The 72,089-nt window shown below is 43.6% G+C and overlaps 1 protein-coding gene and 2 long non-coding RNA genes across 3 annotated transcripts; 2 read left to right on the forward strand and 1 right to left on the reverse strand.

The window, feature by feature from the left end:
• Positions 1–17,070: 17,070 nt before the first annotated feature.
• LOC137363806 (probable G-protein coupled receptor 139) lies at positions 17,071–53,588 on the reverse strand. The gene is made up of 2 exons (XM_068027363.1): positions 53,450–53,588; positions 17,071–17,864 (listed from the first exon to the last, which is right to left on the reverse strand). The coding sequence occupies exons 1-2, from the start codon at positions 53,586–53,588 to the stop codon at positions 17,071–17,073; spliced, it is 933 nt and encodes a 310-aa protein (XP_067883464.1).
• LOC137363808 (uncharacterized) lies at positions 29,063–34,420 on the forward strand. The gene is made up of 3 exons (XR_010972825.1): positions 29,063–29,102; positions 31,289–31,324; positions 34,307–34,420. It is a non-coding gene; the product is annotated as an uncharacterized lncRNA (long non-coding RNA).
• Positions 37,810–43,167, forward strand: LOC137363807 (uncharacterized). Its single transcript, XR_010972824.1, has 3 exons — positions 37,810–37,849; positions 40,036–40,071; positions 43,054–43,167. It is a non-coding gene; the product is annotated as an uncharacterized lncRNA (long non-coding RNA).
• Positions 53,589–72,089: the final 18,501 nt, after the last annotated feature.

Raw genomic sequence — 72,089 nt, forward strand, 5'->3', positions numbered from 1 at the left:
GATCACTCCACATTTCCACACCCCCGCCCCCGCCCGATAACCTTCCACCTCCTTGCTTATCAAGAATCTATCTACCTCGGCCTTCAAAATGTTCAAAGTGTCTGCTTCCACTGCCTTTTGAGAAAGAGAATTCCAAAGATTCACGACCCTCTGAGAGAGTGAAATTCTCTTCATCTCTGTCTTAAATAGGGGACCACATATTTTTAAACAGTGACCCCAAGCTCCAGTTTCTCCCACAAGGGAAAACATCCACTCTGTCAAGACCCCTCAGGATCATATATGTTTCAATCAAGCGGCCTTTTACTTTTCCTAATTCCAACGGATGCAAGCCTAGCCTGTCCAATCTATCCTAATAAGCCAGCCCACCCGCTCCAATTAATAGTCTGCTAAACCTTCTCTGTACTCCAACGCATTTACAGCCTTCCATAAATAAGGATACCAGTGCTGCAGACAGTACTCCAGATCTGGTCTGTATAGCTGAAGTATAACCTCCCTACGTTCCCCTCGTGTTAAACAATAACATTCTAGTAGCATTTCTAATTGCGTGCTCTACCTGCAAACGAACATTTTGGGATTCATTCACTCGGATGCCCAGATCCTTCTGCATCTCAGAGCTCTGCAAACTCTCGCCATTTAGATAATATCCTTCCCTATTATTCTTCCTGGCAATGTGGACAATTTTCCACTTCCCCACATTATACGCCATTTCCCAGGCCTTTACCTACTTACTTCACCCTTCTATATCCCTTTGTAGCCTTCTTATGTCCTCTGCACAAGTTACTTTCCTACCTGTTTGTGTCATCAGCAAATTTAGCAACCATACCCTCGGTCCCTTCATTTAAGTCTTTATATAATGTTGTAAAAGGTTGAGGCCCCAGCTCAGATCCCTGTGGAACACCACTCGTTACATCTTGCCAACCAGAAAATGACCCATTTATGCCGACTCTCTGTTTCTGTTTGATAACCAATCTTCTATCCATGCAAATATGTTACCCACTACACCATGAGATTTTATATTCTGCAATGACTTTTGATATGTCACCTTAACAAATGCCTTCTGGAAATCTAAGTACAATACATCCACCTGTCCCCCTTTACCCACAGGCATGTAACTCCCTCAAAGAACTCCAATAAATAGGTTAAGCATGATTTCCCTTTCACAAAACCATGTTGACTCTGCCTGATTACCGTGAAATTCTCTAAATGTCCTGCTATAACATCTTGAATAATAGCTTTTAACATTTTGCCGAAGACAGATGTTAAGCTAACTGGCCTGCAGTTTCCTGCTTTCCGTCTCCCTCCATTTTTGAAAAAAAAATAGTTACATTCGCTATTTTCCAATTGAAAGGGACCGTCCTCAAATCTAGGGAATTTTGGAAAATTAAACCTAACGCATCAACTATCTCACTAGCCACTTCTTTTAACGCCCTAGGATAAAGTCCATCAGGACCCGGGGACTTGAATCTCCAATAATTTGTTCAGAGCCACATCCCTGGTGATTGTAATTTTCTTGAGTTCCTCCCTTCCTTCCATTTCCTGGTTTACAGCTAATACTGAGATCTCACTTGCATCCTCAGTAGTGAAAACTGAAACAAAATATCTGTTCAATTCATCTGCCATCTCCTGATTATCCATTCTCAATTCTCCAGACTCACTTTTTATAGAACCAACGCTCACCTTGTTAACTCTCTCTTTTTTAAAAAAATATGTTCCAAACTGTACCTTATTATACAAGAAAACTGGTTCCTTTTTTTTGGTAATTGGTGTCAGAAATGGATTCTGACAACAGAGTTTCCAATTGATATGATCCCAAACGTGAGAGCAATTAATATAATGTCACACACAAGATCTAAAGTTTTATGCAATCCCAGAGACAAGTCATTAATATAATTCCAAACACGAGATACTTAATTAATCTGATTCTTATCCCAGATGAGTCGCCCAAGTAAAATATTACAACTGTGGCTGGAGCAATGCACCGTCAATTCAGTCCCGTCACTCCACAGGTCGAAGCTTATTATTACGGTTTCGTATCGAATTGGAAAAGAGCCAAATTAACACTTTAGTAACCCCAGAATAAAACAGACCAAACCAAGTATCTTTGGACACCAACAGATTAACTATTTATTCCAAAAAAATCTTAAACACTTAAATAGTCTTAAAAGACAAACATATGACTAAAGACCTTCTTATTTTAAACAAACTCCCCGCAGTCGCGCACATGCATTCAAAAATAACAGTACTTCACTGGTTTTAAAAGTAGTGTTTTTGAAAGTTAGCTGCTTCTGAAGAACAAAGACAAAAAGTAAGCCTTTGTGAATTACATTCCCAGTAGGTGGCGTATTCTACTGTATACGTGCGAGTTGATGGAATGTTAAAATATGAATTGCAGATATTCACATGGGGAATCTGTCCTGTTTAGTCTTGGTGATGGAGGTAGGCTTATTATCGGAATGGCATTACATGGGCAGGCCACTTAGCCCCTCAAACCTGTCCCACTTCTATTCAGTGAGATCATGTCTGATCTGTGACCTAACTTCATGCGCCTATCTTTGGTCTCATATTCCTTAATACCATTGCTTGACAGATAACTATTAATCTCAGATTTAAAATTTACAATTGATCTCGCATCAATCGTTGTTTGTGGAAGAGAGTTCCAAACTTCCACCTCACTTTGTGTGCACAGGTGTTTACTAATTTCACTGCTGAAAGGCCTGGCTCTCATTTCCCGACTATGGCTCCTCGTCCTTGATTCCAAGGATTCACAACCCTCTGAGTGAAGAAATTTCTCCTCAGCTCAGTCCTAAATGGTCAACCCCTTATTTTGAGACGGTGATGTCTGTTGTATACTCAATATCCAAAGAAAATGTAACCCTTTCCAGCACGTATCTTCACAAACCCTCGTGCGAATTGCATATGTTTAAATAAGATCACCTCTCACTCTTCTACATTCTAGAGAACGCTGTAGGAAAAGTTCATTGTATGATTTTTTTTTTAGAACATTACAGCGCAGTACAGGCCCTTTGGCCCTCGATGTTGCGCCGACCTGTGAAACCATCTGAACTACACTATTCCATTTTCATCCATATGTCTATCCAATGACCACTTAAATTCCCTTAACGTTGGCGAGTCTACTACTGTTGCAGGCAGGGTGTTCCACGCCCCTACTACTCTCTGAGTAAAGAAACTACCTCTAACATCAGTCCGAGATCTATCACCCCTCAACTTAAAGCTATGTCCCCTCGTGTTTGCCATCACCATCCAAGGAAAAAGACTCTCACTATCCACCCTATCTAACCCTCTGATTATCTTATATGTCTCCATTAAGTCACCTCTCCTCCTCCTTCTCTCCAACGAAAACAACCTCAAGTCGCTCAGCCTTTCCACGGAAGACCTTCCCTCCATATCAGGCAACATCCTAATAAATCTCCTCTGCACCCTTTCCAAAGCTTCCACATCCTTCCTATAATGTGGTGACCAGAACTGCACGCAATACTCCGGGTGCGGCCTCACCTGAGTTTTGTACAGCTGCAGCATGACCTCGTGGCTCCGAAACTCGACCCCCCTACTAATAAAAGCTAACACACCATATGCCTTCTTCACAGCCCTATTAACCTGGGTTGCAACTTTCAGGGATTTATGCACCTGGACACCAAGCTCTCTCTGTTCATCTACACTACCAAGAATCTTCCCATTAGCCCAGTACTCTGCATTCCTGTTACTCCTTCCAAAGTGAATCACCTCACAATTTTCCGCATTAAACTCCATTTGCCATCTCTCAGCCCAGCTCTGCAGCCTATCTATGTCCCTCTGTACCCTACAACATACTTCGGCAATATCCACAACTCCACCGACCTTCGTTCATCCGCAAATTTACTAACCCACCCTTCTACACCCTCTTCCAGGTCATTTATAAAAATGACAAACAGCATTGGCCCCAAAACAGATCCTTGCGGTACACCACTAGTAATTAAACTCCAGGATGAACATTTGCAATCAAACACCACCCTCTGTCTTCTTTCAGCTAGCCAATTTCTGATCCAAAGCTCTAAATCACCTTCAATCCCATACTTCCGTATTTTCTGCAATAGCCTACCATGGTTAACCTTATCAAACGCCTTACTGAAATCCATATACACCACATCCACTGCTTTACCCTCATCCACCTGTTTGGTCACCTTCTCGAAAAACTCAATAAGGTTTGTGAGGCACGACCTACCCTTAACAAAACCGTGCTGACTATTGCTAATGAACTTTTTCTTTTCAAGATGATTATAAATCCTGTATCTTATAAACTTTTCCAACATTTTACCCACAACCGAAGAAAGGTTCACAGGTCTATAATTACCAGGGCTGTCTCTCCTCCCCTTCTTGAACAAGGGGACAACATTTGCTATCCTCCAGTCTTCCGGCACTATTCCTGTCCACACTGACGACATTAAGATCAAGGTCAAAGGCTCTGCAATCTCCCCCCTAGCTTCCCAGAGAATCCTAGGAGAAATCCCATCTGGCCCAGGGGACTTATCTATTTTCACACTTTCCAAAATTGATATCACCTCCTCCTTGTGAACCCCAATCCCATCTAGCCTGGTAGCCTGAATCTCAGTATTCTCCTCGACAACATTTTCTTTCTCTGCTGTAAATACTGACGCAAAATATTCATTTAACACTTCCCCTATCTCCCCTGATTCCACACACAACTTCCCACTACTACCCTTGATTGGCCCTAATCTAACTCTAGTCATTCTTTTATTCCTGATATACCTATAGAAAGCCTTAGGGTTTTCCCTGATCCGATCCGCCAATGACTTCTCGTGTCCTCTCCTTGCTCTTCTTACCTCTCCCTTTAGATCCTGCATGGCTAGCTTGTAACTCTCAAGCGCCCTAACTGCGCCTTCACGTCTCATCCTAACATAAGCCTTCTTCTTCCTCTTGACAAGCGCTTCAACTTCTTTAGTAAACCACGGCTCCATCGCTCGACAACTTCCTCCCTGCCTGACAGGTACATACTTATCAAGGACACGCAGTAGCTGCTCCTTGAATAAGCTCCACGCTTCGATTGTGCCCATCCCCTGCAGTTTCCTTCCCCATCCTACGCATCCTAAATCTTGCCTAATCGCATCATAATTTCCTTTCCCCCAGCTATAATTCTTGCCCTGCGGTATCTACCTGTCCCTGCCCATCGCTAAGGTAAACCTAACCGAATTGTGATCACTATCACCAAAGTGCTCACCTACATCTAAATCTAACACCTGGCCGGGTTCATTACCCAGTACCAAATCCAATGTGGCATCGCCCCTGGTTGGCCTGTCTACATACTGTGTCAGAAAACCCTCCTGCACACACTGGACAAAAACTGACCCATCTAAAGTACTCGAACTATAGTATTTCCAGTCAATATTTGGAATGTTAAAGTCCCCCATATCAACTACCCTGTTACTCTCGCTCCTGTCGAGAATCATCTTCGCTATCCTTTCCTCTACATCTCTGGAACTATTCGGAGGTCTATAGAAGACTCCCAACAGGGTGACCACTCCTCTCCTGTTTCTAACCTCGGCCCATGCTACCTCAGTAGTATGAGTCCTCAAACGTCCTTTCTGCCGCTGTAATACTCTCTTGATTAACAATTCCACCCCCCCCCCCCCTCTTTTACCATCTTCTCTGTTCTTACTGAAACATCTAAATCCCGGAACCTGCAACATCCATTCCTGCCCCTGCTCTACCCATGTCTCCGAAATGGCCACAACATCGAGATCCCAGGTACCAACCCATGCTGCAAGCTCACCCACCATATTCCAGATGTTCCTGACGTTGAGGTAGACACACTTTAAACCAAGTTCTTGCTTTCCAGTGCCCTCTTGCGTCCTTGTAACCTTATCCCTGACCTGATAACTCTGAACGTCCTGTACACTGGCACTACAATTTAGGTTCCCATTCCCCTGCTGAATTAGTTTAAACCCCCCCCCCCCCCGAAGAGCACTAGCAAATCTCCCCCCCCCCCCAGGATATTGGTACCCCTCTGGTTCAGGTGAAGACCATCCAGTTTGTAGAGGTCCCACCTACCCCAGATAGAGCCCCAATTATCCAGGAAACCAAAACCCTCCCTCCTACACCATCCCTGCAGGCACGTGTTCAACTCCTCTCTCTCCCTATTCCTCGCTTCGCTATCACGTGGCACGGGCAACAACCCAGAGATAACAACTCTGTTTGTTCTCGCTCTAAGCTTCCACCCTAGCTCCCTGAATTTCTGCCTTAAATCCCCATCTCTCTTCCTACCTATGTCGTTGGTGCCTATGTGGCCCACGACTTCGGGCTGCTCCCCCTCCCCCTTAAGGATCCCAAAAACACGATCCGAGACATCACGAACCCTGGCACCTGGGACGCAACACACCAACCGTGAGTCTCTGTCGTTCCCACAGAACCTCCTATCTGTTCCCCTAACTATGGAGTCCCCAATGACTAATGCTCTCTTCCTCTTCCCCCTTCCCTTCTGAGCAACAGGGACAGACTCTGTGCCAGATACCTGTACCCCATTGCTTACCCCTGGTACGTCGTACCCCGCACCAGTATCCAAAACGGTTATAGAATTTATAGAAGTTATAGAATTATAAAGGAGCAGTAGAAAAGTGGTGATTTTCTAGCAATGCTCTCTTTCCCTCACTATGAACAATTCATCCACAGCCTGCGAGAGCTAACACAATCACAGAACAGCACAGTCAGGCAGATTAACGTACGAGCATACAAACACACGAATTAGGAGCAGGAGTAAGACACTCGGCCTCTTGAGACTGCGCCGCCATTCAATAAGATTATGGCTGATCTGATTGTAACCTCAACTCCACATTCCCGCCACCCCAATAACCTTTCACTCTTTGCTTATCAAGAATCGATCTAAGTCTGCCTTAAAAATCTTCAAAGACTTTGCTTCCACCGCCTATTGAGGAAGAAAGTTCCAAAGACTAACGACCCTCAGAGAGAAAAATATTCTCCTTATCTCTGTCTTAAATGAGCGACCCTTTACTTTTGAACAGTAAGTTTTTCACAAGGGCCGTCATCTCGGCAAGGACATAACTCTGCACACGGGACTTTGTGCAGATAATGAAAAGCCTCATGTCCACATAACTAACCAACTGTCAGTTATAAGTTGTCATCTTTTACCCTTGACTGGTTACTCTCTGGTTTGAACTTGAGAATTACGAGAAATAATGACACAAACTCAAATCTCAAATTAAACACGAATGACTTTATTAGTTTCGGTAGGAATACTATTATTAACAACGATACAAAACACCCATTAGCAATACATCTGTTAGCAATATAACCATTTGTCACAAATACGTTACAAGGAGTCATACATACATGATAGCCCAGTGAGCAGGCACCTCTCTGCTGATAATTCTCTTCAGTAGCTTGCCATGTTACTCGACTTAAACACCGAATCACTATTTGCGATGATTTGTACAGCTTTGTTTCCAAGGTGGGATGTATGTTTCATTGACAAGATAACATTGTCCTATCAAAATACACCAAAAGCTACAATGGTCCAATGAGATGTGTAATTCTTTGTTGAGACGATGATATTAGAGACAGCCTTGATGGTGAGCATGTGTTTACATTTCCTTCAGCAATTTAATCACCCCTTGTGGATATTACACATGGCTCTGGAACGATTTCAGAACACACACATCTTCCCTTCCTGGTCACATACACGTTTTAAACCACAGAACAATTAAACAATCCAGGTCTCTTAAATTCCCGACTTATTGCAATCTGATGCGCTGAGAATTTCTAGCTTCTTTGCATTTCAAAGCAAGATAAACCCTGGCAGCATCAATGTATGTCAGTCTGTGTCACTCTCAAGGATTTTTAAAACACTTTGGACCACTTAGGCTAGATGAATTAGCATTTTAAACAAATCTCTCATCTCTTAAATCATGCCAATCTCTTATCTTCATGCTTCTGGACACAATGATAGCATGTTTTTTGTTGTGTACAAGAAGCTTATCCAAATGTTTAACTTGGCATCAAAGTGAAACATAGCTTTGAAGTATGTAGGTATATTGGTTTTGATTCGATTTTTATGAATTTCCTGTGTTTTGTTAAACATTCCATGGACGTCAAGCATTTTTATTTATTTCACTAGTAACTGTTAATCTGTAAGGAAAGCAGCTTGCAACTGTTAACAGGTTACTTTAGCTCAGAACAACCTTTATGGCCTTACTAGCGTATGCTAGTCAGTATCAGTCCGTTTTCTGTACACTTGTAAACAGCACAGGGCAACTCAACGGCAATCATGGATGGATCAAAAATGCTAGCCTTACCAGTGATACTCAGATCTCATGGCATCGACCTAGGCACCGGAATTGACAAAGGCAAACCCAGCCCTGTCGATCTTGCTAAGTCCTCCTTACTAGCATCTGGGGGCTTGTGCCAAAATATGGAGAGCTGTCCCACAGACTAATCAAGCATCAGAAAGCATAGTCCTGCTCACCTAATCATACCTTAAAGTGTTCTGGACACTGCCAGCAGCATTCCGGGTCTGTCCTATCCGAGCGGCAGGACAGATCCTTGACTCTGGACCCCATGAAGTCTCATGGCATCAGATCAAACATGGGCAAGGAAACCTCCTGCTGATTATCACCTACCAGTTTCCCTCAGCTGATGAATCCGTGCTTCGCCATGTTGAGCACCAATTGGAGGAAGCACTGAGGGGAGCAAGGACACAGAATGTACTCTAGTTAGGGGAAGTTCAACGTCCATCGCCAAGAGTTGCTCGGTAGCACTGATCTGGCGGAGTCCAAAGGGCATAGCTGCTAGACTAGGATTGTGACAGGTGGTGAGGCAACCAACAAGAGGGCAAAACATATTTGACCTCGTGATCACTAATCTGACGTCACCAATCCAACACCTCGTTGGTTAGAGTCATACCCAGCGCAAAGGAAGATGGTTGTGATTGTTGGAGGTCAATCATATGAGCACATGGACATCACTGCAGGCGTTCCTCAAGGTCTGACCATCTTCAGCTGCTTCATTAATGACCTTCCTTCAATCATAATCTCAGAAGCGGCGATGTTTGCTGATGATTGCACAGTGTTCAGCATGATTCACGACTCCTCAGATACTGATGCAGTCCATGTAGAACTGCAGCAAGACCTGGGCTATATCCAGAGTTCGGCAGATAAGTGGCAAGTAACATTCGCGGCACACAAATGCCAGGCACCGACCATCTCCAACACGAGCGAATCTAAAAATCCCCTTGATTTTCAATGCTATTATTATCGCTGAATCCCCCACTATCAGCATCCTAGGGTCTACGATTGACCAGAAACTGAACTGGAGTAGTCAAATAAGTACCTGTGGCTACAAGTGCAGGTCAGAGGCTAGGAATTCTGCGGCGAGTAGCTCACCTCCTGATTCCCCAAAGCTTGTCCACCATCTACAAGGCACAAACCAGGAGTGTGATGGGATATTCTCCACATGCCTGGATTGGTGCAGCTCTAACAATACCCCAGAAGATCAACACCATCCAAGACAAAGCAGCCTGCTTGATTATCACCCCATCGACAAACATTCACTCCCTCCACCACATCCATCCACAGTGGCCACATTGTCTACCATCTACAAGATGCAGTGCAGCAACTCACCAAGGCTCCTTCGACAGCACCTTCCAAACCCGCGACCTCTACCAACTTGACAGGCAAGGGCAGCAGATGCATGGAAACACCACCACCTGCAAGTTCCCCTCCAAGCCACAAACCGTTGCTTCACTGTCACTGGGTCAAGAACGTGGAACTCCCTTACTAACAGCACTGTGAGTGTACATACCCCACATGGACTGCAGCGGTTCAAGAAGGTAGCTCACCACCACCTTCTCAAGGGCAATTGGGGATGGGCAATAAATGCTGGCCGAGCCAGTGGTTCCCACATCTCGCGAATGAGTGAATAAAAAGAAAACTGTGTTCAACTATAACTCTACAGCCTCAGACAGAATCAGTCAACAATGGGCAGTAGTGACTGCTGTCTCCAAACACAAAGCTGGATATCCCTGTTCTTGTTGGGATAAAATTGTAGGATTGAGTTTATTTTATTAAAGGACTATTAGAATTTCGTTATCATATCCTTCATTATAACGGTGAAAATAGTACTCTGCATATGATATAACCACAAAGCATTATGTTAGATAAACTTCTGGACAAATCATCAACTGCTGAGACATGTTATTTAAAAGTCGTTAAACTGTGGATTATCCCATGGAGTCTGTTATATCTTTAACGGGTATAAAACTGTAAGCAATGCCTTTGTGACCAGGAAGCTGTGAAATGAGATAAGCACATATCAATCCCATTAAGTGGTCACTGTGGTTGAAGAGACACAGCAGGATGTCACCGGGTCAAGATATGACCTTTGTAAAGGAATTCATAGAGTCAAGGCAGCTCGAATCTGGAGTCCCCTCCCCCCGACCCTCACTGAATGACAGTGACTTAAACCAAGCTCGAAATACCATCATGGAAGCGTAGCTAGCTGATGACTGAACAGTCCAATTAAAAGAAGCGGGCTTTTACCTAATCTGGCACATAACCAAGCTGGGAAAGGTGTATAACGTAAGAAATGGTAACACCCCAAAGGCACACATCATCATCAGGAAGAAGGCAGAAGATAGACTTCAATGAAGAGACAATGTTCCACAGTTAACCGGAGGTTAAAGACTGTGTTCTATTGTGAACACAACTGCTGGCCACTGCCCTTTGCTAAATATCAACATTTTGTGTTGATTGTGGAGAATTTCATTAAGTCTGTGAAGCTTGTGAAAGCAGCCTCGTACCCATGTGGTTTTATGGCTACTCTGAGCTGGAAGTCCCTTTTAGATCTAGTCTCCCAACATGGACTGTAATTGGATTTGACCTCAGTCTGACGATTAAAATAAATCAAACACCAGACCTTACAAGTGGGGCTGAAACCCAGGACTGTGACTTCTACCTAAACCAAGGGTGTTGGAGAAAGTTTCACATACATAAGAACATTCGTTTGACCAGCGAAAATTCTTGCAGGATAAACTCTGCTGAGGGGCAGCAGATTATACTGACCCAGTGGTGTCTCTTTAAATTGCATATTATGTCACAAAAAGAGAATTGGAAGAAGGGTCTCTGGGAAACATATGAGGAACAATTAAGCACTAAATGTAATATGGACAGCATCCAATCCCTGTTCGGAGAGTGTGTACGGAAGCATGAACACGTTCCATTTAAAAAGATAGTTCAGTTTATCCAGGCACAGGTCTTGGCTAAACATCGGAAGGGTGAAAAGGTTTTAAATCTGACTGCATGTGCAGCATCATACCGTGCACAGTGCGATGAGGAAGTGATACAATCACAGGTGAGAGAAATGGTAGCTCAAAGTGAACAGAACCAGCAGCAGCAAACACAGCTACATGAGTTACACACGAAGCTAGTGTCCTTTACTGATACTATAAAACAACAGACATTTAATGCAGTACAGGCTGGTGCCTTTCAGCAGCAGTTAGAGTTAGCAGAGAAACATATTGTCATTGTCACGCAGAATAATGTCCAGCTGACCCAGAAGTTAGAGGATTCTAGAGGTGCCCTTACGGAGTGACCCCACCGGGAGGCAGACCATGCACAGTGCAGGTCAACCATTAAGTGACTGCAAACCCAGAGGGAAAACAGCACCCAGGCGGCTGCAGCAGCCATAACAAAAAACAGAGGATCATGCTGATGGCACTGAAACGGGGCAGGAGGCCTCGCAGGAGGACGATGATGGGGAGGAAGAAACCTTGCCAGTCTCTCCAGTTCAGGTAGCGCCCTTGCCTCTCTGTCCCGTTTAGGATGCCCACTTGCCTCTCTGTCCCGTTAAGGTAGCAACAACGCAGAAAAGAACAATTTGTTACTCCCAATCCCACAAAGTCACGACTGAGGTTGCGAAATAAAGGGAAAGGAAATGTTTAGGAGCCGCAGTGAGGCTAAAACACTGTGTGAGGAAAACAGGAGGAAAAAAATAACTAGCGTGTGAGTAAGTTTCTGTTTGTGTGTTTTAAGTTTCTTGTTTTATTTAATTGTATGTCGCAAGCCAGTGTCTAGTAAGGGTAAGTTAACACTCTATTGTCCTGTCCTGCATGTTATCTTAAAATCATTAGTAGTTTAACATGCGTGTATAGTTGGATTTTTAAGTTATGATAAAATGGATGTTGGAGTGTTAAAAAGCAATTGCTTTGTGCGGGGGGAGAGAGCGAGAGAGAGAGAGAACAGATCAAAACCACTGAAGTAAAGTATTTCCTTTGTTTTCCTTCTTTTAAAAGCAGATGTTATTTTATTAACTTAAGTTTTAAATTGTTAAGATCAGTGTTGTGAATGGAGAATACAAAGTACGGTATGCAATACTTCCAGTGGCAATTCTGACTGAAGATTGTTCCACATGCTTCTGCCTTATCTTTCGCTCTGATCTGCTGGGCTCCCTCATCAATGAGGATGGGGATATTTGTGAAGCCTCCTCCCCCTGTTAGTTGTTGAATTGTCCACCACCATTCACGACTGGATGTGGCAGGACTGCAGAGCTTAGATCTGATCCGTTGGGTATGGGATCGCTTAACTCTGTCGATCGCAGGCTGCTAACGCTGTTTGGTACACAAGAAGTCCTGGGTTGTAGTTTCACCAGGTTGACACCTCATTTTAAGGTTTGCCTGATACTGCTTCTGGCATGCCCTCCTGAACTCTTCATTGAACAGTATATGAAAGCATTAGTAATAGTATTCCCCTGTCAGTGATTCATTACAGCACTGAAGGTGTCCACTCGACCCATCGAATCCATGCCAGCTCTCTGTAGAGCAACCCAGTCAGTCTCATTCCTTGTTTTGTCCCCGTATTCCTGGAAGTTTATTCCCCTCACCTGTCCGGAGAAAATCCTTTTGAAGTCGTTCATTGTCTCTGCTTCCACCACCTCTGTGGGCAGATTTCCACGCCATTACCACCTGGTACATAGAAAGGTTCTTCCTCACATTCCCCCTGAATCACTTGTCCGAACCTAAACTCTAGTCCTTCTAATAACAGCGAATGGGAACAGTATTTCTTTCTGTTCCTTATCTAAACCTATTAACTTGTGCACCTCTATCAAATCTCCCTTCAATCTCCTTTTCTCCAAGGAAAACAACTCGAGGTTTCTGACCTAACCTTGTAATCCTCCATCCCTGAAACTATTCTGGTAAATCTCCTCTGCAACCTATCAAGGAACCTCCTAAAATGCGGTGACCAGAACTGGAAGCCATATTGTAGTTGAGGTCGATCCAGAGCTTTAATAATGTCAGTAAAACTTTACTACTTTTGAACTCAATGGTTCTAATTAAGAATCCCAAGATCCCATATGCTTTACTAATGACTCTCTGAAGATATTCTTCCAACTTCCACCTTCTAAGGTCTATATGTATGAACCCCCAGGTCCCTCTATCCCTCCATAAACATTTGAACTCTGTTGGATTTGGTGCTTGGCAACCAACCAGGCCAGGTGGCAGATCTCTCGGTGGGAGAGCATTTCGGTAATAGTGATCACAACTCCCTAACCTTTCCTATAGTCATGGAGAGGGATAGGAGCAGACGGGATGGGAAAATATTTAATTGGGGGAGGGGGAATTAAAATGCTATTAGGCAAGTAATGGGGAGCTTAAATTGGGAACAGATGTTCTCAGGGAAATGCATTACAGAAATGTGGAGGTTGTTTAGGGAGCACTTGCTGCGACTGCTGGACAGGTTTGTCCCAATGAGGCAAGGAAGGAATGGTAGGGTGAAGGAACCTTCGATGACAAGAGATGTGGAACAGCTATTCAAGAGGAAGAAGGAAGCTTACTTAAGGTTGAGGAAGCAAGGATCAGACAGGGCTCTAGAAGGTTACAAGGTAGCCAGGAAGGAACTGAAGAATGGACTTAGGAGAGCTAGAAGGGGACATGAAAAAGTCTTGGCGGGTAGGATTAAGGAAAATCCCAAGGCGTTCTACATTTATGTGAGCAACAAGAGGATGGCCAGAGTGAGGGTAGGGCCGATCAGGGATAGTGGAGGGAACTTGTGCCTGGAGTCGGAGGAGGTAGGGGAGGTCCTTAATGAATACTTTGCTTCAGTATTCACTAGTGAGAGGGACCTGGTCGTTTGTGAGGACAGCGTGAAACAGGCTGATATGCTCGAGCAAGTTGATGTTAAGAAGGAAGATGTGCTGGAAATTTTGAAAGACATGAGGGTAGATAAGTCCCCGGGGCCTGACGGGATATACCCAAGGTTATTGCGGGAAGCGAGGGAAGAGTTTGCCGCGCCTTTGGCGATGATCTTTGCGTCCTCACTGTCCACTGGAGAAGTACCAGATGATGGGAGGGTGGCAAATGGTATTCCCTTGTTCAAGAAAGGGAATAGAGATAACCCTGGGAATTACTGACCAGTTAGTCTTACGTCGGTGGTGGCAAATTATAGGAGAGGATTCTGAGAGACAGGATTTATGATTATTCGGAAAAGCATGGTTTTATTAGAGATAGTCAGCATGGCTTTGTCAGGGGCAGGACATGCCTCACAAGCCTTATTGAATTCTTCGAGGATGTGACAAAACACATTGATGAAGGAAGAGCAGTGGATGTGGTGTATATGGATTTTTAGCAAGGCGTATGATGAAGTTCCCCATGTTAGGCTCATTCAGAAATAAGGAGGCATGCGATACAGGGAAATGTGGCTGTCTGGATACAGAATTGGCTGGCCCATAGAATTCAGAGGGTGGTAGTCGATGGAAAGTATTCAGCATGGAGCTCGGGGACCAGTGGTTTTCCACAAGGACCTGATCTGGGACCTCTGCTCTCTGTGATTTTTATAAATGACTTGGATGAGGAAGTAGAAGGCTGGGTTAGTAAGTTTGCCGACGACACACAGTTTGCTGGGGTTGTGGATGGTGTGGAGGGCTGTTGTAGGCTGCAACGGGACATTGACAGGATTCAGAACTGGGCTGAGAAGTGGCAGATGGGGTGTAACCTGGAAAAGTGTGAAGTGATTCATTTTTGAAGGTCGAATTTGAATGCAGAATACAGGCTTAAAGACAGGATTATTGGCAGTGTGGAGGAACAGAGGGATCTTGGGGTCCACGTCCATAGATCCTTCAAAGTTGCCACCCAAGCTGATAGGGTTGCTAAGAAGGCGTATGGTGTGTTGGCTTTCATTAACAGGGGGATTGAGTTTAAGAGCCACGTGGTTATACTGCAGCTCAATATAGCCCTGGTTAGACAACACTTGGAATATTGTGTTCAGTTCTGGTCGCCTCATTATAGGAAGGATGTGGAAGCTTTAGAGAGGGTGCAGAGGAGATTTACCAGGATGCTGCCTGGACTGGAGGGCATGTCTTAAGAAGAAAGGTTGAGGGAGCTAGGGCTTTTCTCATTGGAGCGAAGAAGGATGAGAGGTGACTTGATAGAGGTGTACAAGATGATGAGAGGCATAGATAGAGTGGATAGCCAGAGACTTTTTCCCAGGGCGGAAAGGGCTATCACCAGGGGGCATAATTTTAACGTGATTGGAGGAAGGTTTTGGGCAGATGTCAGAGGTAGGTTCTTTACACAGAGAGTGGTGGGTGCGTGGAATGCAATGCCAGCGGTGGTAGTAGAAGCAGATACACTAGGGACATTTAAGCGACTCTTGGATAGTTACATGGATGATAGTAGAATGAAGGGTATGTAGGTAGTTGGATCTTAGAGTAGGTTAAAGGTTCGGCACAACATCGTGGGCCGAAGGGCCTGTACTTTGCTGTACTGTTCTATGTTCTGTTGTTATGTCTATATTGCCTCTTCTCTGGCTTCTGCCAAAGTGCATCACCTCACAGTTCTCTGATTTAAATTGAAACCGTCACTGGTCTGCCTATTCTGTTTGTCTACTTATGTTTTGTTTCAGTTGGCATATAAAAGCAGTGTTCCCAGCACTGACCCTTCGGGAACACCACTATCTATTGCCCTCAGTCTGAAAACCTACGATTTCCTATGACTCGCTGTTTTCTGACCATAAGCGATTTTTTAGTCCAAGCTGACACAGATCATCAATTAACATGGACTTCATGAGTGTCTGTGGGCCATCAGCCGCAGCAGAATTGAATTCAACCACAATCTGTTACCTCAAGGTCCGACATGTCCCCCACTCTATCATTAACATCAAACCAGGAGACCAACCATGGTTCAATGAAGAGTGCAGGAGGGCATGCCAGGAGTAGCACCAGGCATAACTCAAAATGACGTGGCAACCTGGTGAAGCTACAACAGAGGACTACTTGCGTGCCAAACTGCCTAAGCAGCATGCGACAAACCGAGCAAAGCGATCCCATAATCAACGGATCAGACCTAAGCTCTGCAGTCCTGCCACATCCAGCCGTGAATGGTGATGGACAATTAAACAACCAACTGGAGGAGGTGTCTCCACAAATATCCCCAATCTCAATGATGGGGGAGTTCATCACATCCTTGCGAAGGATAAGGCTGAAGCATTTGCAACAATCTTCAGCCAGAAGAGCCGAGTTGATGATCCATCTCAGCCTCCCCTGAAGTCCCCAGAATCAGTGATGCCACATACCCCCTGCATCTCTTGTCCGGACCTAAACTCTAGGCCTTCTAACATCAGCGAATGGGAACAGACTCAGCCTCCAGTCTGTCACCACGGTGAACTGACCCGCCCTCCTCTATCACCACAGCTGCAGGTTCTGTCCCCGTTCTGACAACATAGCGACAGGCCCTCCCCCACCCCAACATCAGTCACTGCGGGGATGGGCTCCGCCCATGCTTAGTCACATCAGCGACAGGCCTGTCATCACTCTGTCAACACAGCGAAAAGACCCACCCTGCTCTATCACTATAGCGACAGGCCCCGCACCTGATTTGTCAGCAGTGTGGCAGGCTCTGTCCCCGGCTGCTGGAAATAGTCAGTGATTCAGTTGCTCACCACATCGAATACATTTAACAATTGCAGTAAAGGGATATTTCATCGCATTCTTCAACTGCTCTCTGAACTGTGTCTGGGTCACAGCATAAATCGCTGTGTTTGTGCAGCAACTCAGAAGCTACAGCATGAAGCCCACTTCTACCAGATAATCAGGTAGATAAACAGACCAAAACCCAGGCCCATACCCAAAATTCCACATCCGCCTCCATATTGCATACATGATTAACACTGCCCATAACAGGATGAAATTCCCCGAGATAACTAACAGTAAAATAATGGATTTCCTTCGGCTCTCCATCTCTGGGTCTCTGCGACTCTCCCCACTGCTGTGAGCCCGGAGTCTTCTGCGCGCACTGCTGCTCACTAAAATGTATCGGACAGTGAGGGCATTGAGCAATAGCATCAGCACAAATGGGACACATGGGGTTACAATATAATGGAGGAACTCGATTGTTGCCCAGAACGGAGAGAGCAGCACACCTGCTGATACATCACAAAACCCGGGGACGTTTTTCAGCCAATACCGACCTGTTAACATAAAATACCAGATGATGTTATTTAATCGGCTCAACACAGTCGCTGTTCCCAGAACCACAGCCGCTGTTTTTTCGCTGCAATATTTTCTTTTCAGCTTCTGGTAACAAATGGCCACAAATTGATCAAAGGTGAAAGTGATGGTGAACCAGACAGAACAGTCTGTGGCTGCGTAAAGCAGGATGGCGTGGATGTTACACAAGGGAATTGATTCCAGGAATTGAAAATGTTTCTGATAAACAATGGGAATGTGCCTCAATATCAGGTCGAGGATAATGACCAGTAGATCCGCCGCTGCCATGGCCACCAGGTAACGAGTGACACATTTGGAGAGACCACACTTTCCCCGGGACAGGATCCGAATCGTCAGCAGGTTAACTGTGAGGAAGGGAAATTATACATCAGGCTGGGAGAAAAGTTACCAGTTTGATTGAGGAATTATTGAGAATTATAAATGTGTTCCTGTATCCAGTGATGTACTGAAATGATTGGACCTGAAAGAACAAATGGGAAGGTCTGCGATACAGTAATAAACAGGAGAGATTAAATGACAAAAGGATGATACTGAAATTGTTAAAATCAACGTTGACCATAATCCCCCCCCCTCCCCTTATTTTGCCCAGTTTATAAACTGTTCCATCTCTAATCTCTCCCGGTTCTGATGAAGTGTCACCGACCTGAAACATTAACTCCGTTTCTCTGTCCACAGATGCTGCCAGACCTGTTGAATATTTCCTGCATTTCCTGTTTTATGTCATATGTATCGCATCTGCACCACTTTCCTCTTGTATAGAAAGTTAAATGTTGGACGACTGAGTGATTCCCTCACCTGTGAGAGGCTGCACTGAATTCTATTATTTCAAAGCAATAATGGGGAATGAGTCCACTGAGAAATCAATGAAACAAATAATCCCAATCGCCACTATGTTAACATCACCATTGGAAATTACTAAGGCATTTATACATCAGTTTGCAAATAAAAACAACAGATTGAAGGAGTTTAGAGTGACATTTGAACAATTGTTCATGCATTTATAATGGATCTAGTTGTTGTACCAGTGACAGGGATTTCTGCTGGAGACAGGGAGCTGAATTTAATGGAGCCAGCGGAATTCCTGACGGTGGGCTGAAAAGTTAGGGAAACCAATCAAAATTCGGAGCCCCCACCCAGCGCAATTCAGTGGTGCTCGGGCAATAAACTACCTGGCGCTCTGATCCCAGGCATTTTATGGATGGGTATTCCACCTGCCAAAGTTGCTGAACCTTGTTATGACCTTGGCAGGAGGAGTGGACTGTAACTTCATTCCCACTTCTCCAGCGGTCACAGCATATCAATAAATCTTGCCAACCACAGAACAACAGCCAAGTTTCTCCTCTCTTTGTCCCCCAGAGTAAAGCACACCAGCCAGGTTTGTTTAATCAACTAAAAAAGTAACTATTTATTTAAATAAATCCTAAATCTTAACCAATAATGAGCCCTCCTGGTGGGAATGGAGGTGCAGATCGATTGGACATCCATAGTGAAGAGTTGGGGCCAGGAAACTGGAAATTGTCAAAATGACTAGGGCGACAGAAGAGTCATAGAAGTAGGTGGATGGTTTGAAGGTTCTCCGCTTCTTCCTTGAACAGAGGCCCAACCAGTCCCCATCACCACCACCCTCCTCCGCCTGGCTGAACTTGTTCTCACATTGAACAACTTCTTCTTCAACTCCACTCCCTTCCTTCAAGTAAAAGGTGTTGCTATGGGTACCCGCATGGGTCCGAGTTATGCCTGTCCTTTTGTGGGAAATGTCAAACATTCCTTGTTCCACTCCTACTCAGGCCCCCTCCCCAACTTTTTTCCGATACATTGATGACTGTATCGATGGCGTTTCCTGCTTCCGCCCCGAACTGGAAAACTTTGTCAACTTTGCTTCAAAAATCCACCCTTCTCTCACCTTTACATGGTCCATCTCCGACACTCCACTTCCCTTCCTCGACTTCTCTATCTGCATCTCTGGGGATAGGCTGTCTACCAATATCCATGATAAGCCCACCGACTCCCACAGCTACCTCGACGACATTTCTTCAAACATTGCCTCCTGTAAGGACTCTAATCCAGTCTCCCAGATTCTCCTTCTCCCACGCATCTGCTCTGATGAGGCTACCTGCCATGATAGCACTTCTGATATGTCTTACTTTTTCGTCAACCGAGGAATCCCCCAACACCCTCACTGTGGTTGACAGGGCCCTCAACCGTGTTCGACCCATTTCCCGCACCTCTACCCTCACCCGTTACCCTCCTTCCCTGAACTGCGATAGCGTTCCCCTTGTCCTCACTTTCCACCCACCAGCCTCCATATCCAAAGGATCATTCTCCACCAATTCCGCCACCTCCAGCGTGATGCCACTACCAAATGTAGCTTCCACTCCCTTCCGCTGTCAGCATTCCAAAGGGATCATTCCCTCCGCGACATCCTGGTCCACTCTTCCATTATCCCCACCACCTCCCCAGGGCACCTTTCCCTGCAATCGCATGAGCTGTAATACCTGCCCATTTACCTCCTCTCTCCTCACTATCCCAGGTGCCAAACACTCCTTTCAGGTGAAGCAGCGATTTGCTTGTACTTCCATACCGTATTCGCTGCTCACAACGTGGTTTCCTCGACATTGTAGAGACCAAACGCAGACTGGTTAATCGCTTTGCAGAACACCTCTGCTCAGTTCGAAAGCATGACCCCGAACTCCTTGCCATTTCAACACTCTCCGCTGCTCTTATGCTCACATTTCTGTCCGGGGATTGCAGCAGTGTTTCAGTGAAGATTAATGCAAGCTCGAGAAACAGCATCTCATTTACCGATTGGGCACACTACATCCTAACGGACTGAACATTGAGTTCAATAATTTCAGAGCATGACGGGTTCCGCTATTTACTTTTCTTATTAGTTATTAATTATTTTCTCTTTTATATTTGTTGTGTTTACTTAATCATATTTCATCTTAGTTTGTTCAGTTTGCTTCCTCGTTTTTTTCATCTTCCGACTTGTGGCTGTTCAGTTTTCAATCCGTTAACACCCTATCTGTGCTAATGCTGTATATTTCAACACACCATTAACATATTGTTTGCCTTTGCTCCATGACCTTCAGGTTGGTTATTCTCTGTGAGCTTGCCCTATCTACACCTTCTCCTTTCTTATCTCTTGCTCCACCTCCGCGTTACTTGATTAAAACCTTTCAAATGTTTAATATTTGCCAGTTCCGAAGAAGGGTTACTGATGTGAAACTTTAACTCTGCTTGTCTCTCCACAGATGCTGCCAGACCTGCTGAGTATTCCCAGCATTTCTTGTTTTTATTATCTAAGATTTTAGTACAAGAATAAAACCCTTGTAACAGCAATCATAGGGCCAGCAGCTCAATAGTATCTGCAATTCCTTCGGGAACAATGGAACTTCCAGGACTACACCAGTTCTGGGAACAGGACTTCACTAGGGTTCGGGCTTCAGGTATGTCTGGTGGGGTAGCCGTGATCAGTCGGGGACGAAGGGTCACAGCTGGTGACCCATAGTTCACATAAGTGTGGCAGGGTCACCTGGGCCCGTAAGGAAACGTGGGTCACTGCCCATCGCTGGAAACCAGGTCCCCAAGTAAGTGATATGGGGTAGCTTCGGTCAGTCATGAACCGGAGGCCATTGTTGGTACGATACCAGCCCTGGGACCAGGAGCAGTCTTGGAGTCCCAGTGCCCAGGTAACTGTGGTAGAGTCGCCGGTTCAAGTCCAGTAACCCCTGGAAGGTAGGTCAGAGTGATTGTTGAGTGAGGGAGTGTTTAGCATAGAAGCGGTCTTTGCTGCCGTGTGTCCACCCATGGGTCACAGATTACCCACGGAGGAAGCCTCCCCAGATCCTATCCAGAGGCTGTATTGCTTTACTGGGCGGCCTGAACAAGTAGCGGGGCTCCCACCAACCGCTCGTGCGGTTTAATTGGCTTTAATTGGCTTCTTGACAGCAAGGTCGTCATATTCGCCATTTTATGGGCCCCTCCACCTTCTATCCCATCTCCTGTGGGCCCAGTAAATTCCACACAGGTTTTAAATTAAATATTCATGGTTGGATTTCGAAATATAATCAGAAAACAGGGATTTCAGCTGGAAAGAGCGGTGGATTGAGCAGCTAATAAAACAAGAGTAACTATTTCATGACTAATAGCTTTATAATATATCAGCTCCCCACGATTTACTGATGTGGACATCAACACAAATTATGAGGTATTTTATCAACATTGTGGTGAATGGCCGTTTTCTGAACTGGTGAGAAGTATACAGTACTGATCTGCATGGTTCAGCACCAGGACCACTGCTGTTTCTGACATACATTAAACACATAGACTTCGGGATTCAGGCAAAACATTTCAAAATGTGCAGAAGTCATGAAGGGTGTAAGTGCAGTGAAGATCGTTACATAATTCAACAGGGCATGGACAGGGGTTGTGGAATGGGCAGAATCACAGAAATCTTATCTCGCAGAAGGATGTAATTCGGTCCATCGTGCCCGTACTGGCTCTCTGAAATAGCATTCCCAGAAACAATAATATTTCCACAGCGCCTTTAATGTATTGCAGCCTACCAAGGTGCATTGCATGCGAAAATAAGAGATTGACTCACATAAGAATATTGTAGGTAAGATGGGTGAAGGGGCTAAGTTTTAAGCAGTGTTTTCAAAGGCAGACAGCGTGGTACAGAGTTGTGGAGAGGGTATCACAGAGCTTATGGGCCAGGCAACTGCAGGTACCGCCACCAATGGTGAAGATTATAAAATCGGAGTAGCACAAGAGGACAGTATTGGATGAGCTTGCGGGGTTGTGGGCCGGGGGTGATTACAGAGTTAAGGAGCTGGAGCTCTGTAAGAGGCGGGGCTCACAGCGCCAAGATGAACACCACCTCAGGCTTTTCATGCCAAACCCTCCCCGCCCCCAATGCCGAGTGATCCTGCGTTTTCTTTGTATAGATGTCCCGAGCCAGACTCCCTGTCTCTTTAAAAATGAGGGCCTGCCTCGAAGAGCCACCGGCCCAGCACAGGGCCAGCGGCTCAACAGTAGCAGCATTGTCACTGGCAGCGATGGCCACTGGTGAGATCCCAGCGGCGGCGGTAAGGAGCCCTTAAGCTGATCTTAATATGCCACTTAAAGGCTTCAAATGGATTCTGGGGAGGAAGGAAGTCAACGAGATGGTGACGAGCCGTTTGCACCCGCCAACTGTCGCAATTCTACAGGCCCCCGCCTCAGATATTGACTCAGGAGTGTCCAAAAAAGCCAGCCCAGGGAGTGCTGATACCATAGAGGAATTTGAAAAAAAGAAAGACATTTTAAAATCAAGGCATTTGTTAATGACTAGTCATTGTAGGTGAGTGAGCACAGGACAGATAGGTGAAGGGGAGCAGCTGTGAGTTGGTTAAGACGTCAGAAGCAGAGTTTTTTGATGAACTGATGTTTACTGATAGTAGAATGTGGGAGATGCGCAGGAGGGCATTGAATGGTCAAGTCCAGAGGTAACACATGCATGAATGAGGGATTTCAGCGGAGGAGCTGAGATATGGGCAGAGTGGAGTGATGTTACAGAGGTGGAATAAGCCATTTTAGTGAAGGTGTGTATATGTGGTCGGAAGCTCATCTCAGGGTCAAACAGCACACGATCCAGGGCTTCAGTTACGTGGAGAGATTGGAAAAGCTGAGATTTTTCTCTTTCGAGCGGTGCATGTTAGGGGGAGATTTAATATAGAAGGTCAAAATCGTGAAGGGTTTTGATGAGGTAATTAAAGCAAAACTGCACGCAGTGCCAGAAAGTTCCACTTTGAGAAGACACAGATTGACGGTATTTGGCAAAGAACCAAAGGGGGAGTGAGGAGAAATTTCTTATACAGTGAGATGTTGGGACCTGCAATTCATTGCCTGGAAAAAGGGTGGAAGCAGATTCAATAATACCTTTCAAAAGTGATTGTAATAAATATATGAAAAGAAAAAAAATGTAGGCGTCTAGGAAAACAGGAGGGGATTGAAACTAATTAGATAGCTCTTTCAAAGAGACAGCACTGACACTCTATGTCTCTATGACACAATAGGCCAAATAGTCTCCTTCTGTGATGCATCCATCTCTGATTCTATGAACAAGAGAGAGAGAGAGAGAGACAGAGGTGAAAGAGAGGGAGGAAAATAGAGACAGAGAGTAACAGAAGTTTGCAGCAATTTTCAGGCACAGGGATTTTGATACGTGATCTGTCTGCGCCTATACTGTTGAGGCAAGCAGCATACAAACTCGTGCTGCTTCCTCATTTCTGCCTGCACTCTTAGCAGGGCCGAACTGCAAGGCTGGCCCACGATTCAGCGAGCTTCCAACTCTGACGATACAGCATTTACACCAAAGACCAAATCATTCTCTGATTCTATAAGCGAGAGAGAGCATGGAGAGAGAGAGAGATTTGTGCTGCTTTTTGAACGTCGGGTTGGCAATTTCTGATCTGCCTGTGCCCGTTCCTGTTGAGGCAGGTGACACACAAACTTCATGCTGCCTCCTCATTTCCATGAATTCTACGTGCCGCCCAGCGTGACCCGTGCTTCTGTCTGTCTGCACGCTTACCAGTGGCTTAACTGTGTGTGCGGTTGGCTCGTGTTTCAGCCAGGATCAAGCTCTTAAAGGTAGTCAGTCCCTCTTGTCGGGAAGCTGCACTGAAACACAGGAGGCTGCTGCTGCTGACTGTGAATGATGCAAATGTAGAAAAGGTTCAATGAATACCTGTGCAAATACAGGGCTCTTCGGTTTATGGGTGAGGCACTGGAGGCCTTTGTCATGGACGTTGACAGAAGGAGAGAGGCAATGTTTCTGGGCAGGGGCAGAGGCCCTCAAGCAACGCTCTCCAAAGGGAATGGGAACAGGTGGCGAAGGCCCTCAATGCAAGATGTCTGGTCCAGAGGACCTGGCAGCAGTGCCAGAAGATTAATGAGGTCACACGGGTGGTCAATGTCAGTGATTGTATCTCCACCCATCAACAGTCCCTCACACTCAAGACGCACTTCTAACATTCATATGTTTCACATTGCCATCACAGAGCTTCCACTGTTGCCATCCTCTCACGGACATCTCACTGCCTCCACATACCGCCAGCTATTCAGTTATAGCAGGCACAGCACGCAAACACAGTGCAACACAATCACTGGTATCCTGCAACAAAAACAAGAAATGCAGGAATCACTCAGCAGGTCTGTCAGCATCTGTGGGAAGAGAAGCAGAGTTAACGTTTCGGGTCACTGACCCGAAACGTTAAATCTGCTTCTCATTCCACAGATGCTGCCAGACCTGCTGAGTGATTCCAGCATTTCTTGTTTTTGTTTCAGATTTCCAGCAGCCGCAGTATTTTGCTTTTATTTTACTGGTATCCTGCTCTGTGTTTTGCAGAACAAGGTGGCCCATCGTCGCTGGGAGCAGCAGTTAACTGGCGGGGGCCAGACATACCTTCATTCACTTAGCCTGAGGGAGGAGATGATTCTCCGCATTATGGGGCCGGCTGTGACTGAGCGAATATGGGCCAGAGTCACTGAGAGCATTCAGGATGATACTATGTTCCTGTTTTATGCTCCTTAGCTCCCACCACCCCTCATCCTGTTGCCTGGGATGATGTACAAGCTGCAGTTGTTGGGACCATGGATCTCCTGCTTTCCATCTCACCCCTAATCGCTCGAACCAATCGGTCCCTTCTGATTTTATACTTTCCAAAGTTGGCCAAAACATCTGACTTTCCAGTCACCGGACCTCCAGGCCACAGAGAGAGAACAACTGTGTAACAGTAATGATGAAACATGGTCACTTGGTCTGACATTCCCAAACACCAGATCAAACACTTGCACTGCATGTACCTCAGGGAGTGAGAAATGTGTATGTTACACAGGACTCTGATCGGCAATCTGATGGGGCAGCTTACAGGGAAATGCTCGTAAGAATGTATCCTGATATGCTTTTTGCAATGGCAGGCCTCTCAGGAAGTCTTAGATTAGATTAGAGATACAGCACTGAAACAGGCCCTTCGGCCCACCGAGTCTGCACCGAACATCAACCACCCATTTAGACTAATCCTACATTCCCAACAAACATCCCCACTTGTCCCTATATTTCCGACCACCTACCTATACTGGTGACAATTTATAATGGCCAATTTACCTGTCAACCTGCAAGTCTTTTGGCTTGTGGGAGGAAACCGGAGCACCCGGAGAAAACCCACACAGACACAGGGAGAACTTGCAAACTCCACACAGACAGTACCCGGAATCGAACCCGGGTCCCTGGAGCTGTGAGGCTGCGGTGCTAACCACTGCAGATATGTAGCAGATGAATGCTTGGCCTCGGAGATGGTGGAGGAGGCAAGGCTTTAGTATCATCCATCACTGGGTCTGTTTCTGGCGAAAGTGGGACCTGTACAAGTCGGACGGTTTCCACCTGAACCTGAACGGGACCAAAGTCCTTGCAGGGAGGTGGCGGAGCAGGGGGATGGGATATAGAGTGGAGGTACAATTTGCGGTCATTCACAGCCAAATATAGAAGAGAAACTAAGTCAGTCTGGAAGACAGAGCAAATGTTGAGTTGTTAAGGCACACACGAATAATGCAAGGCTGGATTACTTCTATTTTAAGGCAAGGAGTCTTAAAAGTAAGGCAAATCAATTGAGGACGTTGATTAACACATGGCAATATGATATTTTGCTATCAGGGAGAGACGGTTGAGGGAAGGGCAGGACTGGCAGCTGAATATTCCAGGGTATAGAATCTTCAGGTGGAACGGGGTGGGCTGGGGGTGGGGGTGTAAAATAGGAGGTGGCATTGCATTGTTGGTCAAGGAGTCAATTACTGCAGAAAGGAGGGATGATATCTTCGAAGGTTACTCAAATGAGGCCATATGGGTAGAAGACAAAAACAAATAGGGCCATCACTTTGCAGGGATTGTACTGCAGGCCTCCAAACAGGCAGGGAGAGATAGAGGAGCAGATATGTAGGCAAATCGCAGAGAGGTGTAAAAATAATTGGGTACTGATAGTAGGGGATTTCAACTTCCCCAATATCAACTGGGATAGTCTTAGTGTAAAAGGCTCAAAGCGGGCGGAATTCCACCTCTTTGCTCTCCGAAGGAGAGTTTTTTGAATCAGCACGTAGAATGACCGACAAGAGAAGGGGCCCAATCTCAGCAAATGAAGCCGGACAAGTGGCAGAAGTGTCAGTTGGGACGCATTTTTGGGATAGTGAACAAACCTCTTTAAGATTTAAGGTAGTTATGGTAAAGGACAAAGATAGACCGGAAATAAAGGTCCTGAATTGTGGGAAGGCCGATTTCAATATGATAAAACAGGATCTGGACAAAATGGAGCAGCTACTTGCAGGAAACTCGACATCAGACAAGTCATTTAAAAATAAAATAGTGATAATTCAGGGCCAACATGTTCCCGTAAAGGTTAAAGGTGGCACTAATAAGTCCATGGAACCCTGGATGTCAAGGGATATAGGGGATTAGATGAGGGGAAAAAGAGGCTTATGGCATATTCAGAGGGCTGAAAAGAGCAGAGGCCCGAGAGGAATATAGCAAGTGTAAGGGGGTACTGAATGAAGTAATTAGGAGAGCGAAGATGAGGCATGAAAAAACACCAGTGGGCAAGACAAAGGAAAATCCCAAGGAATTTCATAAGTATGTAAAGGGTAAGAGGATACCGAGGGAAAGGGTTGGGCCTATTAAGGGGCAAAGTGGCAATCTGTGTGTGGAGCTGGAGGACGTCGGTGAGGTTTTAAAGGATTACTTTTCATCTGTGTTCACTATGAAGATGGACGATATAGGTGTAGAGGTCAGGGTGGGGGATTGTGATATACGTGAACAAATTAGATTTGAAAGGGCGGTGGTATTACCAGTTTTAGCGGGCTTAAAATGGTTAAATCCCCAGGCCCAGATTAGAAGTATCCCAGGCTGCTATGTATCAGGCAAGCGAGGAGACAGCAAGGGCTATGGAAAAAAATCAAGTCCTCTCTGGCCATAGGATAAGTGCCAGTGTACTGGAGGACAGCGAATGTGGTACCATTATTCAAGAAGGGTATCAGGGATCAGCCAGGTAATGACATACCAGTGAGACTAACATGAGTGATCGGGAATCGATTGGGAAAACAGTTCTGAGGGACAGGATTAATCTCAAGTTGGAGAGGCAAGGATTAATCAAGGATATTTAGCATGGCTTTGTTAGGGTGAGATCATGTATAACCAATTTGATTGATTTTTTTGAGGAGGTGACGAGGTGTGTCGATAAGGGTATGACAGTTGATGCAGCCGACATGGACTTCAGTAAGGCTTTTGATAAGGTTCCGCATGGGAGATTGGTCAAGAATGTAAGAGCCCATGGGATCCAGGGCAATTTGACAAATTGGATCCAAAATTGGCTTAGTGGCAGGAGGCAGAGGGTAATGGTTGACGGTTGTTTTGGTGATTGGATACCTGTGACCAGTGGTGTTCTGCAGGAATCGCTGCTGGGACCCTTGCTGTTTTAAGTGTCCATTTAATGATTTAAATATGAATATCGGAGGTATGATCAGTAATTTCGCAGATGACACGGAAATTGATGGTGTCGCAAACAGCGAGGAGGAAAGACTAAGGTTACAGGACGATATAGATGGGCTGGTAAGATGGGCAGAGCAGTGGAAAATGCAATTCAAGCATGAGAATGTGATGTGATGCATTCTGGGAGGACGAACAAGGCAAGGGAATACACAATGAATGGTCGGACCATAAGAAATACAGAGGGTCAGAGGGAATTTGATGTATTTGTCCATAGATCACTGAAGGCAGCAGCACAGGTATATAAGGTGGTTAGGAAGGCCTGGAAGTGAGCAGAACGACATGGCACTATGCTAGATGGGAAATCTAGGCAAGTTAGGAGTAGTCACTTTGTTGAGCTCTGATGAAATGATTTAATGATTTAAAGCTTGAGAAACTGCAATGAAATAGTTAAAAGTAAAGGCTGAGAGTGTAATATCGTATAAACTTACAGGCACTGGTAATTGCAAGGACATTTGTTCATTCATGACTTGATTGTGTAACTCCTTGTGGTTTGGAACAAATGGATTCCTGTGAGACATGCTGGCCATCCCTGTCTGAGTGATGATAAGGAATGAAAGGCCACACTATCACTGTATACTGTTGCTGCTTGGTGTTAGTTCATGATGTGACTTGATAGAGATTACAGGATCCCAGGACTTATGACAATTGTGGGAAGCAAAAGCAGTATCTGTGGGAATCAAAATCAGTATCTTGTTTCTAACTCTTCTTCCTTTGCTAATTGTCTTAATGTCTGTTTTCTTTTAATCTTGCTGGTACAAAACGATATTTTATTAGTAACAAGTATGTATTGAGAATGGAGTGTATTGTAACCTCAATAACAGATGTACTGCATGTCACCACGTGGGTGAAGTCGAATTGTACCGCACTGATTGGTTAAACAAGGAGGTGCAGCATGAATCTTAATGTATAAACAGTAGTACCTGTATCACAAACTTCACTTACTCTGGGGGGGGGGGGGGGGGGGGACCCGACAGACTCTGGTGGAGTCAGTGCCGCTGTTCTCAGAGTAAGTCCGCTGGCGACTGCGCAAATAAAGTAATCGATTTTACCTACACATCCGACTCGGTATATTTACTGAACCAGACTGAAGGCAAAAAGAACTCAGATTTACATTTTGGTGTCAGAAGTGGGATTTCAACAGACGACCGCCGATCATCAGCGAAATCAGAATCAGACTAGTAGAGGACGGAGAGAGAGGAAATGGGCCCCCGACGTGAGTAGTTGATGTGTGACTACGCCGGTTTTCCCCTGTCTCGTAGTCCGATAAAAGTTTGATCACTCGCTTATGGTCAGGTAAGATCGTCTGGACGAGATCAATGATCAGTCTGGTGGATTAGAAAAGATAAGGGTCAGTCGAAGTAGGTACGACTGAGGTTAAGGTTAAAGTAGGTCGTATTAAGCTACGGCTGAAGGTTGATTAAAGTCAGTGTCGTTTTAGAACGACTGACGCTCAGGTTCAGTCTGTTTCTTTAGAGGACGGCTGATGGGGACTGAGGTAGAATTAAAGTAGGTTGTATTGACTACGACTGAAGGGTGATTAAAGTCAGTGTCGTTTTAGAACGGCTGACACTCAGGTTTAGTCTGTTTCTTTAGAGGACGGCCGATGGGGACTGAGGTAGAATTAAAGTAGGTCGTATTGACTACGACTGAAGGTTAAAGTCGGTCGCGACTGAAGGTTATGCGAGGTTGTTTTAGAACGACTGAGATTATGGTTTTATTTTTTTATTGTGAGTAACTGTTTAGATAATTTGTAAGTAATAATAGTTTGTAATAATAGTTGTAATTATAGTTTGTGATAATAGTTGTGAATATGGGAAACTGTTTAGATAATCCAAGTGATCCATCCTGCCCATTACAAGTACTGTGTGATAAATATCCGGAGAAAGGGAAAGACTTCAGACAATTATCGGCAGCCTTAAATAAGAAATTAATAGACCAATGGCCCTTAGGGGGGACAAAAGATTTGGAAGTGACTAAAAAAAACCCAAGAAAAAATCTGGAAACAAAATAAAGGCAATAGGGCCAAAGAATTAATTGGATTATGGATACAATATTGTCAGGAGAAAAAAAATAGAATCCTCCTATCAAGTTGGCACGAAAACGCCCTCAAATTAGGAATACCGATTAGTGAAGGGGGAAACCAAAAGACTCTAAAAATTCCCTGTCCCATGTTCGTCTCCTTGTGTGTGGTTCGTCCTTTGTTTGTGTTACTGTGTCTATTCGTTTTCTTGTGTCATTTGTTTTCTTTCGTTTTAATGCTGCTTGATTCATAGAAAAGAACTAGGGTTTGAGAAAGTAGAGGAAGAATGGGCTTGACGGCTTGTAAGGAGGAAGGGTTGCCCCCGGGGACAAGTAAATCATGTCCTCTGGAGAAAGGCGACCCACGTCCGTTTGCCCCCTTGAGAAAGACGCAGAAGCGCCACGGTAACTATGTGTTTTAAAGATAGGTATGTTTTTGAGTAAAAACAAGTTACTGTGTCTTTGTTCTGTACAACTTGTGTTCTGTAAAACTGACTGTCGTTAACTCTTTGTTGTCTGGCCTTAATGATGAGAGAATGAGTCTGTTACTTTTTCTATTTTTACAAGTGTATATTTTGTGGGAACCTTGAGTCATGTTTTGGTTGTGAATTAGTTGAATCTGTGTGTGTTCCTTGACATCGGGACAAGGGAATTTTGAAAGAGATTTGGTATTTTGAATTCGTAACCCATTACAGAAATCAATTTTCAAAGTTGTTTGGTATTGAATGAGTGTGAAAAGTGATTGTTGAGTGTGTTCATTTCGATTTAGTGTTGTGCACCCAGGAATGGGATATAAAATTGAATTATATTTTAAGTTAAAATTTTATTTTGATTTTAAAAGCTGGTTTTGCAACTGTGAAAAGGCAATGAACAATTTTCTAAGAGATAAGCTTCAGCCTTGAAGGTCTGAAGATGTTTGGCAGAAATCCAATTTGAAGTTTACAACTCCTGCTTTAATTGGAGTTCCAGTTTAAAATCTGTTCTAGTTTTTTTGGAGTTTAAATTAAAGACATGTTTTACTGACTGTTTTAAGTAGCAAATGTTAGGAATTGGATATTGGTCTAATGGAGAGAAGGATAAACAAAGGAGATATAGGAAAGAAGAAGCTGATGTTAAATATTTTGTGTTAAGAATGTTAAATAACTTTTACTTTAGTTTTTGGTTTTATTACAGTCATTTGAAAAGGCGCCTGAAGAACAAGAAAATGACGTAATTTACCTATCTTTTAAAATAAGCACGTGCTATGCTGTTCTGTGTGTAGTTAATAAGTAGTATAAGTTAATAAGTCTGAATTGAATTAATACTATTAAGGTTAATTGACCTGTTTAAGTTGAAGAACAGGAAATTTCATTTGTTGCCACAATGAACTTTCAAGTTTATTATTTCATGTTTTGGAGGAGTCTTCGGTTCCGGACAGAGGACTCACTCATATAACATTGGCAGTTTTGATTTTAAATATTATTGCAGTGAATTGGAATTTGGAATCATCTTTGTTAAAAAAAATCATCCTTGGATTAGAAACCTCTTATAAAAGATGCCAAAAAAATCAGTTTGGAAACAATTGAAGTTTAATCTAAAATGCTGTCTATCCTGATGGAGATGGTTTCCTTTGAAGTTGATAATGTTACTAAAGATTTTGTTGTTTGAAAATCCTAAGGATAAAAAAAAACATTTAAAAAGGTGTTTAGTTCTTTTCCATTAAAAAAAGGGTTACGTAAAGCGACGCAGCGGAGAATGCTTTGCTCCGCCCCCTTGGAGACAAGCAAGAAATTAACCCTGCTGCAACCATCCTTATCAATGAGACAAAGTGCTTGAGAAGGAGAGATAGTTGCAAGCACTTCTGTCTTTAACGTACAAAACGTACAACCAAGTATGGGCATAAGAAATTGGAATCGATAAACTAAATTAAATTGATATGAGTGGTTATTTAAAGCATTCAAAGGGAAATTTACTGTTATTTGAATTTGGAATAATCTGAGATGTCAAAAATCCAGTTTAATTTGGCAAGTTATTTAAGGAATTAAAATGTCATCGAAGGTAAAAAAAAAACATAAACAATATACACTAATGTCTGGAATCAAATGGGAATGTTTGATTTCTGTTTTAAGGAATTATTAATATTAATTGTAAAGGTTCTCCAGGGCTCAAAATGAAATAGAATTATAATTAATGGGAATTGGCAATCAGATCTGGCTGATGCAAGCGCTAATAAAGGAATTCTGGGGATAAACAAATATTGAAATAAACAGCTAATTTCCAAGAAGCCTCGAATTTTACAGTGAATATCAGGAAAGTGTAGATAAGACTAGCAATTGATAGTTTTCTCTTGGAGCTATGAGTTTTTAAGAGAGCTACATTTGAAAGTCTGGCCATAACCAGAGACATCAGGACCCTGCAGGGGGAGGTAAGCAAAGATCTCAGATAGACACCACCAGCCGCCCCCCTTTTTCATCACCGCTGATATTTGATCTTTTGATAAGATCACCTGAGAGTTCAGAATATGTGGCATGACAGTGGAATACCAGTATAAGTGTGCAGATGTGATTTGTTATTTTGAAAGCAGTGGAAGCATTTGTGGCATTTTCAACTTCAAAGGCGAGCAACCCTAAGGATACCAAAAGGATTGAAAAAAAAATAGATTAAAATGGAGTGTGGTTTTTTTCCGATCACAGAAGGAAAAGGTTTTGTAACGTGACGCAGCTGAGACGATTTTGCTCCACCCCTTGAAAAAAAAGCCCCGCTGCAGCTGCTGTTTTTCCATTTAATCCACCACACAATTTTGCATTGCTGAGAGTAAAATTTATACATATTGGACATTGTTAAATTTTAAATTTCTAAATTGACAGATAGAATTGGACAAATTAACCCATTGGGTTCAGGGGCAGAGCCACAGTGGATTCTTTGTGGGTTGTTTTTAAGCAGGTGACGGCAGGCCATGTGAGAAATAAATGCCACGGCAAAAGATCCAGCAGCTTTGAGAATTTAAGACCTTAATTGCAGACATCAAATATCGCAGCATCTTTATCAATGAGACAATTTTCAGCATCTGCAGTATTTTGCTTTTATTTTAGTGGACAATTTAATCTACCAGGTGTGTCAGCTTTTGACAGCAAAGGCCCTCAAGGGACCTTTTGTGTCAAAATCATTGGGGGGGTGAACAAGGGAAAGAGCCAACAATCAAACCAGCATTCAAAATTTATCAAACGGACAACAAGCTCCAATCACCCCGATTACCCCCACATTTTAATTACTAACAAGTAAGGTTACGACCCAACAGCCACAAGTGACTGGTCTCGCTTGCCCAGCCTTGACTACAGAATGGACTTGCGATAATAAAAACTAATAAAATTGTATATGATAACATAAAACTTGAGTTGGTACTGGTAATATTGAATATCTCAGATATCCAGCTACCTGGCTGGTGCCCTAAGAACCGAGAGTTGTACAAGGTTACTGTAACAATTGCTGAAACAGGGGTTTGGTAATGAGGGAATAATAAAGTTAAAGAGACATAAACATAGCTTAGTGAATAACGCAGCCACTGTCCTTAATACGGGAACTTCAATTGTCAATACTATAGATTTTGAAAATGTGGACCAGAATGTTAGAACACTTAGTCAGCTACTAAAGGATATTTTGTAAAAGAAACAAAAAGGACAGAGTGGTGTAGCTAAAGTAGGAAAGACTTGATGAATACGGTAACAGGAAGGGTGATGAGACTGCCAAGGTATGACGTAGCAGGTAGTGAGGAAATAGGACCCGTAAGAGAAAGAGTTAAAGATTTGTGAAGGAGCTGTGCAGACAACTGCATAAGGTGAGGCAGGAGGTTCTATCGAAACATGATAGAGGAACAGACAAAGGTGCCTGTTGTGGGAGACAAAGTAATGGTAAAGGGAAGGGCCGATAGAAATACATGGTACCAACTAAAAAAATATATAATCAAGGGAATAATGGTAGTATTAATAGGCATTTGGACTATTATTAGATGGGTTACTAATCGGCCAAGGATTGTGGGGAACGAATCCTGAGTACAACGGGACCATATAGATAATTTCAAAAGAGTAGAGATGATAAGAATATAAATTAACTCCTGGATTCCCCAGGACATGTTCGGTCCCCACAGGTAGACATGTATCCCTCATCGGGGGATACTCACAACATGGACAAGTACTAACACCTGGTGACCACCAGGGCAGTGTGTTTAAATTACAGATATAACCACTAGTGGCGTATGGCAAAGAACCGGACTGCAGTGGCTGTGGGGCCTGATACTAATATCCGGAGAGGAAGAACAAAGACCCGGTAATGGATGCACAACGGATTAATGAAAGGAATATTGATATGCACTATATGAACTATGGGGCATTGCACAACATGTTGGATGGGAAGTGTGTACGGTGTTCCACAGATGACCGTGCTAACTGCGTGATCAGACAGAAAGGGGAAGGGGTAACTGAGAGCTGTGTCTTTGGAATTATTTGTGCCCCTCCCATTGGGCAACAGATGATAAGGAAAGTTGAAAGGAACATGGATGTATGTGGGTACATCGAGCCCAGGGGAAGCGTTGTATGATAATGTTAAACATGAGATTGTGCCTGCCCTGGACAATATCTCAAATGCCGGGATATTGTACGGAACAGGCAAGAAATATAATAGTGTATTAAGTAAGATTGTAATGCAGCAGGCTGCTGATGCCATGGGTGCCACCAGATTTAGAGGCCAGGATCAGCTTTATAGAACAAAGAGTGGGATAGTTAATGACGTTGCTACCAGATTCAATACCGGTGCCTCCATAGTAAAATACAGTTAATACTGGCCACAATATGGGGCATACTAGCTTGCCATTCATACAGGCGCTATGTGCAGCGAAGGAGGATGAAAACCAGAGCAAAGGCAAGGGAGACAATTTCTCTACCTAGAAATATTATTTTAGTAACCAGTAACATATAATATTAGTGAACAGTGACATTTCAAATAATGAGAGTGTTTGTAGTACATACAGTTTGTGAATGTTAGAACAAATTCGAGAAAATTCGAGGCAAATTGATGCAAGACAGGTGCCAGTTTGGATCAATGACACCCAGTTGGAATACTTAACTAGTCACACACATGATAAAATTACCAGGTGCCAAATCAGAAAACTTAAAGTATGGAAAGATCAGGAATGTGTAAATACAGGATCTATGAGTATTGGAGTAGTGTTGGGAATACCTGTAATTCTGAGAGATAAGTTAGGGATGCAATTATACAAAGTAGAAAATACAGGAGTGATAAGTGGAAAGATTACATAAAATACAATGATATTTTACCCTATGTTATGGAAATTGGAAAAGAAAAAGAGGTAATTGGAACAATATTGTCCATTGTCTGAGTGTAGTCTGGAAAACCAGGTGGTCATACATCCTCATCCTAAATATAAAACGGCAGAATCAAAATGTGGGTTTAATGCCACTGTAAATTACACCATGGAGACTAGGAAAGCATTGTCAGAGCTAACCCATGTGGCCTATATGGGAAAGGGGAGATATTGCTTAACCACCACAGCGAAGGAGTACCAATATGGACATAAACAGACTTGGCCGGTGAGCAACAGTACATTTTGGTTCATCCCACAAATGCCAACCCGAGTAGGGAAGATGGAGTTGGTACAGATACATAAGCAAAAGACAGAAACAATAACTGTGACAGAAAGTATTAAGGAGGATTTGACTATTCAGCCATTGCCCACACGCTTGGGTAAAGAGAGACAGCAGCTAGAAGTCATTGCTGTAGTGTAATACAATTTGGAACAATAGTCGAAGATGCAACAAGATGAGATTGACAAGATAAATGATTCTACCTGGCAGGATGGCAGGAGGACTTATGGAACTGGGGGTCAGACGTGCAGATACACCCCTGGTTTAGAATTATCTCCCATGTCCTGATAGTGGTTTTGGGTATCATGGTGTTATATGTGACCTACTTAAATTGGCAACTTTAGAAATTAATTGGGCGATGTAAGAGGATGTATGAACACAGGTTGGACAGCTACCCGAAAAAGCAATCTGTATTCGAACTTACTCTATAAATGGATAGGCAATTAGTTATGCCACACAAGGGTAAATGTATAACCTATTCATATATTGTTAAAATGAATTAGTGAAAGATCAGTATACTCTAAGAATGAAATTGCGACTGTATTATGTTCGCACAATTGATTGATTATGTAATAGTGATGTTTAAATTGTGCTTTCTTCAATATTACACTGCTTATGCTTTTGCTTTGCAAATGAAATTGTAATTGTACAAGTGTATCACCTTTTATGTTGTAAGAAAGTAGTTGAAGCCCCTGCAAAACTTATGCCTTGACAGAGTTCCCGCAGGCCCCTCTTATGGCACAAGCAGGCAACGTATTGAGTGCGACCCCTCTGGGTGTTGAAGGCTGTTTCCAGACAAATAGAGACCATTAAAGGCACCTAGGTGGGATCAAGGGATTGACTTTTTAAAATGTTTTGAAGAATCGAAGGGGGGACTGTAAGAACAGAATTTAGCTTTTATAATTTTTAAGAACAGAATTACATGGGAACATTTAAGATGAAACAATTAATCAGTCATGTATTGCTAACACGCTAGCTCCAGTGCTGTAGGGAGGGACAGCTTATCAGAAATGACTTCATAACTTCAGGTCTGCAGAGGCAACTTGGCCTTGCAGCTGGTACAGCGAGAGAGCGAGACATTGTACTTCAACAGCACTCTTCTTATCACCCAGACATGACAATCCTAGGGAAAGGCTAGAATGAAAAACATACCGACCAGGCTAATACACGCCCCCTTGTTAGAGGGTGGCTCAGCCTACCCTTCAGATTCAGCAGTTGCTGAGTTTTTTATATTTGCTTTTATATTATACTGTTTAAATGTTATTTGAGTAAATAGATCCATATAATCCTAGTGAATATATATAATCATATATAAGTTGATCAGTAGAGAGAAGGTTATCATAGAATGATAAAAGGGGGGAATGTGGAAGTGAGCAGAACGACATGGCACTATGCTAGATGCGAAATATAGCCAAGTTAGGAGTAGTCACTTTGTTGAGCTCTGATGAAATGATTTAAAGCTTGAGAAACTGCAATGAAATAGTTAAAAGTAAAGGCTGAGAGTGTGAGATCGTATAAACTTACAGGCACTGGTAATTGCAAGGACATTTGTTCATTCATGACTTGATTGTGTAACTCCTTGTGGTTTGGAACAAATGGATTCCTGTGAGACATGCTGGCCATCCCTGTGTGAGTGATGATAAGGAATGAAAGGCCACACTATCACTGTATACTGTTGCTGCTTGGTGTTAGTTCATGATGTGACTTGATAGAGATTACAGGATCCCAGGACTTATGACAATTGTGGGAAGCAAAAGCAGTATCTGTGGGAATCAAAATCAGTATCTTGTTTCTAACTCTTCTTCCTTTGCTAATTGTCTTAATGTCTGTTTTCTTTTAATCTTGCTGGTACAAAACGATATTTTATTAGTAACAAGTATGTATTGAGAATGGAGTGTATTGTAACCTCAATAACAGATGTACTGCATGTCACCACGTGGGTGAAGTCGAATTGTACCGCACTGATTGGTTAAACAAGGAGGTGCAGCATGAATCTTAATGTATAAACAGTAGTACCTGTATCACAAACTTCACTTACTCTGGGGGGGGGGGGGGGGACCCGACAGACTCTGGTGGAGTCAGTGCCGCTGTTCTCAGAGTAAGTCCGCTGGCGACTGCGCAAATAAAGTAATCGATTTTACCTACACATCCGACTCGGTATATTTACTGAACCAGACTGAAGGCAAAAAGAACTCAGATTTACATTTTGGTGTCAGAAGTGGGATTTCAACAGACGACCGCCGATCATCAGCGAAATCAGAATCAGACTAGTAGAGGACGGAGAGAGAGGAAATGGGCCCCCGACGTGAGTAGTTGATGTGTGACTACGCCGGTTTTCCCCTGTCTCGTAGTCCGATAAAAGTTTGATCACTCGCTTATGGTCAGGTAAGATCGTCTGGACGAGATCAATGATCAGTCTGGTGGATTAGAAAAGATAAGGGTCAGTCGAAGTAGGTACGACTGAGGTTAAGGTTAAAGTAGGTCGTATTAAGCTACGGCTGAAGGTTGATTAAAGTCAGTGTCGTTTTAGAACGACTGACGCTCAGGTTCAGTCTGTTTCTTTAGAGGACGGCTGATGGGGACTGAGGTAGAATTAAAGTAGGTTGTATTGACTACGACTGAAGGGTGATTAAAGTCAGTGTCGTTTTAGAACGGCTGACACTCAGGTTTAGTCTGTTTCTTTAGAGGACGGCCGATGGGGACTGAGGTAGAATTAAAGTAGGTCGTATTGACTACGACTGAAGGTTAAAGTCGGTCGCGACTGAAGGTTATGCGAGGTTGTTTTAGAACGACTGAGATTATGGTTTTATTTTTTTATTGTGAGTAACTGTTTAGATAATTTGTAAGTAATAATAGTTTGTAATAATAGTTGTAATTATAGTTTGTGATAATAGTTGTGAATATGGGAAACTGTTTAGATAATCCAAGTGATCCATCCTGCCCATTACAAGTACTGTGTGATAAATATCCGGAGAAAGGGAAAGACTTCAGACAATTATCGGCAGCCTTAAATAAGAAATTAATAGACCAATGGCCCTTAGGGGGGACAAAAGATTTGGAAGTGACTAAAAAAAACCCAAGAAAAAATCTGGAAACAAAATAAAGGCAATAGGGCCAAAGAATTAATTGGATTATGGATACAATATTGTCAGGAGAAAAAAAATAGAATCCTCCTATCAAGTTGGCACGAAAACGCCCTCAAATTAGGAATACCGATTAGTGAAGGGGGAAACCAAAAGACTCTAAAAATTCCCTGTCCCATGTTCGTCTCCTTGTGTGTGGTTCGTCCTTTGTTTGTGTTACTGTGTCTATTCGTTTTCTTGTGTCATTTGTTTTCTTTCGTTTTAATGCTGCTTGATTCATAGAAAAGAACTAGGGTTTGAGAAAGTAGAGGAAGAATGGGCTTGACGGCTTGTAAGGAGGAAGGGTTGCCCCCGGGGACAAGTAAATCATGTCCTCTGGAGAAAGGCGACCCACGTCCGTTTGCCCCCTTGAGAAAGACGCAGAAGCGCCACGGTAACTATGTGTTTTAAAGATAGGTATGTTTTTGAGTAAAAACAAGTTACTGTGTCTTTGTTCTGTACAACTTGTGTTCTGTAAAACTGACTGTCGTTAACTCTTTGTTGTCTGGCCTTAATGATGAGAGAATGAGTCTGTTACTTTTTCTATTTTTACAAGTGTATATTTTGTGGGAACCTTGAGTCATGTTTTGGTTGTGAATTAGTTGAATCTGTGTGTGTTCCTTGACATCGGGACAAGGGAATTTTGAAAGAGATTTGGTATTTTGAATTCGTAACCCATTACAGAAATCAATTTTCAAAGTTGTTTGGTATTGAATGAGTGTGAAAAGTGATTGTTGAGTGTGTTCATTTCGATTTAGTGTTGTGCACCCAGGAATGGGATATAAAATTGAATTATATTTTAAGTTAAAATTTTATTTTGATTTTAAAAGCTGGTTTTGCAACTGTGAAAAGGCAATGAACAATTTTCTAAGAGATAAGCTTCAGCCTTGAAGGTCTGAAGATGTTTGGCAGAAATCCAATTTGAAGTTTACAACTCCTGCTTTAATTGGAGTTCCAGTTTAAAATCTGTTCTAGTTTTTTTGGAGTTTAAATTAAAGACATGTTTTACTGACTGTTTTAAGTAGCAAATGTTAGGAATTGGATATTGGTCTAATGGAGAGAAGGATAAACAAAGGAGATATAGGAAAGAAGAAGCTGATGTTAAATATTTTGTGTTAAGAATGTTAAATAACTTTTACTTTAGTTTTTGGTTTTATTACAGTCATTTGAAAAGGCGCCTGAAGAACAAGAAAATGACGTAATTTACCTATCTTTTAAAATAAGCACGTGCTATGCTGTTCTGTGTGTAGTTAATAAGTAGTATAAGTTAATAAGTCTGAATTGAATTAATACTATTAAGGTTAATTGACCTGTTTAAGTTGAAGAACAGGAAATTTCATTTGTTGCCACAATGAACTTTCAAGTTTATTATTTCATGTTTTGGAGGAGTCTTCGGTTCCGGACAGAGGACTCACTCATATAACATTGGCAGTTTTGATTTTAAATATTATTGCAGTGAATTGGAATTTGGAATCATCTTTGTTAAAAAAAATCATCCTTGGATTAGAAACCTCTTATAAAAGATGCCAAAAAAATCAGTTTGGAAACAATTGAAGTTTAATCTAAAATGCTGTCTATCCTGATGGAGATGGTTTCCTTTGAAGTTGATAATGTTACTAAAGATTTTGTTGTTTGAAAATCCTAAGGATAAAAAAAAACATTTAAAAAGGTGTTTAGTTCTTTTCCATTAAAAAAAGGGTTACGTAAAGCGACGCAGCGGAGAATGCTTTGCTCCGCCCCCTTGGAGACAAGCAAGAAATTAACCCTGCTGCAACCATCCTTATCAATGAGACAAAGTGCTTGAGAAGGAGAGATAGTTGCAAGCACTTCTGTCTTTAACGTACAAAACGTACAACCAAGTATGGGCATAAGAAATTGGAATCGATAAACTAAATTAAATTGATATGAGTGGTTATTTAAAGCATTCAAAGGGAAATTTACTGTTATTTGAATTTGGAATAATCTGAGATGTCAAAAATCCAGTTTAATTTGGCAAGTTATTTAAGGAATTAAAATGTCATCGAAGGTAAAAAAAAAACATAAACAATATACACTAATGTCTGGAATCAAATGGGAATGTTTGATTTCTGTTTTAAGGAATTATTAATATTAATTGTAAAGGTTCTCCAGGGCTCAAAATGAAATAGAATTATAATTAATGGGAATTGGCAATCAGATCTGGCTGATGCAAGCGCTAATAAAGGAATTCTGGGGATAAACAAATATTGAAATAAACAGCTAATTTCCAAGAAGCCTCGAATTTTACAGTGAATATCAGGAAAGTGTAGATAAGACTAGCAATTGATAGTTTTCTCTTGGAGCTATGAGTTTTTAAGAGAGCTACATTTGAAAGTCTGGCCATAACCAGAGACATCAGGACCCTGCAGGGGGAGGTAAGCAAAGATCTCAGATAGACACCACCAGCCGCCCCCCTTTTTCATCACCGCTGATATTTGATCTTTTGATAAGATCACCTGAGAGTTCAGAATATGTGGCATGACAGTGGAATACCAGTATAAGTGTGCAGATGTGATTTGTTATTTTGAAAGCAGTGGAAGCATTTGTGGCATTTTCAACTTCAAAGGCGAGCAACCCTAAGGATACCAAAAGGATTGAAAAAAAAATAGATTAAAATGGAGTGTGGTTTTTTTCCGATCACAGAAGGAAAAGGTTTTGTAACGTGACGCAGCTGAGACGATTTTGCTCCACCCCTTGAAAAAAAAGCCCCGCTGCAGCTGCTGTTTTTCCATTTAATCCACCACACAATTTTGCATTGCTGAGAGTAAAATTTATACATATTGGACATTGTTAAATTTTAAATTTCTAAATTGACAGATAGAATTGGACAAATTAACCCATTGGGTTCAGGGGCAGAGCCACAGTGGATTCTTTGTGGGTTGTTTTTAAGCAGGTGACGGCAGGCCATGTGAGAAATAAATGCCACGGCAAAAGATCCAGCAGCTTTGAGAATTTAAGACCTTAATTGCAGACATCAAATATCGCAGCATCTTTATCAATGAGACAATTTTCAGCATCTGCAGTATTTTGCTTTTATTTTAGTGGACAATTTAATCTACCAGGTGTGTCAGCTTTTGACAGCAAAGGCCCTCAAGGGACCTTTTGTGTCAAAATCATTGGGGGGGTGAACAAGGGAAAGAGCCAACAATCAAACCAGCATTCAAAATTTATCAAACGGACAACAAGCTCCAATCACCCCGATTACCCCCACATTTTAATTACTAACAAGTAAGGTTACGACCCAACAGCCACAAGTGACTGGTCTCGCTTGCCCAGCCTTGACTACAGAATGGACTTGCGATAATAAAAACTAATAAAATTGTATATGATAACATAAAACTTGAGTTGGTACTGGTAATATTGAATATCTCAGATATCCAGCTACCTGGCTGGTGCCCTAAGAACCGAGAGTTGTACAAGGTTACTGTAACAATTGCTGAAACAGGGGTTTGGTAATGAGGGAATAATAAAGTTAAAGAGACATAAACATAGCTTAGTGAATAACGCAGCCACTGTCCTTAATACGGGAACTTCAATTGTCAATACTATAGATTTTGAAAATGTGGACCAGAATGTTAGAACACTTAGTCAGCTACTAAAGGATATTTTGTAAAAGAAACAAAAAGGACAGAGTGGTGTAGCTAAAGTAGGAAAGACTTGATGAATACGGTAACAGGAAGGGTGATGAGACTGCCAAGGTATGACGTAGCAGGTAGTGAGGAAATAGGACCCGTAAGAGAAAGAGTTAAAGATTTGTGAAGGAGCTGTGCAGACAACTGCATAAGGTGAGGCAGGAGGTTCTATCGAAACATGATAGAGGAACAGACAAAGGTGCCTGTTGTGGGAGACAAAGTAATGGTAAAGGGAAGGGCCGATAGAAATACATGGTACCAACTAAAAAAATATATAATCAAGGGAATAATGGTAGTATTAATAGGCATTTGGACTATTATTAGATGGGTTACTAATCGGCCAAGGATTGTGGGGAACGAATCCTGAGTACAACGGGACCATATAGATAATTTCAAAAGAGTAGAGATGATAAGAATATAAATTAACTCCTGGATTCCCCAGGACATGTTCGGTCCCCACAGGTAGACATGTATCCCTCATCGGGGGATACTCACAACATGGACAAGTACTAACACCTGGTGACCACCAGGGCAGTGTGTTTAAATTACAGATATAACCACTAGTGGCGTATGGCAAAGAACCGGACTGCAGTGGCTGTGGGGCCTGATACTAATATCCGGAGAGGAAGAACAAAGACCCGGTAATGGATGCACAACGGATTAATGAAAGGAATATTGATATGCACTATATGAACTATGGGGCATTGCACAACATGTTGGATGGGAAGTGTGTACGGTGTTCCACAGATGACCGTGCTAACTGCGTGATCAGACAGAAAGGGGAAGGGGTAACTGAGAGCTGTGTCTTTGGAATTGGGCAAACAGATGATAAGGAAAGTTGAAAGGAACATGGATGTGTGTGGGTACATCGAGCCCAGGGGAAGCGTTGTATGATAATGTTAAACATGAGATTGTGCCTGCCCTGGACAATATCTCAAATGCCGGGATATTGTACGGAACAGGCAAGAAATATAATAGTGTATTAAGTAAGATTGTAATGCAGCAGGCTGCTGATGCCATGGGTGCCACCAGATTTAGAGGCCAGGATCAGCTTTATAGAACAAAGAGTGGGATAGTTAATGACGTTGCTACCAGATTCAATACCGGTGCCTCCATAGTAAAATACAGTTAATACTGGCCACAATATGGGGCATACTAGCTTGCCATTCATACAGGCGCTATGTGCAGCGAAGGAGGATGAAAACCAGAGCAAAGGCAAGGGAGACAATTTCTCTACCTAGAAATATTATTTTAGTAACCAGTAACATATAATATTAGTGAACAGTGACATTTCAAATAATGAGAGTGTTTGTAGTACATACAGTTTGTGAATGTTAGAACAAATTCGAGAAAATTCGAGGCAAATTGATGCAAGACAGGTGCCAGTTTGGATCAATGACACCCAGTTGGAATACTTAACTAGTCACACACATGATAAAATTACCAGGTGCCAAATCAGAAAACTTAAAGTATGGAAAGATCAGGAATGTGTAAATACAGGATCTATGAGTATTGGAGTAGTGTTGGGAATACCTGTAATTCTGAGAGATAAGTTAGGGATGCAATTATACAAAGTAGAAAATACAGGAGTGATAAGTGGAAAGATTACATAAAATACAATGATATTTTACCCTATGTTATGGAAATTGAAAAAGAAAAAGAGGTAATTGGAACAATATTGTCCATTGTCTGAGTGTAGTCTGGAAAACCAGGTGGTCATACATCCTCATCCTAAATATAAAACGGCAGAATCAAAATGTGGGTTTAATGCCACTGTAAATTACACCATGGAGACTAGGAAAGCATTGTCAGAGCTAACCCATGTGGCCTATATGGGAAAGGGGAGATATTGCTTAACCACCACAGCGAAGGAGTACCAATATGGACATAAACAGACTTGGCCGGTGAGCAACAGTACATTTTGGTTCATCCCACAAATGCCAACCCGAGTAGGGAAGATGGAGTTGGTACAGATACATAAGCAAAAGACAGAAACAATAACTGTGACAGAAAGTATTAAGGAGGATTTGACTATTCAGCCATTGCCCACACGCTTGGGTAAAGAGAGACAGCAGCTAGAAGTCATTGCTGTAGTGTAATACAATTTGGAACAATAGTCGAAGATGCAACAAGATGAGATTGACAAGATAAATGATTCTACCTGGCAGGATGGCAGGAGGACTTATGGAACTGGGGGTCAGACGTGCAGATACACCCCTGGTTTAGAATTATCTCCCATGTCCTGATAGTGGTTTTGGGTATCATGGTGTTATATGTGACCTACTTAAATTGGCAACTTTAGAAATTAATTGGGCGATGTAAGAGGATGTATGAACACAGGTTGGACAGCTACCCGAAAAAGCAATCTGTATTCGAACTTACTCTATAAATGGATAGGCAATTAGTTATGCCACACAAGGGTAAATGTATAACCTATTCATATATTGTTAAAATGAATTAGTGAAAGATCAGTATACTCTAAGAATGAAATTGCGACTGTATTATGTTCGCACAATTGATTGATTATGTAATAGTGATGTTTAAATTGTGCTTTCTTCAATATTACACTGCTTATGCTTTTGCTTTGCAAATGAAATTGTAATTGTACAAGTGTATCACCTTTTATGTTGTAAGAAAGTAGTTGAAGCCCCTGCAAAACTTATGCCTTGACAGAGTTCCCGCAGGCCCCTCTTATGGCACAAGCAGGCAACGTATTGAGTGCGACCCCTCTGGGTGTTGAAGGCTGTTTCCAGACAAATAGAGACCATTAAAGGCACCTAGGTGGGATCAAGGGATTGACTTTTTAAAATGTTTTGAAGAATCGAAGGGGGGACTGTAAGAACAGAATTTAGCTTTTATAATTTTTAAGAACAGAATTACATGGGAACATTTAAGATGAAACAATTAATCAGTCATGTATTGCTAACACGCTAGCTCCAGTGCTGTAGGGAGGGACAGCTTATCAGAAATGACTTCATAACTTCAGGTCTGCAGAGGCAACTTGGCCTTGCAGCTGGTACAGCGAGAGAGCGAGACATTGTACTTCAACAGCACTCTTCTTATCACCCAGACATGACAATCCTAGGGAAAGGCTAGAATGAAAAACATACCGACCAGGCTAATACACGCCCCCTTGTTAGAGGGTGGCTCAGCCTACCCTTCAGATTCAGCAGTTGCTGAGTTTTTTATATTTGCTTTTATATTATACTGTTTAAATGTTATTTGAGTAAATAGATCCATATAATCCTAGTGAATATATATAATCATATATAAGTTGATCAGTAGAGAGAAGGTTATCATAGAATGATAAAAGGGGGGAATGTGGAAGTGAGCAGAACGACATGGCACTATGCTAGATGCGAAATATAGCCAAGTTAGGAGTAGTCACTTTGTTGAGCTCTGATGAAATGATTTAAAGCTTGAGAAACTGCAATGAAATAGTTAAAAGTAAAGGCTGAGAGTGTGAGATCGTATAAACTTACAGGCACTGGTAATTGCAAGGACATTTGTTCATTCATGACTTGATTGTGTAACTCCTTGTGGTTTGGAACAAATGGATTCCTGTGAGACATGCTGGCCATCCCTGTGTGAGTGATGATAAGGAATGAAAGGCCACACTATCACTGTATACTGTTGCTGCTTGGTGTTAGTTCATGATGTGACTTGATAGCGATTACAGGATCCCAGGACTTATGACAATTGTGGGAAGCAAAAGCAGTATCTGTGGGAATCAAAATCAGTATCTTGTTTCTAACTCTTCTTCCTTTGCTAATTGTCTTAATGTCTGTTTTCTTTTAATCTTGCTGGTACAAAACGATATTTTATTAGTAACAAGTATGTATTGAGAATGGAGTGTATTGTCACCTCAGTACAGATGTACTGCATGTCACCACGTGGGTGAAGTCGAATTGTACCGCACTGATTGGTTAAACAAGGAGGTGTAGCATGAATCTTAATGTATAAACAGTAGTACCTGTATCACAAACTTCACTTACTCTGCGGGGGGGGGGGGGGGACCCGACAGACTCTGGTGGAGTCAGTGCCGCTGTTCTCAGAGTAAGTCCGCTGGCGACTGCGCAAATAAAGTAATTGATTTTACCTACACATCCGACTCGGTATATTTACTGAACCAGACTGAAGGCAAAAAGAACTCAGATTTACAAAGGCATATGGGATACTTGCCTTTATTAGCCGAGGCACAAAATATAAGAGCAGGGAGGGTATGATAGAGCTGGATAAAATGCTAGTTCGGCCACAGTTGGTGTACTGTGACAGTTCTGGACGCCACACTATAGGAAGGATGTGCTTTCACCGGAAAGGGTGCAGAGGAGTTTCACCAAGAATCCTGCCTGGGCAGGAGAATTGCAGATATGAAGAGAGACCGGATACGCTGTTTCTTATTTTCTTTACAGCAGAGAAGGCTGAGGAGGGACCTGATAGAGGTACACACAATAATGAGGGGAATATACTGGGTAGATAGGAAGAAAACTGTTTCTTTCCCATTGTGGAGGTGTCAATAACCATGGGCTATAGACTCAAGGTAACAGCTAGGAGGTTTATTGGGGATTTGAGGGGGGAAATCACACAGAGAGTGGTTGGAAACTGCAACACACCGGCTGAAGTTGTGGTAGAGGCAGGGATCCTCACAACAATCTAGAAGTATTTAGATAAGCTCTTAAAACGCAATATCAAAAAGGGCTACGGAAAAAGCGCTGGAAAATTGGATTAGAATATATAGGCTTGATGGCCAGTGCAGACACGGTCGGTCGAAGGGCCTGTTTCTGTGATGTATAGGACTTGAACACACTCTTACCCCCGTGGATGTGGTCACGAACTTCATGACAGTAACTGGTGAGCAATAACCTGCTCACTGATGGTCAGTTTGGGTTCTGCCAGGGCTAGTAAGCCTCATTACAGCCTTTGGCCAAACATGGACGAAAGTGCTGAGCTCAAGAGGTGAGGTGAGAGTGACGGCCCTTGACATCAAAGCAGCATTTGACCGAGTATGGTATCAAGGAGCCCTCGTAAAATTGAAGTCAATGGGAATCAGGGATAAAACTGTTCACTGGTTGGCGTCGTACCTAGCACAAAGGAAGATGGTTGTGAATGTTGGAGGTCAATCATCTGAACACCAGGACATCATGCAGGAGTTCCTCAGGGTAGTGTTTTGGCCCAGCCATCTTCACCTGCTTCATTAATGACCTTCCTTCAATCATAACCTCAGAAGTGGGTTATTCGCTGATGATTGTACAATGTTCAGAACTATTCACGACTCCTCAGATACTGAAGCAGTCACTTTAGAAATTCAGCATGAGCTAGACAATATCCAGGCTTGGGCTGAAGTGGCAAGTGGCATTCACGCCACACAAGTGCCAGACAGTGATCATCTCCAACAAGAGAGAATCTAAGCATCTCTCTCGACTGTCAATGGCATTATCATCTTTGAATCATCCACTATCAACATTCGGGGGGTTACCATTGACCAGAAACTCAACTAGATTAGCCATATCAATACCGTGGCTACAAGACCAGGCCAGAGGCTATTCTGTGGCGAATAACTCACCTCATGGCTCTCCAAAGTCTGACCAACATCTACAAGGTGCAAGTCAGGAGTATGATGGAATAGTCTCCACTTGCCTGGACGTGTGCAGCTCAAACAAAGCAGCCCGCCTAAAATTCACTAAAATTCACTCCCTCCGCCATCGACGCACAGTGCGAGGAGTGTGTACCATTTACAAGAGGCATTATGGCAACGCACCATGGCTCCTTAGACAGCACCTTCCAAACCGCGTCCTCTACCACCTAGAAGGACAAGGGAAGGAGATGCATGGGAACACCACCACTGACAAGCCATACATCATCCTGACTTGGAATTATATCGCTGTTCCTTCACTGTTGCCGGGGCAAAATCCTGGAACTCCCTTGGAAACAGCAATGTGGGTGTAGCTATGCTATATGGACTGCAGCGATTCAAGAAGGCAGTTCACCAAGACTTTGTCAAGGGCAATTATTGATGGTTAATAAATGCTCTCCTAGCCAGCCACACCGCCATCCCAGGAACGAATTTAAAAAGCACGAGCAGACCCAGCCGAAATACAGCGTCTGGTGGCCATTGCCTGAGCTTCCAATGTAGCACAGGCGGCAGACATCCAACGTGGAAGCTCATACTGAGGTCATGAGATCCATGCTTGCTGCCATGCAGGATCAGACTTCTGCCATCAGGGCTGTGAATCTAAGAGCTCAAAGGGATTTGCAGGCTGTCCCAGCAGTACAGCAATCTGTGATCCAGTAGATTACTAGGATTGCTAAATTGTCGTCACGTGGGCTCTTTGGAGCATGAACCTGCTGTTCTCTCTCAGGATGTCAGCCTGTTCTCCCTTCATTGCCACTCCACCAGTGTCCTTGCTGCTGCCCGTCAGCCAGCCCAGGCTGCAGCTGCCCATGCTGAGGTGGTGCAGTCCGAATCTGGGACTTCAAGGCCCAAAGCTGCTCGAAGGCATCCTGCAAGGCAAACTGCAGTGAAAGTCAGTAGGCTCCCACCAGCCGTGCTGCAGCCACTGGGGAAGAACGAGGCAAGTTGAGGGAACGCACAAGGTAGACAGTAAGGGAATAAACGAAGGTGAATAGGTCAATTTTGTTTGTACAATTGGACGTGTTGTTGGATAAAGATATTAATAAATATGTTTTTGTTGGTGGTCGTTTTTATTGCAGGATAGTGACCAAAGGGATGCTGTGATGGGTGTAACAGTGAAGAGTGGGGGATTCATGTTGCTGAGGCAAGTTATCCGATGGGAACTGGAATCTTAGCAGGCACTCTCCGACAGGCTGTCTGCGTCAAAGGTGCGCAGGAGCTATTCTTCCTGCCTTCTCTTCCTTCTCCTCTGGTGGCCTCCGGATTCCTGGCAGCAATGCCTCTGTCCCCGTGATGGTGATGATATAAAGGGTGCAGCAGAACATCATGAACTTGGACACTTGCTCCAGTGTGTATTGGAGGACTCCCCCCGGAGCGGTTCAGACATCGGAAGCATTATTTCATGATTCCAGGATCTTTCTGGTGGCTACATTGCTCACGTTCTACACGTGGTTGGTCAGTAGTAGGGGTGTAGAGGGAGGGGAGTTTGTGGAGATAAGAGGTCATCAGCCGTGTATAGAGGGGGTAGCCTTCTCCTCCAGGAAGCCACATTCTGTTTCTCTATGGAGGGATGAAGATTATGGAACTGGCTGTCTGTTTCACAATGCTTGCACATTAACAAGAACATAAACTTTGGGGCAGTAGTAGGGCAGTTGGCTCCTCAAGACTGCTCCACTCTTTAATACCATCACGGCTCATCTGATTGTGGCTTTAACTCCATTTTCCTGCTGGTCCCCAATAACCCTTGACTCCCTTGTTGATCAATGGAGTGAGAGTTCGCTCTGCACCGCTCTCCCTTGCCATGGGGACCCTATGGAGTCGCCTACACCACCGTAAATCCCACGATCCTGACAAAGCCACGGGACCTCTCATTCTGCTCCTCCCTGCTGAGGGAAAGAATATATATTCTCCTAACCCAGCATAAATGGGCTCTGTCACCTAGCGGATAGATCGATGGACACCATACCGGGAGATGACGGATGTGTCACCCGCTCCTTTCTCGAAAGATCAAAATCCACAGAAGTTAAATGAAACTGTAACCTTAACGGCCACTGACAGCTTCGTCCTCATCCTGGTGTGAGGCTCCATGTTGTGTTGCAGGAGGTGCCACAGCTGTGTGACCACATCCTTATTGAATCAGAGTCACCTCACAGACTGCTCCTGGGTTAGGTGTAGGTAGGAGAATTGTTCTTGGTAAACCCGGGGTGGGTAGGGCAGAGCCCCCTTCCTCCTCCCTCTTTACAGAGCTTCCCCTCTCTGAAGCCTCTGTTCCACTTGTTGGTCATGTTACAGTCCCAGAGACTCTGTAACTTAAGTCCCCATATCTAGTACAGAGTTGAATCATCAAATCCTCTGGCCTCCCTGATCGTCTGCCTCCCTGAACGTCTGCAGCAGCTCACAACACAATCTATAATAAAAACATCCACAGTACCTCCATTAACTTCACAATAGCATACGTAAGTCAAAATCCCCTCACCTGTAAGTTGGATTCCTTGTCCTTGTCCTCAGGTTCAGTTGAGAGTAAGTAACACGGCGGTCAATGGACATGCACCGACTAAGTTTAGTTTAGTTTATTTTTGAGATACAGCACTGAAACAGGCCCTTCGGCCCACCGAGTCTGTGCCGACCATCAACCATCCATTTATACTAATCCTACACTAATCCCATATTCGTACCACATCCACACCTGTCCCTATATTTCCCTACCACCTAGGGGCAATTTATAATGGCCAATTTACCTATCAACCTGCAAGTCTTTGGCATGTGGGAGGAAACCGGAGCACCCGGAGGAAACCCACGCAAACACAGGGAGAACTTGCAAACTCCACACAGGCAGTACCCAGAATTGAACCCGGGTCGCTGGAGCTGTGAGGCTGCGGTGCTAACCAATGCGCCACTGTGCCGCCCCTAAGTTTGAAAGACGTGCAACAAAGTAGTTGGAATGGTCACTGACGTCAAATTGAGACGCCTCCTCACACCTTTTTTATTATTTTATGCGATGTGGGCATCACTGGCTCAGGCAGCATTTGTTGTTCATCCCTGATCGTCCTTGACAACTGAGCGACTTGCTAAGCCATTCCAGAGCGCAATTAAATGTCAACCACATTTCTGTTGTTCTGTAGTTACATGTAGGCCAGACCAGGTAAGGATGGCAGATTTCCTATCCTTAGCGATATTAGCGAACCTCCTGGGTTTTAACGTAAATTGATGATAGTTTCATGGCACTATTACTGAGACAAGATTTCAACTATAGACGTTTTATTAACTAATTTAATTAATTACAACCCACGAGCTGCCATGGTGGGATTTGAACTCCTGACCCCAGTGAATTAGCCCTGGCCTCTGGATTACTAGGCCAATCATATTACCACTATGCCATCAAACCGCTTAACATCATATGTATGGTCCTCCCAGGCTGGAGTACTGACAGTATAGCGTATTGTGCTGGTCCCCCAGTAGTGGCTGACAGTGTGGCTCGCATCATTTTATGGATCCAGGCTTCTTTATTGTTGGCACCAGTGGCACGGTAGGTCAAAAACCACTGCCAACTGCGACAGATCCTTGAAAGCAAAGTTTTGCAGGAATATGGAGATGGACAGGTGACATTAAGGCAGCATTTGACCAAGTATGGCATCAAGGAGCCCTGGCAAAACTGAAGTCAATGGGAATCAGGGGGAAAATTCTCCGCTGGCTGGAGTCATACCTAATGCAAAGGAAGATGATTGTGGCTGTTGAATATCAATGCTCTGAGCTCCAAGATATCACTGCAGGGGACCCTTATGATAGTGTCCTAGGCACAACCATCTTCAGCTGCTTCATCAATCATAATGTCTGAATTTGGGCTGTTAACCGATGATTGCACTATGTTCAGCACATTGACGACTCCTCGGATACTGAAGCAGTCCATGTAGAAATGCAGGAAGACCTGGACTTATCAGCTTGGGCTGATAAGTGGCAAGTAACTTCCGCCCCAAACAAGTGCCAAGCAATGACCATCTCCAACAAGAGAGAATATAACCACCTCCCCTTGACATTCAATGGTTTTACCATCGTTGAATCCCCCACTCTCAACATCCTAGGGGCTAGCGTTGACTAGAAACTGAACTGCAGTAGCCATCTAAATACCATAGCTACAAGAGCAAGTCTGAGGCGAGGAATCCTGCGGCGAGTAACTCATCTCCTGACTCCCCAAAGACTGTCCAAAATCTATAACACACAAGTCAGGAGTGTGATGGAATATTCTGCACTTTCCTGGATGGGTGTAGCTCCAACAACACTCAAGACGCTCGACACAATCCAGGACAAATCATTCCACTTGATTGTCACCCCATCCGCAAATATTCACTCACTCCACCTCTGACGCACATTGGCAGCATTGTGTACCATCTACAAGATGCACCGCAGCAACGCACCAAGTCTCCTTAGACAGCACTTTCAAAACCCTCGACCTCGACCAACGAGAACGACAATGGCAGCAAATGCAAGGGAACACCACCACCTGCAGGTTCCCCTCCAAGTCACACACCATCCTGACGAAGAACTATATCGCCCTTCCTACACTGTCGCAGGGTTAAAATCCTAGAAATCAATTCCTAACAGCACGGTAGGTGTGCCCACCCCACATAGACTGCAACGGTCAAAGAAGGCAGCTCACCACCATCTTCTGAAGGGTAATTAGGTCTGGGCAATAAATGCTGGCTTAGCCAGGGACGCCCACATCCCATGAAGGAATTTTTTTAAAAGGATGAGGGTATTTGGAGGGGTGAGACCACGGAGAGATTCAAACACAAGAATGAGAATATTACAATTGGGTTGCTGCCAGACTGGGAACCAATGTAGATCAGTGAGTAGAGGGGTGATGAGTGATTCGGATTTGTTGTGAGTTGGGATGCAGGCACCAGAGTTCTGCACGGGCTGTGGTCTATGAGGTGTGTAGCTGGTGACCGGGATAGAATTGGAATGATCAAATATCGATTGAACAAAGGTATGGAAGAGGTTTATGCAACAGCTCTGCTGAGGCAGAGGTGGTGACGAGCGGTATTGCAGAGCTGTTAGGACGCAGGGTAAGTGATGGAGACAATCTGAGGATGGACTCAGCTCAGCATTGACTAGATACCAGAAGTTGTAAACAGACTGGTTGAGCTCCACAGAGAAGGATGCAGATTGTGGATAAAGAATGGTGTTTGTGATGGAGACTGAAGATAGTAGCTTCAGTCTTCCCATGACTTAAATGAACGAACATTAATTCAATGAAATATAGTTTCTAGATCTAATAGTTGGATACAGAGACTTACCGGGCACACCAACAATAGCGAGGATTGGATAGTAAATCGCCTGAATCATCTTCAGTACATAAAAGATCCGGTCATCTAATTTTACCCAATAATAATCTGCAATAAAATAGTAAAACCAATGGGATAAACTCCTGTCCATTATTGTCACATTCCAATCGATTGTCCTCAGATTCTGGCCCATTGTTGTAACATTCCAATGTCTTGTTTCCAGATTCTGATCCATTATGTAACATTCAAATCTATTGTGCTCAGATTCTGATCTGGCCTATCACTCTCGCTGGAGCTTCTAATCTCTGTTAGTACCGGGGTTGATGTTCCCACTGACACTATGGAATGACACAATGAAAGTTATTTCTTATTAAGAGAAGAGAAAATCCCTCCAGTGACACAATTAGGGTCCATGGAGACTGATGTTAATCACGATCACTAAACAAACAGGTTCGGTTAACTACTTTCAAGCGAACATTTTTTTCTGTATTTTAATAAAGTAGAACATTTACCTATTCTGGATGAGATGTATGAGGAATGCTGAAGGAAGGAATGGTGGAAAAAGCAGATGCACTGTCCAGACTTTTCAATACTCCTTGGATATGGGAGTGGTGACAGAGGACTGGAGGTTGTAAATGTTGCATCCTCTTTATAAAAGGAGAGACTGAATTAACCCTGCAGTTTCAGTCTAACATCTGTGGCAGTAAATTTCTAGACACTATAAACCTGCACTAAATAGATCTTGCTTGGAAGAACGTGGGTGAATAAATGACAAGCAGCATGATAGATTATTGGCAAAGCATGTCTGATAAACTTGATAGGGTTCTTTGATAATGTAGCAGCGAGTGTTTATGAGGGTAGTGTGGTTAGTTGTATGTCTAAGGATTTTCAAAAGTCCTCTGATGATATGGCATTTCATACACTTGTTCGGAAAAATGAAAGTCACGGTTTAATGGGACAGTGATAGTGTGAATATGATGCTGAATCAGGGACAGAAAGTAGAGCGAAATGGTGAAAAGTTATTTTACAGATTGGTTGTGGAGGGTGGAGTATACAGTGCGGTTCCCCAGGGTACATAGGAAAATAGGAGTAGGAGTAGGCCATTCAACCCATATAGCCTGCTCTACCATTCAATACAATCATGGCTGATCATCCACTACAATGTTTTTATTTCGACATTATCCTCATATCCCTTTATGTCACTGGCATTTGGAAATTTTTCAATCTCTGCTTTAAACATAGTAAATGACTGAGCTTCCACAGACATCTGAGGCAGAGAATTCCAAATATTCACAAGCGTCTGAGGAAAAAAAACATATTTTCATATATCTACTAAGTGGCTTCCCCTTAGACACCTTAACCAGGTGGAACATCTGAGCTGTATCTACCCTGTCTATCCCTTTAAGTATTTCATAGGTTTCAATGAGATCGTCTCTCATTTTTCGAAACTCCAGAGAATACTAGCCCAGCTTACTAACCTTTCTTCACAGGACAGGCCCGCCATCCCAGCAACAAGTCTTGTGAAGCTTCGTTGCACTCCCTCTATGGCAATAATATCCTTCCTAGGGTAAGGCAACCAAAATCAAACACTGTACTCCAGGTGCTGTCTAACCAAGATTCTATTCAACTGAAGCAAGACTTCACTACTCCTGTACTCAAATCCTCTTGTAATAAAGGCTACAATACCATTAGCCTTCCTAATTGCTTGCTGCACTTGCATGTTAGCTTTCAATGACTTATTGACAAGGGCACACAAGTGCCTTTGTCCTTCTCCATTTTCTAACCACTTACCATTTAACAAATACACTGGACATCATTTCCTCCTGTCAAACTGCATAATATCAATTGTTTCCACCTTATATTCCATGTGACATATCCTTGCCTACTCCCTGCACTGGATTTTATTAGCATGCCGCCCATCACAGAGACACGCTTTAAAATCTGTGACATACCAACTCTGAGCACCACCCGCCGAGCCCTTGCAATATTACATGCGGGGGCTCATAACCATTATGGTGATGCGCTGCCGAGCTCCCTCACCACCCACCATAATACTGGGCAGAGGCGGGGCATCCATCGCAGTGACGAACCTTTTGACAGCTGTACATCATGTGTATGCACTATATTTAAAGCCCCCCAGCACTTAATTCCTGGCACCCTTCAAAGAAATTCTTCCCTCACTGTTGAAGAGTGGGGCGGCTGTCAATCTGGCAGCAAAGCAGAAAGTGCTGGGGAGACTCAGCAGGTCAGGCAGCATCTGTGGAGAAAGAAACATCGTTAATATGACCAAGTTCACAGACTTGAAAATTAACTCTGCTTCTCTCTCCAAAGATGCTGTCAGACCTGTTTAGTTTCGCCATAACTTTCTGCTTTGCTGCCACAAACATACCTTGCTGTGCCCCACTATCCTGTAAAGTTGTGATCCTCTTCTTCCACTCAAGTGTTACATTCCTTCTTGTCCTGCACTGGGTGAATAATCTGAATGTTGCACATGCCAGGGCGTGAGACGTAATTGTATCATATATGGCAAATACACAACAGAAATAAAACCATAATGGAAGAATATCGACATACTATGGGCTTTAATCATCTGACTATGAAAAGACACTGACTATTATGCATTTGAAATCGGTATTCATTTCTCTGCTGACCGTTCTATGAAAAGACATATCACACCAATTAAAGGATCGGTTCAAACAACCAGGAAAATATGTTTATATTCTGGGTGCATCGGCAGCTAGAAATATTACATCAATAATTTTGATTAGCTGCTGCAGAAGCAAAGTGTACGTTAACACGTGATGATCTGTCCGAGATGATAAACGATAACAACAGTACAGGTTTCCTCAGCAGTCCTGCATTGGTTTTCAAACATGTGCAAGAAGAACCTTGCAGCCAGAAATTAGAGCAATTACACTGTGGAATCACCTTTGCATTTAAAGGATCAGAGCAAAAGCTGAAGACGGCAGAGGGGTACAATAGGGTGGCCCTACCGTTCAGCAAAGCTTCTCTGGTCACTGTCCTCCAGGCTGTGCGGGCAAGGCGGGATGTAATTTTCCACAGCGATGGTAATAAGAGGCCTTCCCGCCTGACCAAGGCAGCCTAACTGGAGATGGCACAGAAGGTGAGTAGTTTCGGGGCCATCCCGCATCAAAGGGTCCAATTCCAGAAGAGGGAGAACAAGCACTCCCCCAGCCAGCTGGGGTTCTCTATGCCTCATGTACAAAGGTGGCGACCATCAAAGTCAGCCACAGCCAAACGCAATCATATCAGCAACCTTCCTACAGCCAGGCTGCCAGCAGAGAGGTGGCACCACGTAGGAGCATCCACAAGCATCTCCAAAAACAACATGACACAAATGGGTCTGCACGCGTGAAGAAAAGTTCAGAAAGGCTGAAATCAAAGTCTTCTTCACTAAAATGTGTGTTGCTTTTACTGTGTGAACGAAGTGTGCCAACGATCGTGTCTCCTCGCACTACATCATTGGCTTTTCAGAACTGCCAATGTATGGAATAACATCACTGTCTTTTCAGTATTACTCCTGTGCGTTTCCACGGATACAATAACATGGACAGTGGCTCAATATGCTGCTCCCAGTAATGGTAGATGCAAAAATGTTGCATCTGCGAACTGCTGCACAACAGGGTGCCGTGTGTTTTCCTGAGCCCATGGTAGTTCCTATGGTGTGGAGAACCTTTGATCAAGAAGGCACTGCTCTATATCCCTAGCTAGCTGCTAGCCTTGCATGGGGCGCCTGAATGATATTTGTCCTCCCAAGCGCCTTTCCTATCGTAGGTTTCAGCGTCCTCATAAGCCGAGCAGGAATCCTGCTGAAATCTCTCCTAATCATGTCAGGCCTCTCCCCTATTGGGTGCATAGTTGTGCACAAAATAGCGAGCATCAAAGAAAGGCGATGCCCTTTTCGGCCCGGAGGACAGGACATTACCCTATTTATCTAGGCATTGAAAGTGCTTTTTCAGCATGCAGATGGCCTGTTCAATAGTGGCTGTTGTCGCTCAGCGGCAGGCATTGTGTTACCCGTCTGCAGCAATGGCGGGGTCTCTCACTGCTGTCAGAAGGCTTGTCTGCTAGGAATAGCCTATGTCTGCAAGAAAGCACCCCTCTGTCTGAGCCAGTTCACTGAACAGCAGCAGCAGCTGGGACTGGCGCAAGACCCATGTGTCCTGGCAACTGCCTGAGAGGAGGGCCTGGTTTTGCCTGAAGCGTACCCGCTGATCACATACCAGATTCAGCTACATTCAGAGGGTTCCTTTTATGGTGACGTCTGCACGGGATGGCATGGTGGGAGGCTCGCTGGCCACATGGGTGCAGTGTATGAACCCTAAAACCTTTGGTGTCTGGCAATGGTGCCAAAACGAATGGCCCTCTGGGACTGGCTATGAGGGTCCGTCCAGAAGTGGACTTACTCACTGACCCTCCACTACAGGACATCGGCAACCTCCCTGATGCAGTGGTGCAGTGCCGACTCTTTTATCTCCGCTGGGCTTCTGAAATCTGCAGAGGTGTCAAGCTTAAGAGCCACTGCCACTATGAGGACCACAGGCATAGGATGTAGAGCAAAGTCCATGGGCTTCAAGTTGACAAGGAGCTGGGCACAGCGACATGTCACCACCCTCTCTCCATGCGCAAATGCCTCTGACACTGGTGCTCTGACATCCACTGACATGTCATGTGGTGTCTGCAGAAGCGAGCAGTCCTTGGGGGATGCTGCTTACGACCGGGGGCCCCTACATAGAACATAGAAAGAACATAGAACAGCACAGCACAGGACAGGCCCTTCGGCCCACGATGTTGTGCCGAACCTTTAACCTACTCTAAGATCAAACTAACTACCTACTCTTCATTCTACTATCATCCATGTAACTATCCAAGAGTCGCTTAAATGTCCCTAATGTATCTGCTTCTACTACCACAGCTGGCAGTGCATTGCACGCACCCACCACTCTCTGTGTAAAGAACCTACCTCTGACATTTCCCCAAAACCTTCCTCCAAACACCTTAAAATTATGCCCCCTGGTGATAGCCCTTTCCACCCTGGGAAAAAGTCTCTGGCTATCCACTCTATCTATGCCTCTCATCATCTTGTACACCTCTATCAAGTCACCTCTCATCCTTCTTCGCTCTAATGAGAAAAGCCCTAGCTCCCTCAATCTTTCTTCGTAAGACATGCCCTCCAGTCCAGGCAGCATACTGGTAAATCTCCTTTGCAATTTCTCTAAATCTTCCAAATCCTTCCTATAATGAGGCGACCAGAACTGAACACAATATTCCAAGTGTGGTCGAACCAGGGCCTTATAGAGCTGCAGCATAACCTCACGGCTCTTAAACTCAATCCCCCTGTTAATGAAAGCCAACACACCATACGCCTTCTTAACAACCCTATCAACTTGGGTGGCAACTTTGAACGATCTATGGACATGGACCCCAAGATCCCTCTGTTCCTCCACACTACCAAGAATCCTGTCTTTAAGCCTGTATTCCGCATTCAAATTCGACCTTCCAAAATGAATCACTTCACACATTTCCAGGTTGAACTCCATCTGACACTTCTCAGCCCAGCTCTGCATCCTGTCAATGTCCCGTTGCAACATACAACAGCCTTCCACACTATCCATAACTCCAGCAACCTTCGTGTCTTCGGCAAACTTGTTAACCCAGCCTTCCACTTCCTCATCCAAGTCATTTATAAAAATCACAAAGAGCAGAGGTCCCAGAACAGATCCCTGCGGAACACCACTGGTCACAGAGCTCCAGGCTGAATACTTTCCATCTACTACCACCCTCTGAATTCTATGGGCCAGCCAATGTTGTATCCAGACAGCCAAGTTTCCCTGAATCCCATGCCTCCTTACTTTCTGAAAGAGCCTACCATGGGGAACCTTATCAAACGCCTTGCTAAAATCCATATACACCACATCCACTGTTCTTCCTTCATCAATGTGTTTTGTCACATCTTCAAAGAATTCAATATGGCTTGTGAGGCATGACCTGCCCCTTACAAAGCCATGCTGACTGCCTCTAATCAATATGGACTTCAATTGCCTGTTCATTTTGACCGCGGCGCATACAGATACTCAGAAGAAGCGCATCACACAACCGAAGATGAGACATACCCATTTGCATGTTATAAATGCAGTTGTTTCCTTCACGTAGGTTCTTGAACAGAAGGGCACATGACAGCCACCTATTTCAACGTAAAAGGCAGAACTGTGAATCGGGAGGCGGCGGGATGCAGAATGAGGAGGAGAAGGAAGCGTTTTACAAATGGTAATTGGGGTGATGCTGCCGAGCAGTGGGAAGGTTGCACCGAGGTCCCGCCGCAGCTGATATCATGCACCGGTGCCTGCTTGGCACCGAGGGTCGAGGCAGGTCTCCTCCACAAGCATTTTACGCCTCCCCGCCCCACCCTACCCTCTCGCCATCACCCACAGCATCGATGGGTTGGTAAAATCCAGTCCGTTTCGTCTGTCCACATCCCTTGAAACCACGTTGCATCGTCGTCACAAAATACATTCCCACCTAGTTTTCTGTCCTCCAAGAACTTAGAAATATTAAGTTTGGTCCCCACATCCAAATCATTAATATGTATTTTGAACGGCTGGGACCCAAACTGTGATTCCTGTGGGACTCCACTAGTCACAGCCTGCCAATGCGAAAATGACCTGTTTATTCCTACTCTCTGTTTTCTGCCTGTTCACCAATCTTTAATCCATGCCTCCTCTGCCATGTGCTATGTGTTTTAATTTCGTTAATTCTTAGTTTTGTTTAATTTTAACCAAACTCCTGTGGTCGACTTTATCAAAAGCCTTCTGGAAATACAAGTACACCACGTCCATCGACTCCCCTTTATTAATTCTGTTAGTTATTAATTCTCGGAAAACTCCAACGGGTTCGTCAAACATGATTTCCCATTCATAAATCCATGTTGACCATACCCAATCATATCATTATTATCCAAGTGTACATTTATCACATCCTTTAGAATAGATTCTGGCATTTTCCCAACGACTGATGTAAGGCTAACAGGTCTGTAATTCCCTGTTTTTCGCGGCCTCCTTATTTTTTAAATAGTCGAGTAGCATTTGCGGCCTTTCAGTCTGCAGGAATCGCTCCAGAATCTATACAATTTTGGAGGATGATCACCAATGGATCCATAATTTCCATAACTGCCTCCTTCAACATTCTGGGATGCAGCATATCAAGTTCCGGGGTCCTATCGACCTTCAGATCAATTAAGTTCTCCAAAATAACCTTCTGACCAATACTACTTTCCGTCAATTCCTCATTCTCCCTTGTCCCTTAGATCTCTAATTCTGTCAGATTTCTTGTATCTTCCTCAGTGAAGACACATACAAAGTTATCATTTAGTTTATCTGCTATTTCTCTATTCGCCATTATAAATTCTCCTGACTCTGCCTGCAAGGGACCCACATTTGTCTTCGCCAAACTTCTTTTTACCTATGTGTAGAAGCTTTCACAGTCCGTTTTTCATGTATCGCTAGCTTACCATTATATTATAATCTCCCTTTCTTTATCAGTTTCTTTGTCCTTTGCTGTATTCTAAAATCCACCTAATCCTCAGGTTTACTACTATTTCTGGCAACTGTATCGGCCTTTTCTTTTAATCTTATACAATCCTTAACTTCCTTTGTTAGACACGGTTGACTGCCTTTACTTTTTGGGTGTTTGTGCCTTGAAGGAATGTGTAGTAACAGTAAAGTAAATAACATTTCTTAAAAGACTATGCATTGCCTGTGTACTGTCATACCTTTTAACGTTTTTTTCCCAATCCACCTCAGCCAATTTGCCCCTCACAGATTCATAATTTCCTTTGTTCAAATTTAACACCCTGGCTTAAGATTGAACTACCTCAGTTTCAAACATAATGAAAAAATTATTTCATATTATGGTCACTCGTTCCTAAATTTTGTTTTACAAGACGTTTATTAATCAGCCTTTTCTCATTTCGTAATACTGGATCTATAATAGCCTGTTCTCTTTGCTGTTACTCAATAAAATGCTCTAGAAAACTATCTGTAACCAATTCCAGAAGCTCCTTATCCAGAGCATTTGTGCTCATTAGGTTTGCACAGTCTATATGCAGATTCAAAGCACCCGTGATTACTGTATTACTCATGATACATGTTTCTCTAATATCCTGACTAATGCCCTGGCCCACAATACCACTACGGTTTAGTGGCCGCTAAACAACTCCGATTGATGCGCTAACCCTTGTTATTTCTTAGCTGCAACCAATCAGATTCCATATTTTGTTCTTGTGAGCTGAGATACTCCCTTACTAATGTATTGACCCCATCAGTTATTATCAGTGCAACACAACTTCCTTTTCCTTTTTGTCTGTCCTTCCTAAATGTCGAGCATAGTGGTATATTCAGTTCTCAGTCTTGGTCACTGTGTAGCTACGTTTCCGTTACGGCAAAGAGATCATACCCACTTACCTCCATTAGGGCCTCTAAATCATCTACCTTGTTGCGAATTCTGCGTACATTCTGGTAGAATGCCCTTAACTTTTTCTTCTTGACATTCTGCATTCTAAGCCTAGTTATTGCTCACTTTTGTTTCAACTACCTTCTAATGTCACGTGATACGTTTCTACCTCCTGTTACCAGCTTTGCTTCCTTCCAATTTGAGCTGCTCCTCAGGCTGCCATCGCCCTGACAAGCTAGTTTAAACCTATCCCAACAGCACTGGCAATTCTCCCTGTGGGTATGTTAGTTCCTGTCTTGTTCAAGTGTAGACTGTTCATCTTGTACAGGTCCCACCTGCCACAGAACCGGTCCCACGACTCAGAAATCTGATGCCATCCCTCCGACACCAATTCTTCAGCCACGTGTTCAATTGATCAATTCGTCTATTACTATGCTCACGAGCACGTGGGACTGGGGGTAATGCTGAGATTACTGCTTTGGAGACGGTGCTTTTTAATTTCCTTCCAAACTCCCTAAAATCTGCTTTCAGGACCTCGTCACTTTTCCGACCTGTATCATTGGTACCAATGTGGACCACGACCTCAGGCTGTTCACACTCCCCCAGAAGGATATCCGGCAGCCGCTCCAGGACATGATTATGATTTTAGATTTTTAGATTAGAGATACAGCACTGAAACAGGCCCTTCGGCCCACCGAGTCTGTGCCGAACATTAACCACCCATTTTATACTAATCCTACACTAATCCCATATTCCCAACAAACATCCCCACCTGTCCCTATATTTCCCTACCACCTACCTATACTAGTGACAATTTATAATGGCCAATTTACCTATCAACCTGCAAGTCTTTTGGCTTGTGGGACGAAACTGGAGCACCCGGAGAAAACCCACGCAGACACAGGGAGAACTTGCAAACTCCCGGAATCGAACCCGGGTCCCTGGAGCTGTGAGGCTGCGGTGCTAAACACTGCGCCACTGTGCACTGGCACCAGGGAGGCTACGCATAATCCTGGAATCACATTTACTGCCGCAGAAACACCTGTCTAATCCTCTGACTGTTGAATGGCCTGTCACCATTGCTCTTCCACTCTTCTTCATCCCCTCCTATGCCGCTGAGTAACCGTGGTATCACGGACTTTGCTGTGGCTGCACTCTCCTGAGGAACCAATGCTCTCACCAGAATCCAAAATGGAAAACCTATTAGCATTCAAGATAGACCCAGGGGTCTCCTGCACTGCCTGCCTGGTTCTCTTCGACTGCCTGGTTGTCACCCCTTCCCCAACTGCATGCATGTTCCTAAGCGTGCTATCCACGTAGTCCTCCACCTCTTGGAGTCTTAAAGCTTAAGATACTCCAACAAACTCAAGAGTTTTGCCATTTATTTCCTTAGTGGGTCGAATCTGCAGTTAGGTTGGACTCGACTTGTGATTAAATCTTTTTAAATTGTTTGTCCTACCGTATGTGTGCAACTCGATTTGCAGCATCCCATCATATAATCTACGTTGCTGTCCATGTTGTCAGAATACAGACATAAAATATCCACAAATTTTGCTATTTATGCTGGGGCGGATAGGTGAAGTGTTTATTTTGTCTGTGTTTTAACTCGGCTCCTAATGATACCTAACATGGCGGGAGAGACTGATATACAGAGAGAGAAGGGCAGAGGTAGAGTAACAGAGAGATAGGGTGGGACAGAGACTGAAGCAGAGAGATAGAAAGTTCCAGGACACCCTGAGACACTTTAGAAGCAGAGGGACGGGGAGACAGGCTGTGTAGAGAGTCTGGGGTAACGTTATAGAGAAACAGGGTAGATGCAGGGAAGATGTTTCTCTGGTTGTGGAGTCTAGAACTAAGGAACACAATTTCAAAATAATTAGGAAAGAGACGAGGAGAAATTTCTTTACTCAGAGGGTTGTGAATCTTTTGAATTCTCTGCCCCAGAGGGCTGTAGAAGCTCAATCATTGAATATGTTTAATGCATAGAATAACAGATTTCTAAATACCAGTAACACAAAAGGGTATGAGGATAGTTTGGGAACATGGCATTGAAGTGGATGATCAGCCATAATCATATTGAATGGCGGAGCAGGCTCGATGGACTGAATGGCCTTCTCCTGTTCCTACGTTCCAAAGCTGCTGAAATGGCTTCTCCCAAACTACCCCATCAGTTGCCCGCAATATCACAACATCTTTGAACAAATCACCACTGATCCTCCTAAATTCCAAGGAATAAATCCCTATTTTGTGTAATATCAACTCATAATTTAACACTTGGCGTCCAGTTATCATTCTGGGATATCTATGCTGCACTCAAATAGACATGGAACCTCTCCCAAGTCTCTTAGGACCTCCAGCGTCTCTAGTTTTTCACCATGTATAAAATACTCTGTTCTACTCTCTGTTACTCTATGAATGCCAGTCTTTTTTGTTGACATTGAAATCCAACTACCACAGTTTTGCCCATTAACTTATGATAGTAATAGCTCTTTGTAATTTGATGCTTCCAGCTACACTGCTTGCAATGCGGCCTATTTTTGTGCCATTGGCAAACTTGGATATGTGGCATTCTACCCCATCACCTTAAATCGTTAATAAATACAGCAAAACTGCGACACACACGGGCTTTGCACGAGCAGAAAGGAGTGAATCATTCTATCCTCGAGGTTTTTTTTAAATTCCAGATTTATTTTTTTTTAGAAGAAAAGTACAAATTCACAGCAGCCCAGTGTGGGATTTGAACTCCTGCTTTTTCAATCATCAGATCAGGCCTTCAAATGAAAACCCATAAAAAGAGATTTCCCTTCCGACTGCTGTTGGCTGACTATCTCAGGTTTTCTATATTGTTCCGTTGGTCTCTTCTTCCATGTGTCTCAAGTCTGTAAACTTTGTCAGACATTGGTAAACTACTTCATGTGGTGTTCTGTAAATACCTTCAATTCTGTGTACCTTCAAGAGAAACAAATCAAATTCTCACCTTATTACATCAACCAAAACTTGCAGGTCCATTCAGCATGTCCATATCCTGCCTCTGCAAAGATAGCTCACACTTCCACAATGCAGGAATGTCTGAATGGAAACAGCTTATGACACATTTCTCAAAACATTTGCTAACACTTTTCAGGATGAAGCTAAATTCAACTGACAAGATTCCAAGCACCAAATTGAATCCTTAAGTTACAACAAGTGAAGCAATTGAATTTCCAGATCTCTCTGTGCCCGCACCCATTTTAACATCGTATCATTTAGTTTATATGGCTTGTCTTCAGCCTTCCTTCCAAAATGCATCATTTTACATTTCTCAAAATTGAAGTTAACCTGCCATGTGTCTGACCAGTTCACCAGACTGCCTCCATCCTCCTCAAGTCTACTTTTATTCCCTTCCCTGTTTATTCCCTTGCAGATGGCACAATGGTGAAGTTATGCCCTGTAAACACAAGTCCAAATCATTAATATATATCAAAAATATCAGTGGTCCGAACGCAAACCCATGGGGAATACCACTGTACCACAATGTACACTGTATACAGTGAGTGCAAAAGCAGGGAGGTTATGCAGAACATTTATAACGCTCTGGTTAGGTAACAGAGAGGGTGGAACTGGGATTCAGAAGGGAAACAAGAGGGAGGGACTGGGATTCAGAGGATAACAGAGAGGGACACACTGGCATTCAAAGGGCAACAGAGATGGCGAGACTAGGATTGAGAGGGTAACAGAGAGGGAGTGACTGGGATTCATATGGCAAGAGAGAGGGAAAGATTGGGATTCAAACGGTAACAGAGAGGGAGAGACTAGTATTCCGAACATAACAGAGAGGGAGAGACTGGGATTCAGAAGGTAACAGAGAGGAAGAGACTTGGATTCAGTGGGTAACCGAGAGGGAGAGACTGGGATTCAGGGAGTAACAGGGAGGGAGAGACTGGGATTCAGAGCGTAACAGAGGGAGAAATAGAGATGGAGAGGTCATTATAGATGGTTAAGGGATAATTTGGCACATCGTGTCTGTGCCAGTTGAAAATCGGTCCACCTATTCCAATCCCACCTTCGAGCATTTGGTCCGTAGCCCTACAGCTGATGTCACTTGAGATGCCTATCAAGACTCCTTTTGAACATTTTAATCAGATCTGTCTTCAGCCCTTTCTGTTCCAAGGAGAACATGCCCAGCCTATCCTCATAGCTACATTTCTCCAGTCCTGGCATCGTGCTAGAAAACGGGAGAGAGACAAAGTCCTGTGTTCAAAGCACAGGGATAAAGAGGAACAGAGAGGTGAGAAAGGGGTTGAGAGAGTAAAAGACAGAGGAAGGACGGATAGAGATCGAGAGATTTCCAGAAAGAGTAAATCTCCAGCACTCTCTTCCTGCTTATCACTCCTTTTTATCTGTTACGCCCTCTCCATCTATATTTCTCCCTTTGTCCCGTTATTTCACAGGAAATCGAGAGAGTGAGGGAGAGAGAGTGGGAGAAAGAGTGGAAGGAGCTGTACTCTATGTAATGCATGCTGAACCTGCCTTGGGAGTATTTAATGGGACATGCTAATCTGTCATGCACAGTCCTGTACCAGGTTGTGAAGTGGATAACACAGCAGGTAAAACAGAACCGTTCACTCTTGTCTGCTATTCTATGGCCCGTATGCATTTCATATTATCCAATGGATCAGAAAATATAATGAAAGTAACTGCCCTTAACCATAATGTAGCATTTGACGGAATATGGCATCCTCGAGCCTGAGTGGAGTTGAAGTCAATGGGAATCAATGGGAAATCTCTCCAATGGCTGGAATCATACCAAGCACAAAGGGAGATGGTTGAGGTTGTTGGAGGTCAATCATCTCAATCCCAGGCCATAACTGCAGGAGTTCCTCAGGGTAGTTTCCTAGGCCCACCCATCTTCAGTCGACAGTTGTCCTTGCTATCCAGTGAGAACGTCCATAAGACACATTGGGATGAAGTCAAAGTGGTCATTGTTGAATTTGAGATTTGCAGGATCGCAAGAGTTAAGTAAGTTAAAAATATTAAAGGGTCAATTCACTTGTACAAGCACACACTCAACAGAAATGGATACTGAATGTCCTATGTGTTGCATTCCTACTCCAACATCTACTCTGTCAGGGCCCCTCATGATTTTGAACACCTCCATTCAATCTAATCTCAAGTTTCTCTTCTCAATGGAGAACAACCCCAGCTTCCCCTATCTATCCACGTAACTGACGTCCTCACCCCTGGAACCTTGCTTGTGAATCTTTTCTGCACCCTCATGAATGCCCCACATCCTTCCTAAAGTCCGGTGTCCAGAATTGACAAAATATTAGTTGAGGCTGAACCAGTGTTTCATAAAGCTTCATCATAACCTCCTTGCTTTTATACTCGAAGCCTCTCTTTACAAAGCCTGGGATCCCATATCGATGATCAGTCATGATAGTGTTAAATAGCGGAGCAAGCTTGACGGGCTGAAAGGCCTACTCCTGTTCCTTTGCTCCAAAGCTGCTAAAATATTTTCTCCTAAATGCTGCTACCAGTTCCCCTTAATATGTCATCAACATTGAACAAACCACCTTGATCCTCCTAAATTCCAGGGAATAAATCCCGAGTTTGTGTAACATCACCTCATAATTTATCCCTTGGAGCCCATTTATCATTATGGTAAATCTATGCCGCACTCAAATGGACATGGCCCTCCCAAGTCTCTTTAGACCTCCAGTGTTTCTAGCTTTTCACCATTTATTAAGTACTCTATTCCAGCATTTTTATGCTGACATCGAATTCTATCTACCGCAGGATTGCCCATTCAATTAAGATATCATCATCTTTTTGAAATGGTATGCTTCCAGCTACACTTCTTTCAATGCTGCCGATTTTTGAGTCATTGGCAATTTGGGTACCTGGATGTCTACCCCATCATCTGAAATCGTTAATAAATACAGCAAAACTGTGATGCAAACGGGTTTGCACGAGTTGATGGCAGCGAATCATTCCATCCTAGAGGTTATTTTTTTTAATTCAAGATTTATATATATATTTTAGACAAAAACAGAATTCAAATTCACAACAGCCCAGTGTGGGATTTGAACTCCTGATTTTTCAATCATCAGTTCAGGTCTTCAAATTAAAACCCATAAAAAGAGATTCATTTTCCTGCTGCTATTGTTTGACTGTATCAAGTTTTATATATTGTTCCCTTCTCCTCTTCTTCCATGTGTCTGACGTCTTTGACGTTTGTCCGACATTGGGAAACTACTTCATGTGTTGTTCTGTAAATACCTTCAATTCTGTGTATGCACACGGGACACAATTCAAATTCGCACCTGATTGCATCAACCAAGGCCTGCAGGTCCATTCAAACAACCTTATTTCCTGTCTCTGCAAAGATAGCTCACACTTCCACAATGCAGGAATGTCTGAAAGGAAACAGCTTTTGACACATTTCCCAATACGTTTGCTGACATTTTTCAGGATGAAGATAAATTTTACTGACAAGATTCCAAGCCTCAAATGGAATCTTTAAGATATAAAAGGTGACACAAATGAAATCCCAGATCTCTCTGTCCCTGCACCCATTTTAACATTGTACCATTTAGTGTATATAGCTTCTCCTCAGGCTTCCTTCCAAAATGCATCATTTTACATTTCTCAGCATTGAAGTTAACCTGCCATGTGTCTGAGCATTTCACCAGACTACCTCTATCCTCCTGAAGTCTACTACTATTCCGTTCCCCGTTTCTTATATTATAGATGGCACAATGTTGAAGATATTCCCTGTAAACCCAAGTCCAAGTCATTAATATATAACAAAAAGATCAGTGGTCCTAAACCAAGCCCCTGGGGAATAGCACTGTACCCGAATGTACACTGAAAACTGTGAGTGCAAAACCAGGCAGGTTATGTGGAATATTTTAAAAACCCTGGTTACGTAACAGAGAGCGAGAGAGTGGGATTCACAGGGTAACCGAAAGGGGGAGCCTGGGATTCAGACGGCAACAGAGAGGGAGAGACTGGGATTCGGAGGGTAACAGAGAGGGAGAGATAAGAATTCACAGGGTAACAGAGAGGGAGAGACTGGGATTCAGATGGTAGCGGGGGGGGGGGAGAAACTGAGATTCAGAGGGTAACAGCGCGAGAGAGACTGGGATTCAGAGGGTAACAGAGAGGGAGAGTCTGGGGTTCAGAGGGTAACAGAGAGGGAGAGATAGGGATTCACTGGGTAACAGAGAGGGAGAGACAGGAATTCAGTGTGTAACAGAGAGGGAGAGACAGGAATTCATAGGGTAACAGACAGGGAGAGACTGGGATTCAGAGCGTAACAGACAGGGAGAGACTGGGATTCAGTGGGTAACAGAGTGGGAGAGACTGGGATTTAGCTGGTCACAGAGAGGGAGAGACTGTGATTAAGGTAGTAACAGAGAGGGAGAGACTGGGATTCAGATGGTAGCAGAGGTAGTAATAGAGTAGAGAGGGCATCATGGAGAGTCTAAGGCACAGAAAGATGCCATTTTGCCCTTCGTATCTGAGCTAGCCGTAAATCGATCCACCGATTCAAATACCACCCTCCAAAATTTGGGCCGTAGCACTGCAGCTGACGGCACTTTTGGTGCATATCCAGACTTATTTTGAATGAGATAAGGGTCTCTGCTCAACTATCCTTTCAGGCAGTGAGTTCTACGCCATCACCACCCTCTGGGTGAAAAAGATTTTCCTCATCTCCCCTCCAATTTTTCTACCAATCACTTTAAATTTCTGCCCGCTCAACAGTGACCTCTCTGCCAAGATGAATGGACCCTTCACTGCTCTCTGGCCAGGCCGCTCAAAATCTTGTACAATTCAATCAGTTCTCCCCTCAGCCTTCTCTGTTCGAAGGAGAACAACCCCAGACTGTACAATCTTTCCTCATATCTGCATTTGTCTCGTCCTGGCAACATCCTAGAAAACGGGAGAGAGACAAAGTCCCGTGTTCGGAACACATGATTTAAGAGGAATAAAGAACATAGAACATAGAACAGTACAGCACAGTGCAGGCCCTTCGGCCCACGATGTTGTGCCGACACTTGAACCGACTCTAAGATCAAACTATCTACATACCCTTCATTCTACTATCATCCATGTACCTATCCAAGAGTAACTGAAATGTCCCTAATGTATCTGCTTCTACTACCACCGCTGGCAATGCATTCCACGCACCCACCACTCTCTGTGCAAAGAAACTACGTCTGACATCTCCGCGAAACCTTCCTCCAATCACCATAAAATTATGCCCCCTGGTGATAGCCCTTTCCGCCATGGGAAAAAATCTCTGACTATCCACTCTATCTATGCCTCTCATCATCTTGTACCCCTCCATCAAGTCACCTCTCATCCGTCTTCGTTCCAATGAGAAAAGCCCTAGCTCCCTCGACCCTTCTTCATAATACATGCCCTCCAGTCTGGGTAGCATTCTGGCAAATCTCCTCTGCACCCACTCTAAAGCTTCCACATCCTTCATATAATGAGGCGACTAGAACTGAACACAATATTCCAAGTGTGGTCTCACCAGGGCTTTATAGAGCTGCAGCATAACCTCGCAGCTCGAAAACTCAATACCCCTGTTAATGAAAGCCAACACACCATAAGCCTTCTTAACAACCCTATCAAGTTGGGTGGCAACATTGAGCGATCCATGGACATGGACCCTAAGATCCCTCTGCTCCTCCACACTAACAAGAATCCTATCTTGATGCCTGTATTCTGCATTCAAATTCGACCTTCAAAAATGAATCACTTCACACTTTTGAAGGTTGAACTCCATCTGTCACTTCTCAGCCCAGCTCTGCATCTTGTCAATGTCCTGTTGCAACCTACAACAGCCTTCCACACTATCCACAACTCCAGCATCCTTCGTATCAACGGCAAACTTACTAACCCAGCCTTCCACTTCCTCATCCAAGTCATTTATGAAAATCACAAAGCGCAGAGGTCCCAGAACAGATCCCTGTGGAACACCACTGGTCACCGAGCTCCATGCTGAATACTTTCCATCTACTACCACCCTCTGGCTTCGATGGACCAGCCAATTCTGTATCCAGACACCCAACCTTCCCTGTATCCCATCCCTGCTTACTTTCTAAAATCCATATACACCACGTCCAATGCTCTTCCTTCATCAATGTGTTTTGTCACATCCTCAAAGAATTCAGTAAGGCTTGTGAGGCATGACCCACCACTCACAAAGCCATACTGACTGTCTCTAATCAAACTATGTTTTTCCAATTAATCATAAATCCTGTCTTTTAAGATTCCTCTCCAATAATTTGCCCACGACCGACGTAAGACTGACTAGTCGAAAATTCGAAGGGTTATCCTTTTTCCCTTTCTTGAACAAGGGAATAACATTTCCCACCCTCCAAGCATCTGGTCCTACAGCAGTTGACAGTAAAGACGCAAAGATCATCGCCCAAGGCGCGGCAATTTCTTCCCTCGCTTCCCGTAATTACCTTGGGTATATCCCGTCTGGCCCCGGGGACTTATCTGTCCTCATGACTTTCAAAATTTCCTGCACATCCTCCCTCTAAACATCAACCTTTTCGAGCATATCAGCCTGTTTCACGCTGCCCTCACAAACGACTGGCTGTTCCACAGCTCTTGTCATCCAAGGTTCCTTCACCCGACCATCCCTTCCTTACCACATTGGGAAAAACCGATCCAGCAGTCGCAGCAAGTGCTCCCGAAACAACCTTCACATTTCTGTCGTGCATTTCCCTGAGAACATCTGTTCCCAATTTATGCTCCCTTGTTCCTGCCTCATAGCATTGTAATTCCCCCTCCCCCAATTAAATATTTTCCCAACCCGTCTGCTCCCTGCCCCTCTCTATGACTGCAGTACAGGTCAGGGAGTTGTGATCACTATCACCGAAATGCTCTCCCACCGAGCGATCTGCCAACTGGCCTGGATCATTACCAAGCACCAAATTCAACATAGCCTCCCCTCTAGTCGGCCTATCTGCATATTAAGTCAGGAAACCTTCCTGGACACACCTGACAAAAAACTGCTCCATCCATACTATTTGCAATAAGGAGGTTCCAATCAATATTGGGGAAGTTGAAGTCACCCATGACAACAAGCCTGTTACTTCTGCACCTTTCCAAAATCTGCCTCCCAATCTGTTCCTCCGTTGCTATTGGGGAGTCAAGAGAAAACTCCCAATCAAGTGACTGC

The sequence above is a fragment of the Heterodontus francisci genome, unplaced genomic scaffold (genome assembly GCF_036365525.1).
Source record: "Heterodontus francisci isolate sHetFra1 unplaced genomic scaffold, sHetFra1.hap1 HAP1_SCAFFOLD_92, whole genome shotgun sequence".
NCBI classification, from domain to species: Eukaryota; Metazoa; Chordata; class Chondrichthyes; order Heterodontiformes; family Heterodontidae; genus Heterodontus; species Heterodontus francisci.

Excerpts from the sequence above, each read along its gene's own strand:
- LOC137363806 (XM_068027363.1), bottom strand. The coding sequence starts at position 53,588 with ATGGACAGGAGTTTATCCCATTGGTTTTACTATTTTATTGCAGATTAT. Across the intron at positions 17,865-53,449 it reads CGCTATTGTTGGTGTGCCCG|TTAACCTGCTGACGATTCGG; the intron begins GTAAGTCTCTGT and ends CCTTCCTCACAG.